This window comes from Miscanthus floridulus, chromosome 3, assembly GCF_019320115.1.
Source record: "Miscanthus floridulus cultivar M001 chromosome 3, ASM1932011v1, whole genome shotgun sequence".
Taxonomy (NCBI): Eukaryota; Viridiplantae; Streptophyta; class Magnoliopsida; order Poales; family Poaceae; genus Miscanthus; species Miscanthus floridulus.
The window spans coordinates 137,651,685-137,712,352 of NC_089582.1; the positions used below are offsets into that span (position 1 = coordinate 137,651,685).

Sequence of the window (60,668 nt, forward strand, 5' to 3'; positions counted from 1 at the left end):
ACACAATGATTTTTTACCGAGGTTCACTTGCTTGCCGGCAAGCTAGTCCTCGTTGTGGCGATTCACTCACTTGGAGGTTCAAGCGCTAATTAGCTTCACACGCCAAACCCTCAATAGGGTACCACACAACCAACACAAGATGAGGATCACACAAGCCACGAGCAATCTACTAGAGTACCTTTTGGCACTCTGCCGGGGAAAGGTCAAGAACCCCTCACAATCACCACGATCGGAGCCAGAGACAATCACCACCCTCCGCTTAACGATCCTCGCTGCTCTAAGCCATCTAGGTGGCGGCAACCACCAAGAGTAACAAGCGAAATTCATAGCGAAACACGAACATCAAGTACCTCTAGATGTAAACACTCATGCAATGCACTTGGATTCTTCTCCCAATCTCACAAAGATGATGAATCAATGATGGAGATGAGTGGGAGGGCTTTGGCTAAGCTCACAAGGTTGCTATGTCAATGAAAATAGCCAAGAGTGTGAGCTTGAGCCGGCCATGGGGCTTTAAATAGAAGCCCCCATAAAATAGAGCCGTTGGCTCAAAAAACTAGGCTGACTGTGTGTCGACCGGATGCTCTGGTCCAATCGACCGGACGCAGCACCGGACGCTTCGGTCATGAATATTGGACGTGTCCGGTAGGTCGACCGGATGCGTCCAGTCTCTCCCAGACTGCCACGTGTCCTATTCAAGACAAGGTAGCCGTTGCAACCCATACTTGCATGCGATCGGACGCTCAGACCGGACATAGAACTATGAATGACCAGACGCGCAGCCACCGAGTCTGGTCGAGTCCAGTAAGCAACTAGGGCCGATCGGACGCGTCTGTTAGAAACTGACCAGATGCTGAGCCTTAGCATCCGATGGAGTACAATAAGCATCCTCGCTCGATCGGACGCGTCCGGTCAAATCAGACCGGACACTGCCAGCGTCCGATCGACTGCTCTGCCGAACACTGTGTTTTCTGATTCACACCGAACGTGTCTGGTGTAGAGACCGGACGCGTTCGGTCGCTGAGTCATCGCCAAATACTGGACGTGTCCGGTCACCATACCGGACGCGTCTGGTCACTCTGTAACCAGCGCGACTAACTCCTTTTGAACTCTATCTTCTTCACCCTTGCTCAAATGTGCCAACCACCAAGTGTATCACCTTGTGCACATGTGTTAGCATATTTTCACAAATATTTTCAAGGGTGTTAGCACTCCACTAGATCCTAAATGCATATGCAATGAGTTAGAGCATCTAGTGGCACTTTGATAACCGTATTCCGATACGAGTTTCACCCCTCTTAATAGTACGGCTATCAATCCTAAATGTGATCACACTCTCTAAGTGTCTTGATCATCAAAACAAAATAGCTCATATGGTTTATACCTTTGCCTTGAGCTTTTTGTTTTTCTCTTTCTTCTTTCCAAGTCCAAGCACTTGATCATCATCATGGTATCATCATCATCATGCTATGATCTTCATTTGCTTTATCACTTGGAGTGTGCTACCTATCTCATGATTACTTAATAAACTAGGTTAGCACTTAGGGTTTCATCAATTCACCAAAATCAAACTAGAGCTTTCACTTAGGCCGGCCCATGAGTTGCGCGTTGTCTGCTTGGGTTGAGCCTTTGTTGAGAAGCCGATCCAAGAGGGACCCCTGGGTTTATGAACTCGACACAATGGTTCAGTTTGATGTCGAAGGATGGCACTTGTAAGGCCAATGTGAAGACAACATGCGTCTCAAGAATCATTGTTTATGAAATTAATGTGCTACTTGATTTGATTTTCCTAGTCGTAACCAGTTCATGATGCAATCTAATTGTGCTTCTTGATGTTTGATTCACATAGTCCATAATGGATAATAGCGTGAACCATTACGGGTCCATAGAATGTAGATATCGCTCATCATCTAGCGCTAACTGATCCAGTTGCCCGCTCCCTTGCGCACTCACGGAAACAAACAAATCAACGGCTTCGTGATGTGATCCCTTACCATTTACAATGTTTAGACAACACATTAAGAAAGGATGAATTTGAAGAGCAAGCTGTAAAAACAATATAACTGTCATCACCAAAAGCATTGACTGTCATATTATTAAAATATAGCTCTACAATATTCAACATGGAAAGGTAAACTCGTTAAGATATACAGAAGTAACACATATGTATAGTTAGATGGTCGGCCAGATGCGAGCAGAATCCTTTTGATTATTCCTGTCGAACACTTGAAGCACACAGAGCAGCCAGTGCAAAAGAAACAACAACTAAGTACCTCACCATGCTTAGAGAGGAAGGAGAACCTAGGGAATACTTCAGCGTGGGGCCACTAGAGGCGAAGAAGAAGAGCAACTAGGGAAAACGGTTCCCACAGGAGGTGGCAGCGCGACCATCACAAAGAGACACAGGCGGCGCGAACACACGTATGGACACCGGCAACAAAGCACACCTACAGCAGCAGTGGAGACACACTGTACCGGTGTGGGCGAACGAACTGCGTGGCGGCAAAATAGCCGGGGCGCACGAGGAGGCGGCACACAACACAAACGATGGTGGGCTACGTGAAGTGCATTCAAGCCGAAGATGGGCATTCCGATGGCAACAAATAGCAAGTGATATGGACTCATGACAGAGCAGAAAATGGTATGATAAAGAACAAAGGAATGTATATGGTAGACAAGGTAGCTCTAGCTCGATACATGTGGTTTTCTTGTTGAGGAGAAATTAACCATATGTCTGTGTCAAAATGGTGGTTTCCACGTCATATGTCTAAATGAACCTTTTAACTAAAATCAGCTTCGGAAATTATTTTCAGAGTGCACACACTGTATCTGTACCAAAAACAGGTACAGGAATACCCATCAAAAGGTGGCTTCCACCCCCTTTTTAGATCAATTCTATAACACGATCACGCAGACTAAGTTCGTATGCATGCGCTTTTTCTACCTCTAGTTCCTTCACTGTACTGTAGTAGTACTGTGACGAAGCCGAAGAAGCCCCAAATATGCGCATCCTCGAGCTCCTTCATTTTCTACTTTATTTTTAGAGAAGCTAGAGCCGTTTTTCTTTCCATTACATTAGCCTACAGTAAACAACAACGATGTATATGTTAGGAGCCAGAGCCTAATACATTGTGTGTGTGTGTGTTTAATTTAGATATTTGAAGATGATATTAATAATATAGTAATCTCAAAAGTTAATTTTATAAAAAAATATTTGTTATTTTTATAAACATTTTGTTATAAAAAGTACATTAGTATGAAAAATATTTTTACTGACGGCGCTTTTTGATTTGTATTGGTGTGAAAGTTCAATTTCTACTAGTGCCACTTAAAAACTACGCGTGTAAATTGATCTACACCAGTAGAGCATATTTACACAAACCATCTGTGCAAATCATTTATAGAATTTGTAAATTTGTAAATTAGTCCAGCAAAACAAAACTAATCCGGGAGAGGGCCACTAGCCAGCCTCTACAGCCGTGGGTCTTGAATCCATGCTCGGCGTCAGGATCTATGGCTCCGAGCTCAGAGCTGAGATTTACGGCTCCGAGGTCGGAGCTAAGATTTGTGGCTCCGAGGTATCGGCCATGTCAACGCCACCTAGGATGCCCTGTTGTGCACGGCCAGACACCTCGGAATCAAAATTTGTGGCGCCAAGACATGTTACCTCAGAGCTATGAAGCCTAGCGCCGACCCTCTGGAGTTTACGTTTTCCAAAAGACCAAACATAAATTTTCTTTAAAAAATTAAATTATAAAAAATTGGGTGAGGACGATAAGGAGGACGGTGACTTCTTTGTTGTTGACATCCCGTGCCCTGACAGTTGTTATGTGCTCGACCGGTGCAACGTGGCAGGGCCACCTTCACACTTAGGGACCTCGTAGAGGCACAGTAACATCGTGGATATGCTATAGCGGTTGCCTGCACGTTAGTGGAAAGTGACGAGACGGTCTCTTCGGTCAGCACTCAGGGATGACGACGACACGTGGAGCCGTTTGAATTTATCAACCAACTTATCAGATATAATCTATATTATTTTTTTCTCAAAACAAAATAGTTTTAGCCGGTTTATCAACCGGCTTTAATATCAGCCGAACATAAAAGACATTGTGATATACTCTCTCTCCGTCACTTTATATCTGTCACTGTTGGTGTGCGTGCCACACGTTTAACTTAATTTATAGAAAATACGTATAATATTTGTATCTCCAAATAAATTTATTAAAAAACTAGATTCAAAGATTTTTTCCAACGATACTAATTATGTACTATAAATATTAATATTTTTAATATATATTTAGTTAAAGTTGTTTATCGAAAACGTAAACGACAGATATTTAGAGACAGAGGGGTACTCCCTCGTTTTCAAAATAACTGTCATTCTCGTTTCCCGAGAAATAATTTTAACTAATTTTATATAAAAAGATAATAATATTTATATTACATAATTAATATCATTAGAGAGATGGTTGAATATATTTTTATAATAAATTTATTTAGAGATACAAATATTACATATATTTTCTATAAATCTAATCAAATTTGTGACATGAAAACCTAAAACGATAGATAATTTGGGACGAAGTGAGTATGGTTGAGCGTTGTGGCATGGGCATGCATGCTTCGAACCTGAAGATGGAGCAACGGAGGAAGAAATGGATGGCTTCTGGTTTTTTCACTCGACGTTGGTAGGTTAGCGCATCTCGTCGCATCAGCAAAATTAGCAAGAACGAGGAAAATTTGTTCTCCTCTTGTAAGCACACTTGACCTAGCTCAAGTTGTTGTACAGTACGTTATGCAAAAAATAAAAACAAGGAAAATTTCTCTCAGTATCACCGGTGGTAAATGTATAGATGTTTCTGTATGGGTTTTGAAGGAGCGACATCTGTAAGAGGAAAAAAAATCAAATATGCAAAAAAAGAATCTTTTTTCAGGTGCCAAAAAAATCGAATTGTTTGAAAATCGTATCGCATGAAAACGTACTCCCTCTATCTCAACATATGAGTCGTTTTAGGGACGACAACACCACCAAAGAAGTGAACCAATGACCTACATGCCTCTATGGTTAAAGGTCTCATTCGGCTTATCCCATATTCGATTTGTTTGGCTTGTTTTTTCAATCGGAACAGTGTTTTTCTCTCACAACAATTCAGCTAGAACAGTATTTTTCAGTCAATTTTAGCCAAAATTCAGCAAGCCGAACGGGACCAATCATCACACTTGCATGGAACATCATTAAACTAATGGACCGTGGAGGGGTCAAAGACTGGTGCACCTAACTGCCTAAACGAACAGTATCAAGCCTGTTCGCTTAGTCGTATTTGGCTTATAAGCCATGACTTATCAGTCAATGAACAATATTATTCTCTTACACCAAACCAGCCAACAGTACTTTCAGTCATGACTTATAAGCCAAACAAGCCAAACGAACAGAGCGCTACCACTGGGACTAGTACGATGCTACACTAGGAGTAGAGAACGACACCTTGCAGGGACAAAATTTGAACTCCTAAACAACTGATATTCTGGGACGGAGGGAGCAGTATAATACTGCATTCGTCCATAAAAGCACCCGCAATAGTATAAGCTACTGACTCTAAGCCAACATTCTCAATTGTGTTAACTTTTTACATATAGCTCATATATGGATAACTTCACATGATACTCTCGCATGATCTTAGAATGTGTGTATGAGCCTAACTCTTGATAAGAGCTAGCTTTTCTCTCTCTGTTATCAAAATATAAAAAATGCTAAGAGCTAGCTTATGAATCACCCATTGTGGGTGTCCTAAAAGAATCAAATTCTCACTTTTAGAGAAGTCAATCTGTTTAAACTTGGACTAAATTTATATAAAAAATACTAACATTTATGATACAAAATAACTATCATTGGATTAGTTATAAAATATATTTTTATTTGAAAATATAAATATAAATATTATTTAGTATAAATTTATTCAAATTTAAGCCAGTTTGATCGACACTATTTCTATAATCACATTATTTTGTGGACAAGCACCTTAAAAATAAAGAAAAGAGGCGTAAACACGGAAGCAAGCTTCCATCTGCTACATGTATAGATGGCCATGCAGCTCGCGGGCTCGTGGCTCGGCCCACGGCCCGGCCCGAGAACGGCATGGCACGGTGGCCACCGGGCCTGGGCCGGCCCGACCCGAACGACCAGGACGGGCTTGGGCCGCCACCCTGGCCCGTGGCACGGCACGAGCATGGCCCGGTCCAAAGAGGTGGCCCGGTGGCGGCCCGGTGCCCCCCACGGCCCATTGGCTGGCCCAACAAGCTCCTCCCCGGCTCCCCCTCTTGATATAAAAGGCAGGCGCCACTGCGGGCCGCCCCTAACCCTAACCCTAGCTTCACATTCCAAATTTTCAATCGTCTCGCCGCTGAGTCGCTGACCGCTCTCCGCTCTTGCCTCGCGTCTGGTGCCTCAACGCCTCGACCTCGATCTGTCGCGGACGTTCACCTGGTGCTCACCGGCCCTGCTCCGGTGACCTCAGCGCCGGTCCTGCACCTCGCCTCCCTCCCTCCTTTCCCTCTTCTCCTTCTCCTCCCTCCTCTCCTCCTCCGGTGTACCATACTACCATGTGAGTGGCTTGTGCCTGTTAGTCGTTCCGCTGCCGCTCGCCGTCGTTCTAACCGGTGTCTCTCTCCTCTGGTTCGGTCTTGGGCTCTTGGCTCCCTGGCCTCTTCTCCGGCACTAGGCTCCGGTGGCGTAGGTGAATCGAAACCCTAACCCTAGATCTATCTCTCTCTTTCACTCACTGTCACTCTCTTATCTCTGTTCTTGTAAGTTCTAAATTTGTAATCTTCTTCTTCATCTTCTTCGTAGGTTGGTGCCTGACGCCGTGTCGTCCTCCTCTGGAGGCGCCATGGCAAGCCCACCAGTGTCAAAGCGCCCCTGTCCACTAGCCTGTTTACATTAATGGCAAAAAAAATAATATGAATTATGTACAATTTTACAGGTACTTTTGGACTTCTTTTGCTGTGCTGGATACAACAAGTGAAGAAGAACTAGAGAGAGGAGAGCCTGAGAGGTACTGACTGTCTATCTCAACTAAATACTATGACTCAATCAACTCAATACTTTTGGACTGATTGGATTCTTCTATTTTTGCAGGTACTTTTGGAGTTTTGGTCTTTTGCTGGTGGCTAGTGCTATGCTGGACTGCTGGTCTGCTGTGCTGTGCTGTGAAGCTATGTGTGTGACTGTGAGTCTGTGTGTCTGTGATAGTAAGAAGAGTGAGTGACTGAGTGTGGACTCTGATTCTGTCATTCTGTTTCTGTGAACTTTGCCACAGTCATTCTGTGAACTTTGCCACAACTGTTGGCTTTTGTAATAACACATTAAGACTAAGACTTTGAGCTAGCTGCACTCTTTTTTTCTTTTTAGGGTTTCTCACAAGGATGAGTTTTACCTAGAAAGGTTTTTAATAAGGCGGCATTGCACAAAACAGCTCATTTTGATCATTATTTTCATATAATCTAGTCTCCTTTTGTCTTTGTGCTGTGATCTGTGATGTGAACTGTCAGTCTGTCACTGTGAATGAAAATGGTAACTTGATCAGTTGATCAGTTAACAGTTGTGTGAATGTGAATGTGAATGTTGAATGTTGATCAGATCAGTTCATAACTGTGTATGAATGTGAATGTTGATAACTGTGTGTGAATATGAATGAAAATGTGATCTTTTGTTTGTTGAAATTTGAAAATGAAGTGTTTCAGCACTTTGTGGTTTTTTTGGAGGTGTTTTTTTACCTCTTGGGCTATAGGCCGGCCCGTCACGGTGAAAATGGCCGTGCCCAACGGGCGGCCCGGCACGACCAAACGGCCCACGGGCCGTGTCTTGGGCCGAAGGCCAGGCACGAGCACGGTGCAGGCACGGCCCGATAGGCACGGCGGCCCGTTGAGGCACGACACCGTTCCGGGCCGGCACGGCCCGATGGCCATGTATAGCTACATGCGAAAAGAGCGTTTCCAGCTTCATTGCAAACCGAACCAAGAGGGAAATTAGAAATCCATCCCCAATCCTATCACCCCCAATTACTTCTGCTCCCCAGCCTAGCGTGCTTCCTAGAAAGATCTCCCGGAAGGCGGGCAGGCCGGCGGCAGGAGCATAGATGCATGGTGAGGGCACGGGCGGCAGCGCTTGACGGGCGACGAGTAAACCCTAACGCTTTGATCGCGGGCGGCGGCGTCTGAGCCACTCCCGAGTCGATCCGCCGCCATGCCTGTCAATCCTCCTCACCCGCCGCCTCCTGGGTCGTCGTCGTCGGCTCCGGCGGGGGCCAGCTACTTCCCTCTCCCTTTCCACCTGCAGCAGCACCAGCCGCCGGTGCAGATGCCGCCGCCTATGGCGGCGAGCAGCTACCAGCAGTACCAGCAACAGCTGCATCAGGCGCATCAGCTCTTCCAGCGGGACGCGCAGACCATCACCCCCGAGGCGCTGCAGAGCGTCAAGGCTGCCCTCGCCACCAGCGACGTCCTCGACCCCGCCGCCGCCGCCAACGCCAGGCCCTCCGACCCCTCTACCAGCAAGAAGCCCATCCCCCGCCGCGCTGCTGGACAATCCTGGGAGGATCCTACCCTCACTGACTGGCCCGAAAGTATAACTTATTAATCCAGTTTCCTTTGTTTTATGCCTCACCCTTATTTCGTTTCCTTGTGTCTCAACTCTTAACAACTTGCAGATGACTACCGGCTGTTCTGTGGAGATCTAGGCAATGAAGTTAATGATGATGTTCTCTCCAAAGCATTCTCACGGTTTCCATCCTTCAACATGGCAAGGGTAAATACCCCTTTGTATCCAAAAAGCTTGTTTGTAGCAAAACTTGTTCAACGATCCAAATTATTGTATCTCGGGTTCTCTAAAATTTGTTATGCAATACCCTACTGTCAAATTCTTTTAGAGTTTATGGAATAAGGCTAACTAACGTGCCTGAACCTTGATTGCTTCTGCTGGGTTTCAACTCTAGCCTACCCCAACTTGTTTGGGACTAAGGCTTTGTTGTTGTTGTTGTTGGAATAAGGCTAACTAAAATGCCCAGGCTTTTAATTCTGCCATTAGCTGATAAAATGCATGGCTCAACGTGTCCAATATGTAGTAGAACTATCATTCAAATGTAGTTCTGCCTCACAAGTCAAAAGTTATGCAGATAGCCAGATAGTCTCGCCTGAAATGACTAACATAGGTAGGTAACATTTACAGCCCGCATGAGGTACTTCAGAGGCTGATAGGGAGTTCATTGGCAAATTCATTGCTTAGGATAGATTCTATGGGAATGTATATGTGCAGTCTTGTCTGAAATGACTAATGTAGGATTGTAGGTAGATAACTTTTACTGCCTGCATGACGAAGATAGCTTTTACATCCTGCATGAGATACTATTGAATCTATACCCCCAAAATGATTAATTTGGTTAGATTATTTCAGTAGCACACGTGAGGTCCAACTATCTAATCTTTAGGTATGAACTATGGTATGCGCACCATAGCATTTAGATAGGAAGTTGCTTGTTGATGAAACCATGCCTTGCACTACTTCCTCTGGTTACAAAATGAAAAATTTCGTCAGTTCTAATTGGTTGTGCTAAACCTTTGCTACCATTCTCTATAGATATTCAGTTTAGGATGTGTAGATTTGTCAAGAAGAGTACTTTACTAATGTAATAATTTAACTGAATTTTGCGTGAATATAATTGTAACAACAGAAAAGTAACAGTGGCATCCAAACTCCAAAATGTCCTCTATGATTGGAATGAGTAAATTCATGAATACTTTAGATCTGTCAAGGTTACTTATAGTAGGTAAATGATGACATGGAAAAGGTTTTGTATAATGGACTACATAAATCTGTAAGCCGTTCAGATGTACTAAGTTCCTTAATAGTCACTAGTAAGGTGTAATAATTAAGTATGGAAGAAGTGAGAAGGATTGACAAACATTAAGATGGATTTTCCACTGTTGCCAAGGGACTATATAAAGAAACGAGAAATCCAAATCAAAATAACACTGATTCCTGCAAATGTTAGCAGTTTACAGAACATCAGCGATGCACATAGTGGTACTGTTTTCTATATAAAACTTTGTATGCACTGGAGATAACCAGCAGTTAGAAGATATTTTCTATGGATCTTTTCATAGTAATATGCTACTTCATGCTAGCTAGTTCTGAGAATTGCATTAATGGCTGTTTGTTAATGACTTATCACATGAAGTAGCAAAAACCAAAACAAAAGCAACGGGGTTCGTATAAGCTTATGCATCCCTGAAGAAATTTGTAGTAACAATCTACACTTTGTTGAACTTGTTCTCTGCTTCCTTTGATGCTTATAAATCCTTTCGCCTAAAGAAGCATAATCTACCTGATTGAGAGAGAAGCTAAGAGATTAACAGACAAAGAAATCCATATGCTGAGTTATAAGTAGCGGGGCTTATGTCAGTCATTATGTGCAGCATTTGGCATGCATTTCTTGATTTTTATACATTCTTAGTTTGCCTTTGTACTCTTTATTTCAGGTTGTTAGAGATAAGAGGACTGGCAAAAGTAAAGGTTATGGATTTGTGAGCTTTTCAAACCCTACTGACCTGGCTGCAGCAATAAAAGAGATGAATGGTTTGTATCTCTAATATGTTCTGCAGATTCAGTTGCTGCCACAGTGCCACTTGTGTGCATATTTTGGTTGACTGTTCCCCTTGTAACTTTTGAACAAACTTCTTTCAGGAAAGTATGTTGGGAACCGCCCTATTAAATTGCGTAAGAGTAACTGGAAGGAGAGGACAGATGTTGAGGCTCTGGAAAGACAAAAGGCACTTGTCTATTTCCTTCTTTATGTGTGTTCCTCTCTGTGTGTCCTCTAATTTCGTCCATGCTTTTCCATCCTTCAGAATCATGTCCAAAGGAAGCCTAAAATTCCCAAGAAGAGTATTCTTCACAAGTAGTGATATATAGGCTCTACCGAGGGTGAAGGCCAGCTCATGGTAAGTTCCTTCTCAGTTTACATGCTGGATTAGCTGTAAACAAATGCTGTGGCTTAATATGGTTGGTTTTTAGTGGTTCTTTTTTTTTTCTTCCAAATTCTGTATAGTGTTCTATTGTTTGCACATGCTGCAATTGTACCTTTGCTTTCTTGGGCTGAACACTAGGCTCAGCATCTATCTTGTGGTTTGCCATTTGCAACCTTTTCATATAGCAAATAATGGGTATGAAGAATAATGATATGGCATGTTTGCCATTGTTAGTCCTACGATATACAAAGAATATAGCTAAGCTGGTGATTTTGTGTAGATTCTATAAAATTAAGAAAGTGATGCTTATGGCACCCCAGCTGTGCCTTTATTTTTGGAGCACCTTGTCATGTTTTGTTTTGTTTTTCTGTTTCGTTGTGTTTCATCTACCATGTAATTCAGGCCTTCAGAACAGGTGTTTTTAATGGATGAAATGATCCTTGCCATCTATGCTGCCCATATACTAGGCCAGCCAACCACCAATTTCCTGCACCCATGCCATACTAATTACTACTGTTCAAGTTGTACTTTTCTTGGCCTCCCGTAGTTTTTTTATGGTTTGAACTGCACTTTCTCTCTGAGTTGCATCAAAGGAAACTTTGTGTTGTCCTTCCCACACAAGCAATTAGGTCGTAGACACAACCTGTCCATCTAAATGACCATGGAGACCTGATGATCCTTTGTCTATGTAGTTATTATATACAATTTGCAGAGGTCTGATGGATAGCTTATATGTTGTGTATGATGCAGTGCTGCTGCGGTGCTGCCTTGGGATGATGCTACTTCTGGAATCTCTTCACTCTCTGCACTACTCGTGGCGGAATCACGCAAGGGCTGTTGTTTCATTGAAATTGGCAACGAGCTGCTGCTGCCTTTTGGTCCCCATGGTTAGGATGGGGTTGTGGGCTTGTGAACATAGAGTTAGTGTTAAGTACCACCCGACGCACTTTGTTCCCCGTTTTACTGTTCCCCCTAGTTGTACGTTTACATGGTGTTCATTTGAGATGTTGGAGTAGTATCATAGGCTACTGACTAACGAGGCCTTGTCATTAACAGATGGCTTCCTTGGTTGGGAGCTGAACAAGAACCAAATGGAATTTTCAGTTTGGGTTTCAGCAAGTAATAGCATGATGTGTTGGACTATCTGGCTCTTTCTTTTCACTGGAGTCATGACTTGGGCGACTTACTCCAAGGGCAGCCAAGGCCCAAGAGAACATAAGATCGATCGAATGAAGCATTACCATCGACTAATCATAAATGTAAATTTTGCTCGAGTCTTGGCGTTTGTGTTAGCTGGGTTCCACCAATATAGCTCAATTGCTTGAGGCTACTTTTAGTTTGGGGACAAGAAGGTTGCGCTTGGTTAAAAAAAGGGGAGAGGTTAGTTCCATTTCAGTTTTTCTGGAACAGAACCATCTCATATTTGTGTTTGGTTGAGGGAATGGAAACGTCCCTATCACATCTTTGTGGTTGGTTAATGTTCCTGTTTCGCGTTTGGTTTGGTACATGGGACGGGGAGTGAGATCTTTTTCTGGAATGAGATCATTTCATGTTTGTGTTTGGTTGAGTGAGAATGTCCCCGTTCTGTATCCTTGTTTTGTGTTCGGTAGAAGGGACGTAGAGTGGGAGGATATATGATCATTTTAAATCTGTTAGACAGCTAAGTGGGGCCCGCATGTCATCCTCCATCACTGTCTTCTTTGTCCTTCACCCGCAAGCCGCTCTTGCCTCCGATTGCCATGACCGCCCCCGCCCGGCGTTCCTGGCCTCACCCTCGCCCTCCACGCTCCATGCCCCCTTTGACCCCCCTGCGCGTCGTGGCCACGATGCGAAGAAGAGTTAAATGAGGACGAGGTGGCCCGCTCAAACTTTGGGGATGTTCGGACTCAAAATCTGGAGAGAACATTTTCTTACTTCGTCCCCCGTGTCTCCAAATCAATCAGTAGATGAAGGAAGATCTCTCACCTTGTATCTGTCCTGCCCTAACCAAACGCTACCCACGTGTTTCACTCTTCCATTTTCATCATATCAACAGCATCCCCTCTGTTCGCCCTTGGCAATAAAATTGTTGGCAAATCGCTCTTTTGTATTGCTTCCGTTCCAAATTATAAGTCGTTTTGACTTTTTTGTATATCCATTTTGTTATGCATCTAGATATAATAATATGTCTAGATACATAGTAAATGGATGAACCAAAAAAAGTCAAAGCGACTTATAATGGAACGGAGGGAGTAGCATCTGAATCAGAATCGCAATAAGACTTTTTTTTATATACATTCCGTAACAAGATTATTGGTGAAGCACATTTAGGCACCATTTGTGGACTTCTCTTTAGAGCCAGAGAAATTATTGTTGCTTTTGAACATCAAATTGCATAACAGCAAAATCAAACATACTTAAAAAGAAAAAAAACCAAAGCCTTCCTATCCTAGGCAAGTTGGGGCAGGCTAGAAAGACACTTCTACATAATTCACAGATTAATTTGATTTGTATTGGCCAATTTATCCTCCCTTTTTTTCAAAAGAAAAATTGCAACTGTGCTGCTATTGTTTCATGACAACACTGCAGTCTTAATGAGTTAATGACAGAATCAATGATGATACTCCAACAACGGTGAGACGAAACTACAGGACCAAAGGTGAGTGCAACCGACAGCATTGCAGAGACATAATAATTCAGTTATGGAAGGGAGTGATCAGAGATTACAAATCATCAGAGTTGTCTAAATATGAAGACCGTAGGTTCCCCCTATGATCTAAAGGTGGATCTGTCCTTGCCTTCATCGGTACCCACTTTTTCATATTGAAAGTGACAGTGGGCTTACTAGGGTTCTTCTCGGCATCATCCTTCAGAGATTGAATGTCATCCTCCATAGTGTTGTCTGGACAAGCAGAAACCGAAACCTCCTTAAGATTAGGAAGGAACTCTATACCAGAAACCTCTTGGATGGAAGCTTGTTCAAACAATGACAGCTCTAGCTTTTCAAGCCTAGGCAAGGCATCTTCATGAAATCTTGCCCTCCAAGCTTCAAACATGGCAAGATGAATGACAAGCAACTTAAGAACTGGGAATTCTGATGCAGCAACAGCAAATTCGGTTTCAACATATGCACTGTGATGCAACCGAAGGTAGATTAGGCTAGGCAACCGTGCAAGCACCTCCAGGTCTTCCTTTGCACTTAGTTCGGTTGCACGACGGGTTAACTCAGTGAGGTTAGAAAGAGATGGGAACCACTTCGGTAGTTTTCTTAACTGACCACGAAAGTCGATACTTCTCATAAACAATGGTGGTCTTGATAATGAATCAAGAGAATTGAAGTTCATTGTCCCATCAGGACGCCAAAGTAATAACGAGCATAAGCTGCTACTTATATTCTCAAGTGCAGACATCAAGGATGCCCGGCTGTTGTCATCATCAACAGACATCATTACCCCAAGCTTCCTCAAACGAGATAATTTCCCCAGCTCACGAATGGAATGGGAAGCATACTCTGATTTCTACCTGCTCAAGTGTTTCGAAGTGCATCCAAATTGCTAATTTTGTTAGGGACATGCAACCCCCAATACTCAGAAACAGGCCACAATCCATTGTGATTGTAAAATCTTCTCCCTCCAAGTAAGTTTATTAAGTGAGGAAGATAGGTAATGCCTGGAGGCAAATGCTTGACACCCGTTTCCCTTATATCCAGAGTCTCCAACTTCTGCAGGTTTCCTATTTGTGCGGGGAGTTCCATGATGTGTGTTTTTCTCAGACTAAGATACTCCAACTGAAAGAGGCTGCATACATTTTTGAGATATCTATTCCTCAGAATTCCATAACCTTCTAAATCTAATATTCTCAATAGTTTCATCCAACCAAACTGCAGTGTTTCTCTACCGGAGAATATGCTCAAGGACCGGACATGGGATAACATCTTGCTTGTTGCAATATCTTTCATGTCTCCACTGTGAACAGATAGTCGCCAAATTTTCTCTCGTGACACTGAAATGTGCTGTTCACCTACCAGAGTGATAAAATTCTCTTCAATTGACCTTGACACAATAATCTCTAACATCACGTCATGAACTCGAAATGTTTTGACCTTCCCAGTAAAGCTCATGTCCACAGGATGAATAATGCTTCGATTGATGAACTCGTCGAAGTAGCTTTCTGCCACTTCAAAGACACTAAGTCCACGCTTTTCAGTCACAAAGCGTTCGGCTACCCATCGTCTCAGTACACTTTTCCTTCTGATAATATGGTCCTCAGGGTACAACAACAACAACAAAGCTTGTCAGTCCCAAACAAGTTGGGGTAGGCTAGAGTTGAAACCCACAAAAAGCCCCTAGTCACGGTTCAGGCACATCAATAGCTTGCTTTCCAAGCACTCATATTCAAACATAGATCTATATGTATATCCCAAGTTTTCAAATCTCTTTTTATTGCCTCCCCATGTCAATTTCGGTATACCTCTACCTCTCCTCACAATATTAGTTTGGCTTAGGACTCCACAATGCACTGGTGCCTCCGATGGTCTCCTTTGGACATGACCAAACCACCTCAAACGATGTTGGACAAACTTTTCTTTAATTGGTGCTACCCCTAGGCGGTCACGTATATCATCGTTTCTAACTCGGTCCATTCTTGTGTGACCACAAATCCATCGCAACATACGCATTTCTGCAACACTCAGTTGTTGAACACGACGAATCTTTGTAGGCCAACATTCTGCTCCATACAACATAGCCGATCTAATAGCCGTTCTATAAAACTTGCCTTTTAGTTTTTGTGGTACCCTCTTATCACAAAGAACGTCAGAAGCTTGTCGTCACTTGATCCACCTTACTTTGATTCTATGGCTAACGTCTGCATCAATGTTTCCATCTCTCTGTAACATCGATCCTAGATAACGAAAGGTATCCTTCTTTGACACTACTTATCTTTCAAACTCACATCTCCCTCCTCCTGTGCAGCTCCGCCAAAGTCACATCTCATGTATTCGATTTTAGTTCTGCTTAATCTAAAACCTTTAGACTTAAGGGTCTGCCGCCACAACTCTAGTTTCCTATTTACTCCCGCCTGGCTTTCATCCACTGGCACTACATCATCAGCGAACAACATACACCAAGGGATATCCCCTTGAATGTTCCTGGTAACCTCATCCATTACCAAAGCAAAAAGGCACGGACTCAAGGCTGACCCTTGATAAAGTCCTATTTTAATCGGAAAGTAAGCTATGTTACTATCATTTGTTCGAACACTAGTCACGGCATTGTTGTACATGTCATTGATGAGGGTCACGTACTTTGATGGGACTTTATCCTTGTCCAAAGCCCACCACATAGCATTTCTTGGTATCTTGTCATAAACCTTCTCTAAGTCAATGAAAACCATATGTAGGTCCTTCTGCTCTCTGAATCGCTCCATAACTTGTCTTATTAGGAAGATTGCTTCTGTGGTTGACCTTTTGAGCATGAAACCAAATTGGTTCGTAGATATCTGCGTCATTCCTCGCAGGCGCTGCTCGATGACTCTCTCCCATAGCTTCATAGTATGGCTCCTCAGGGTAAACACTTAAATATAAGAAACAAGTTTTCAAGTGGTAAGGAAGATCATTATAGCTTAGCTCAAGTATTTTCTTCAATATCTCAAGTGATGGACTAGTTTCAAGCTCCGATCCAAGAGAGCTATAAATTTTCTGCCACTGATCTTTACTTAGCACTGGCTTACTGACCAAGAGACCTGCTATGCTCACTATAGCTAAGGGTGCACCCCCACATTTTCCCAAGATCTTTTCTGAAATTTCCTTTAAGTTATCAGGGCAATTAACTGTACTGCCAAATATCCTTTTAAAGAACAAGTCTCTGGATTCATGATCTGTGAGAGGTTCGATTTCGTAAGCTCGGTCATACTCATGGAAACAACAGGTGTGTGCTACAGCTCTGATTCGCGTTGTAACCAGTATTCTGCTACCATTGTTTGAGTCAGGCAGAGAAAATTGAATAGCTTCCCATGCAGCTATGCTCCAAACATCATCAAGAACAATTAGATGTATCTTGTTTTCCAATTGCTGCCTCAGCATGCTCGCAAGTTGCCCCACGTCCCATGCTTCCATGCCCTTGAGAAGGTCATCCAAGGATGTTTCACTAGCTCTCGGCTCATGAAAACCCTTTTGATAAACTGGCTGGATAATTTGTTTGAGAATGTGTCTCATCAGCATCTTGACATCAAATCTCTGGGACAGTTACAATAGCATGACATTGAAAACGTCCACCTTTTGCAGATAGACTTTGGTATATTGTCATAGCAAGAGTTGTCTTTCCCAAACCACCGAAACTGAATATGGATATGACTCGCAATTGTTGTAAGTTTTCCTCCATCAACCATTGCACAAGATTTTCCTGGCGCGGTTCAATGCCTACAAGCTGTCTTCTCTCTGGAAAGAGTGCAGCTCTGTGAAGATCGAGATCTAAATGATTAGCTGGGGTGTCATAAGCAGCTGTGCTGTTCCCAGCAGCTCCAAACATGTGATGATTGCCATTATACCTGCAGGAGTTAATAGTTGTAACAACAGTACAGAAAACAGCTAGTTTCTTGGCCATATGGAAGCATATTATCAAAGTACTAACAAGGATAAAAAAGGATAGTGTTGACTTTAGTTGATAAGTATATATCTACAGTATATGCAGAATGATGCAGGAACTTGATGCCAAGGATGCAAAGTTCATTCTACGAGGTAAAGGTTTTTGACATTATACTCACACTGGCAAAAAAGTTCATTAAATACATAATATCATTTATTAGGAGGCTTTATCAATCTATACACTTCTACTTATCTCGACAAAAAAATCTATATAATGCCCTTGTTATCTCACATTTACAAGTTATGCATATAACTGGATTGAACAGCAGATAATTCTTGCAGAGCACATGCCTTTTTTTGAAAGAAAAGGTTTCCAGTGCTGGATGAGCTCTAAAATAATAGCCATGTTGAGATAAGGGATGACACCTTTTCCAGCAATTACTCTCAATCAGTTGACCATCAAATACAGTTTTACCCTGCCATACCTCTTGGCTTCTCACAATGAACATAATGTTCATCTAATCTTAGAAAAGATTTCTTTTTTGAGGAAACAGGAGGGGTAAAACCCCTACTGATTTTATATATCAATAAAAAAGATAAAGGTGCAAACAAAGAAAAGGTCAAATTAGAGATACTTTAGGTGTCCTATTCCAGGTTTGCCATTGTGTTAAAAAATGAATCCTTAATAAAAAGGTAAAAGAGCAACAGCATAGAAGCTGTTCATATTGTTAGACAGTGAGGTGGTGCGAGTTACCTTGAATTTCGGTCACTTATATCTCTAGCGCGCATTTTAAATTCATGGATTTGTTTGGCAATCCTATGCCGCACCCTGGTGGTCAGCAATACGTGAGTCATCCTGCAGAAGATCGCTACAGGGCCACCACCACTATGATTGCCATTGCTGTTGCCAAGGTGGTGTTCAAATTAATTCATCAATACAATCCTCCACATCATATGCAATCTCACGCACTTGCTTCATCCAAATCTTAACTTGCTTGCGTTGTTCATTTCTCTCAGCAAGGTCCTGAAGGAAGGCTGTCATGCTCTCTAGCTCATCCTTCAAATATTGCAATTCACTCCGGATACCACCTAGAAGCTGGGTTTCTTGCACAAGAAGTGTGCCCAGCTTCCCCAGGAGAGTATGGATGGCACCTTCTGTAGCACTAACAACCGCACGCTCCATTTCTCTAGCAAAAGATCGAACAAAACAAGAGCTGGGAAAAGTAAAGAAAAGAAAACCAAACCCTATTTTGTTATTGGGACCTCAAAATGAAAGTTCCTTCAAAAAAAAGAAAAGAAACGAAAAGCTGGATGAAAGAACAAACCAGGTTATAACCTGGTGCTTCTGTTTGCGTAGCCTCAAATGAATGCTGGGTGAGAGATATGGAGATCTGAATGCCTGTACAGAGTCTCTTAGAGGAAGAGTAGCCCTGCTTCTTAAGAAAGCATATCAGAGTCAACTGAATGCGTTGCACATCCGAATGGTTCTTAAAGTCAAAAAAAGAATGCTGGACTTTCCCAAAAAAAGTGTGAATGTTAATCGCTGAATTCTCACTCTTGGTAGTAGGAGAATTCTTACTCTCATCAAGAGAGGATGACACTAGGAGTTGGGGCAATTTTCTTGTCTATTTCTCACACAAGCTCACACAAATGCCATACCAACCTGAGGGGTTGGGGTTACATATTTATAGGCTGCTAGCCAGCCAAGCATATGCCAAGATGCTAGTCTAAGATGCTAGTCTAAGATGCTAATATGCTGTCCTAGCTAAGATGCTGTCCTCTAGTCTAAGATGCTGTCCTAAAAACAGAAAAACAGCCACAAGGACCATGACCATGTGAGCATCACAGCCCCACAAAGACCAGCCACACATGAGACTTATCCATCATTCTCCCCCTAAGTCTTGTGCGTCGTCTTGTGGGAGAGTTGAACCATCCCGGTCCTGGAGCAGAGCTCAAGGAACTTGATCCTCCCAAGGGGCTTGGTGAGCAGGTCCGCAAGCTGGTCCTTGGTGTTGATGTAGCTCGCCTTGATGCTCCCTTCCTCCAAACAGCCTCGGATGAAGTGGTACCTCACCCGGATGTGCTTGCTGCGTTCGTGGAACACGGGGTTCTTTGCCAGGGCCAGAGCGGACTTGCTGTCCACCCTGAGCTCCACCGCTCTAGTGTCTCTGCCGAGGAGATCACTAAGCAGTCGAGCGAGCCAGAGCGCCTGAGTCGAAGCGGTGGAGGCCGCTATGTACTCGGCCTCGCAGCTGGACAGGGCCACCACCTGCTGCTTGACCGACTGCCAGCTAACGAGGCACTTGCCGAGGAAGAATAGGATCCCACTCGTGCTCTTGCTGGTGTCGATGTCGCCGGCGTGGTCGCTGTCGCTGTACCCGACGAAGTGTGCCGCCCCAGGGCACCTCGGGTAGTAGAGGCCGTGGTCGAGAGTCCCCGCAACGTAGCGGATGATCCTCTTCACAGCCTGTTGGTGCTCCGCCGTCGGTCGCTGCATGAACCGACTAACGTAGCCGACGGAGAATGCCAAGTCCGGCCGTGTGTGGGCGAGGTAGCGAAGGCTCCCCACAAGACGCCAGTACTGCGTAGCGTCCACCTCCTCCGTCGTGCTGTCGCGGCTCAGCTTCAGCCTCTCCTTCATCGGAGTGAGAGCTGGGTTGCAGTCGGTGAGCCCAGCTAGCTCAACGACGCGCTTGGCGTAGGCGGTCTGTCGAAGCGTGATCCCAGAGTCATCCTGGTGCACCTCGATTCTCAGGTAGAAGGAGAGAGGCCCCAGGTCACTCATCTAGAAGGTGGCCTTCATCTTTTCCTTGAATGCCGCCACCTCCGCATCCTTGGTGCCGGTGATCACCAAGTCGTCGACGTAGACACCCACCAGCAGGGCATTTTCTCCATTGCCCCGTCGGTAGATGGCCGCCTCGTGCGGGCTTTGCTCGAAGCCCATCCCCTTCAGCGTGGAATCCAGCTTGGCATTCCACGCCCTCGGTGCCTGCCGCAAGCCATAGAGGGCCTTGCGCAGGCGGAGCACCTTGCCCTCCTTGCCGGGGATCGCAAATCCCGGCGGCTGGTGCACGTAGACCTCCTCCTTCAAGTCGCCGTTAAGGAACGCCGACTTGACGTCCATGTGATGAACACGCCAGCCCTCCTGGGCAGCTAGCGCAAGGAGTCGCAGGACTCCATCCGTGCCACGGGAGCAAAGGCGTCGTCGAAGTCGACCCCCTCCTGCTGCACGAAACCTCGTGCCACCGAGCGAGCCTTGTGCTTGACGATGGCACCGGCTTCATCCCTCTTCAGCTTGTACACCCACTTAAGGGTGATCGCGCGATGACCACGAGGAAGGTCAGCAAGCTCCCAGGTGCGGTTCTTCTCAACCGCATCCATCTCCAACTGCATCGCGGCGCGCCATGCCGCGTGTCTCTCGGCCTCTGCGAACGACCGAGGCTCGCCGTCGTCACACGCAAGGTGCAACTGCGCCTCCAGGTCCTACAGGTCGTGAGGCACCAGTCCCGGCACCAACTGGTCGCCGAGAAGGTTCTCCATCGTACGGTACCGCAACGGCTCGCCGTCGTGGTACGCGTCGATGCGCTCCTCGTCGTGAGAGAGCGGAGTAGCGAGCTCAACCGGGCTATGCTCGACACGAGCTGGTGTTGGAGTAGATGTGCCCGGAGAGGTGCCTGTCGGTGCTGGAGTGCGTGGCGTTGCCGGCGAAGAACTCATCGCAGCCGAGGTCCTGGCTGGAGAGCGTGGAGCTGTCGGAGTAGCAGGCGCCGGGGTCGGTGGAGGCTCGGGGACTGGGGTAGACGCGCTCGCCGAAGAAGAGCTGCCTACTCCCCCAGCTCCCTCGAAGTGGACATACTCGACAGTGAAGTCGTCGTACGTCGGAGCCGAGCCGTCGTCCACTGCCTTGTCCCACGCCCATCCTCGCCCTTCGTCGAACACAACGTCGCGCGCCGTGCGCACACGCTGTGTCTTCGGGTCGAGGATGCGGTAGGCCTTCGAGCCCTCCGCGTAGCCGATGAACACTCCCGGAGTGCTCCTGTCGTCGAGCTTGTTGATGTGGCCAAGCTCCTTGGCGAATGCGAGGCAGCCGAAGACCCGCAAGTGGGAGACCGCCGGCTTGCGCCCATGCCAAGCCTCGTACGGCGTCCTGCCGTCGAGCGCCTTGGTAGGCGAGCGGTTGAGGATGTAGACGGCTGTCACCACCGCCTCTCCCCAGAAGATAGCCGGCATCCCCCTCTGCTTGAGGAGGGCCCGAGCCATCCCCACAACCGTCTGGTTGCGCCGCTCGATGACGCCGTTTTGCTGCGGGCTGTACGGCGCGGAGTAGTGGCGCTGAATGCCCTCGTCAGCGCAGTACGACGCGAATTCAGCCGCCGTGAATTCGCCGCCGTTGTCGGTGCGCAGCACGCGCAGCTTGCGGCCGCACTCCGCCTCCGCAGCAGCCTGCGCGCGCCTGATGGCATCCGCAGCCTCTCTCTTGCTGCCGAGGACCATCACCCACATGTAGCGGGAGAGGTCGTCGACGAGCAGCAGGAAGTAGCGTCGTCCTCCCGGTGTGGCCGGTGTCACCGGGCCACACAAGTCCCCGTGCACAAGCTCGAGCCTCTCCTTGGCTCGAAAGCTCGCCCGCTGGGGAAAAGGGAGTCGCCTCTGCTTCGTCAACACGCAGACGTCGCAGAGCTGCTCCACATGGTCGAGGCACGGCAGGCCTCGCACCATCTCCGTGGCACTGAGCCGCTTCAGGGCCTCAAAGTGAAGGTGCCCGAAACGCTCGTGCCACTGCCATGCCTCGTCGTCCCGACGAGCAGCGAGACAGAGGGGTTGTGCCACCTGCACATTAAGGACGTAGAGTCGATTTGCGCTTCTGGATACCTTGGCAAGAAGGCGACGACGATGATCCCAAATCCTCATGACTCCGTCCTCAACCACCACGCGCGAACCGTTCTCATCCAGCTGTCCCAAGCTGATGATGGAGTTCCTCAACGCGGGGATGTAGTAGACTCCGGTGAGCAGCCTGTGCTCACCAGACACGGCGGTGAAGATGATGGAGCCGACGCCCTTGATCTCCACGCCGGAGGCATCCCCAAACTTGACGGAGCCTCGGACGCTAGAGTCAAGCTCGGTGAAGAACTCCCGTCGACCGGTCATGTGATGGGTGGCGCCGGTGTCGAGGCACCACCCGTCAGTCTTGTCGTTGCCGGAGCTGCCGCCGAGGAGGGCGTGTGCTTTTGGCTCGTCAAGGTGGAGGAGAGCCGTTGCGGCCGGTGCCGCTGGAGGTAGCTCGATGCTGGCATGTGCCATGAACAGAGCCGGCTCCTCCTCCGCCGCCTGTGCGACGTGGGCCTGGCCGCGTCGTGGCTGTCGACAGTCCTTGGCCCAATGGCCAAGCTGGCCGTAGTTGCGGCAGGCGTCGTCTCGTGCCAGCTTGTGCCTGCCGGCGGCGCCGCCCTGGGCGCCTCCGCGGGCATCACCCTCGGCACGTCCTCGCGCCCCGGCCTGGGCGTCTCTGCGCGCCTTGCGTGGCTTGCCACGCTTGCGGCCGCCTGTCGCGGAAGAAGGCTCCCCCTTCCTCCGGTCACCTTGGCTGGCAAGCCACTGCTCCCGAGTGAGGAGAAGCTTCCCGCCAGTGGTGCTGGGCCCCAAGAGAGACTGTGGCTCATCGCTGTCGACGACCTTGAGGCGACCTATCGCCTCCTCGATCGACATCGTGGAGAGATCCAGCAGAGACTCGATCGAGCGAGCCATCTGCTTGTACTTCTCGGGGACGCAGCGGAAGAGCTTTTCGACAGCTCTCTCCTCACCGTAAGTGTCGTCGCCGAACTGCACCATCTTCTGCAACAGAGTGTTGAGACGGAGAGCAAAGTCATCAACGTCCTCACCTGGCTTGAAGGCCAGGTTCTCCCACTCCTTGCGAAGTGCCTGCAGTGTGGACTTACGGGCGCGGTCGCTGCCGATGCGTGCCGCAGCGATGGCGTCCCAAGCCTCCTTGGCAGTCCGCTTGCTGGTAAGCGAGAACTGCATCTCGGGCGGGACTGCAGCGATGAGAGCATCCAGCGCCCGTCGATCTAGGTCGTAGTCGACGTCGCCATACTGGACTGCCTCCCACATGTGCCGCACCTGGAGCTTTACCCTCATCACCGCAGCCCACTCGACGTAGTTGGTCTTGGTGAGGGTAGGCCACCCACCGCCGGGACCGACGTCCTTGACAACAGCCTGGAGCCCGTGGTAACCACGGTACCGATCCGGGGAGAGAGAGCCACGCTGCCTGTGAAGGCCGCGCTCTCCATCGACCCGTCGGTACCGATCCGGGGAGAGAGAGCCACGCTGCCTGTGAAGGCCGCGCTCTCCATCGACCCGTCCGCCACCGTTGCCGTGCGCGCCTCCTCCAGGAGCGCCGCCGCCGTGCGCGCCTCCTCCAGGAGCGCCACCGGCGCGTCCGCGCCTGTCTGGGCTGCCGCCGCGCTCGTGGGCGTGCGCGGCTGCCCCAGGAGCGCCACCGCCGTGCGCGCCTCCTCCAGGAGCGCCGTCGGCGCGTCCGCGCCTGTCTGGGCTACCGCCACGCTCGTGGACGTGCGCGGCTGCCCACTGCGCCGCCCGCGCTCGCGCTGCCTCCCTCCCTAGCAGCTCGAGGTCCGCGTCGGCGGTTGTCGTCAGCGGAAATGGAGCTGCCGATGCTGCCGCGCAGAGCCTCGACCTCCGCTGCCGCCGCACGCGCTGCATTCGCCGCCGCCGCTGCCTCCGCCTCCGCTCTGGCTGCTGCCAGCTCCGCCGCTGCCAGCCTCGACGCCCTTGCCGCCGCCGCAGCGGTCTCTACCACCGCTCGCTCGCGTTCCTCTGCCGCGGCAAGTTCGGCCTCCTGCCGACGCCGCGTGCTCGAGGCGACCGAGCGCTGAGACTGCCCTGCAGACATGACGCGCTACCGGGGGGCTGCTGCGTGGGGAGAGGGCTGCTTCAGACGAGCTAGGAGAGGAGTGAACAGGAGCGGCCGGAGGAGCTGCTGCTGCCAACAGCTGGGGCTGTTGTGGGGCTGGGAGAGAAGATGAGCAAGAGATGCTCAGGCTACAGGATAATACGGCTCTGATACCAGTTGTTAGTCGCTGAATTCTCACTCTTGCTAGTAGGAGAATTCTTACTCTCATCGAGAGAGGATGACACTAGGAGTTGGGGCAATTTTCTTGTCTATTTCTCACACAAGCTCACACAAATGCCATACCAACTTGAGGGGTTAGGGTTACATATTTATAGGCTGCTAGCCAGCCAAGCATATGCCAAGATGCTAGTCTAAGATGCTAATATGCTGTCCTAGCTAAGATGTTGTCCTCTAGTCTAAGATGCTGTCCTCTAGTCTAAGATGCTGTCCTAAAAACAAAAAAACAGCCACAAGGACCATGACCATGTGAGCATCACAGCCCCACAAAGACCAGCCACACATGAGACTTATCCATCAGTGAATAGTTGACTGAATCCGCTATTGTTTATCTGGTATACTTGTTTTTAACGGAACAATATGTTCTGCCATACTGCAGCCTGCAGGTGCATCGAAAGTCACTGATATGTGGTCCAGATGGGAGAGCGAGCCCACATGCCAGCAATCTTCAATGCACCTACACGGTACCTTGCAAACAGGCACACTTGGATACCCACCACAAGTTGCACCAATTAAATTTTGAACAGAAACAAGGCATTCTAAAAGAACCTGTGCCAATGATAAAAAAATGATCGGAAAACCCCATACAAAAACCAAAGTTGAACAGCGAACAATTTTTGAAATATGAACAGTGGACAAAAGTAAGGAATAAAGTGCAGTTAGAGCCCTAAACTTCCAAGGGTGTATAAACTTTAGAATTGCACAATTGGATTGCTAAACCTGTGTGTTCCTTATGTTGTTCAATGATGTGAAACTTTTTAGTACCCGACAGGTCTAATGCAGGCCCTAATCAATGAAATTCCAGGTGGGGATCCTCTCCCCCTGTTTTCGCCTTAAAAAAATAACTGTGTGTGTGTCTTTTTTCTCTCTCGAACACGCAGGAGAGCTGCGTATCATTATATTAAGAAGAAAAAAGGGGGGTTAGAGCCATATACAGATCACACACCCACACATGAAACACTCAGTAGAACTAACACTCACTCGACTAATAAAACTTTAAGTACCAACCGGCGCAAGGGCAAGGAGACAAGACACACCTCGAGCCCTAGCCAAACTCCAAAGCCTCAACTCCTCTAAAGCTAGTGATATAACATCAGTCAGAGAAGGGGAAATGCAGTTGAAAACACACCGATTGCGGTCAATCCAGATAGCCCAAGCACCTAAGATGATGACCGAATATGGGAAAGACGCCAAATATGGGAATCATCAACTTCAGGCTGCAATATTACGTTAGAGACTAGATCCCAGAGGTTGAGGTAATCAGCCAAGACGACAACAGACAAGGCCCCTCAGATATCAGTAACCCATTGCAAATCAGTCAAGGTGTCAAAAGCAGTCCTGCTATAGCCACTCTTCTAGGCACCAATTCAACTAGTCTAGGTGCAATCTGGGCAATACTCTGTCCATGTAGCCATTTATCCTTCCAAAATAATGTATTTCTTCCATCTCCCACCTCTGTAGTGACTGTGTGTGTGCCTCAATACAGATGCATATCCAACTTAACAAGCATATGACAAAATGTCACATAGATCATGTATAGGTAAAGTTTGCAAAGTAATATAAAGGGAGGCACAGTAGAACTTGAGAGAAGACATGCAAAATATCTCTTCAAATGAAAAACACCAACATTCCCGACTATAGATCATGGTAAAGCTTAATTCTATGCTGAACCACTCACTAATGAGGCAACATGGCAAGAACTAATGACAGAGTTTGTATTTATAGTGTAATTCTTGCTGACGATCAGCAACAATATTTATCTTTCTAGTATACTTCTTGCTGATGGTACAGGTTTTCTTGCTGATCTTGGGCTGTCACATATTACAACACCAACCATGTCCAAATTTAGTCATGCGCTACCTCATAAAAGTACAATTGCTCAACTTTCCCGACTATCCTAACCTATATATCTGTCATAATGCATCCTGTTCTACTTCCTCCCATGCATTTTTTTAAGGTTTGGAACACCCACTCGAAAGTTGGTATTCTTTCATCCTTTAGAAGCATATTCTACTTGCGTGCTAGACTCCAGAATAAGCTATGTATTACTCCCTCTATGTCAACCTTGACGTCTCAGTGGAACTGCAGGTTTTGCGCCTAGCAATATGTGAAGAACTATAAGAGCTTGTTCATGTCATTTGCATGTTCCACCCACACATTCATTGCTTCCCTGCAGACTATGTATTTATCACCAATCAATATAAATGATTTTGTATCTACTATTTTTAAACTAGTATTATTATCAGTTATCACTTACCGGTCCTCGAAGTCATGTTATGTTACGGGTACATTCTTCTCTCCCCATACATCTCCTAAATGATGTTATTTAAACTTTTGGCTTGGCGCGTCACATGCTTGCACTTCATCAAGATATTCAAATGACATGGGATTTGTATTCTTGTGCACCCTCATTTGTTTTGTGTTTTAGATTATTGGAGCGAGTCATGGTTCTGACCCAAGTTTGATGGCTCAATCACCATTGATTCTTCATGTGTGTACAACTGTTTCTTTGCGGTGTATCTGTTTGTGTGCCATGACACAGTTTTCATGTCGTCAATCTTGTGTTTGTCGGTGCCATCGCACATATACCATTGGTGATGCAGCACAGTATGGAGCCAGGTGCTTGTACTAATGGAGGATCTGTGGCACACATGATCAACCCCGATCACCTCAGCATCTGATTCGCTCTTCTATGTGACATCAGTGGGGCTGAACAAGGGACATCGATGTTAGGGCTTGTTTATCTTGCTAGATCATTTGCCTTGGCGACGAGTCTTCGTGTGAATTGGCCCTTCCTCTTGAAATGTTTAGCTTCGGCATTCCATCCTGTCCTAACTCCATTGCTTTTCACACGAATGAAGGGTTTGCCCACAAAAGAATCGGGATTACCGTTTTGGGATGCACGAGGTCACGCAAGGTGAATGCCGCTAGATTGAAGGTAGGGGCAGTGTATGGTCTATTGGCTGGCTTAGGAGCACAGGTATGACACTACCACTAGTAGGGCGCGTGCACACACACCGGAGGTAGAAGGTGGTGGAGAACAGAGCAATAACTTACACATTGACACAATGCAAATGGTGCTACCGAATTCTGAATTCAGGTGTAGCTAGCCTCTTATATTCCTTACATCCTTATAATAAAATCAAATTGAGGTAAATGAGGTCACTACCTACCACTACCAGCTACAAGGCCATACTGGCCATACTTCTACCTACTTCTAGCCACTACAACATTCTTTAGCAGGCTGCTGTCACTAGACAGACAAGCCATTGCCAGCATGGGCACAAAGGTGGAGCTGATTAAGCTTCTAGATAAGCAACATCAGAGTTGCCGTGGTACAAGCCGGCGTTTGCTAAGGAGGCACAGAGCAGCTACGAAAGAATACAAATCTATTTTACTCCCATCACGGCCTCTATCGATTTTTCTCAACAAAACCCAAATAAAGCAAACCTCATGAAAACCACACTGACTAGAACCTTCGAGCTCTAATATTTTGGCATCAAGTTATGTTTCATAAACAAATCTTATTTCTAGAAGTGTACCTTGCAACACAGGGATTCCTTTGTTCCTAGCAAATACCCACAAAAAATAATAATAATAAAGCTTAGGTCCAAAATTAGGACCAATATAATAATACCTTTTTTGGTGAGGACTCCAAGAATGAAGAATTAGGCTGCCACATAGCTGATCTTTGTGTGTTTCTTCCATTAAACTTTAGAATACGAAGATTAGACATTGCTATTGGCAAAGAAAGTCACTGGAAAAGAAATGATAAATGAGACAAAACGAAAGTAAAAGGAACTACTATTGGCTAATGCTACCATACCACAATCATATTGATAAAAAAAAACCCTACTGCGGTGCAAATGACTTGATTCAAACTTGCAAAGCTGCAAACATAGCATGAATGGATCATCTAAAAGGAAATACTCAGATCATCCCAATGCTAATCCATTTGACCCTTAGAACCACACAGACGAAGGCAAGCAAGAATTATTTGCATTTTCTACATGAGTAGATCATCTAATACAATGTTTTTGAGGCGACGCCTAGGTACAATGTTTTTGAGGCGTCGCCTAGTCATCGCCTAGGCGTCGCCTAGGCGACAAGGCGTGGTCGAGGGCCTGGGCGTCGGGGTCGCCACGACCTCAGCGTGTATGGCGTCCGCCTCATAGGATTAGGCGTCGCCTAGGCGCGAATGGCGTCGGGTGGACGCCTACAACCGCGCCGCGGACGCCAGATGCCAGTCGTAGGGGAAGGGCGCCAAAAGGAGCGCGGCCCCGCGGGAAATCGACCGCGAGGCGCGGGAAATCGACCGCGCGTGTGCCCAGGTAGCCTCGTCGCGTGGGAAATCGACCACGCGAGCCATTCATCGCGAGTGCGGGCGAGGGGAGAGGAAGAGAGAAGGCGGCAGACGGACCTCGACCTCCGCTGGGCTGCTACTCTGCTCGTGTCCACCGGCCGGCCGCCCCTGCCGCGGAGCCGGCCTGCATCTCCGCTTGGCCGTCCGCCCCTGCCGTGGAGCCGCTCTAGCATCATCGCACATCGCTGCTGCGGGCGAGGGGAGAGGAAGAGAGAAGGCGGCGGACGGACCTCGACCTCCGCTGGGCTGCTACTCTGCTCGTCTCCACCGGCCGGCCGCCCCTGCCGCGGAGCCGGCCTGCATCTCCGCTTGGTCGTCCGCTCTGCCTCCTCGTGCTCTGCTCTGCATCTGCCGTCCGCTCTGCTTGGCCGTCCGCTCTGCCACCTCGTGCTCTGCTCTGCCGTCCGCTCTGCATCGCCGCTTGGCCCAGGTAGTGTGAATATTGTATACTCTCTGCTCTGAATATTGTATCTCCGCTTGGCCCACTCTCTGCTTGGCCCAGGTAGAATGCATCTCCGCTTGGCCCACTCTCTGCTCTGCTCTGAATATTGTATGCTATATGGGAGAAGAGCTTTTGGAAAGGAAAGAAAGGAACATGGGCTCAAGAATTGGCAACAAACGAGATATGTATGTGCTGCATTAGTATATAAAATTCTAGCTTACAACGCCTTACAATGTGTGTATGGCGTCGCCTAGGCGTCCGCCACAAACGCCTAGGCGTTGTGAAGGGGGTCGGGCGCCGCGCCTCGCCGCGGCGCCTCAACGCGGCGCCTCAAAAACATTGATCTAATATACTTACTTTGATGTCAATACAACATCACAAGCACCTAGATCCTGAGATGATGATTGGCAACCAACATCCTAAACTGATTTGAGAAGTCCATTCATTGCTGTCCTTCTCCTATCCCTGGTGGTCATGCGCTCACCATAGGCTGACAAAATGTCTGCAAGATCAATTACTCCAACCTCCCTCAATCTCTTGCCGACCTCTTCAAACATTACTGCCCCCTCCTCATTTGAGAAATAGTACAGAAACTTGTTATAGTCAAACCTTGGCACATCTACCCCACCCCACATTGTCCTCTCTACAAACTTAGTCGCCTCCAATGTCCTCCCAGCTTTCACCAAGCCACCAACAAATATGCTCTCAAAATTCACCAATGGATCCCTCCCCTTCCGACCCCTCTTTCCAAGGTGCCCCTGGAACAACATAATGTAAGTGTGCATGTTCGGTTCACATCCCCTGGAGATCATCTCCCTGAACACCTCGGTGGCCTCTCCTGCTCGTTTGATCCTCAGCAACCCCTTCATCAACCCATGATAGAGAGCAATGTCCTTCTCCTTAACGCTATGGAACACCCTGTATCCTTCCCTCACCCTTCTCCTCACCATCAGCCCATACACCAAATCTCCCAGAACCTCACCATCCACCTCCAGACCTCGTTTTACCATTTCTGCCAACACCATGTACGCGCCCCACACCCTCCCTTCCTTGCACAGCCAAGACACCACCGCACAGCAGCAGCCCCCTCCTTTGTCCGGCACTCCGCTCATCCGCATTACATCGAACATCTTCATGGCGTCGGCTACGCGGTTGTTCTTGAACATGGTCACCACGATCTCCTGGTACGCCGCGGCACCCGGCTCGAGGCCGCGCCTCTCCATGCCATTCCACACCCTGCACGCGTCCGCGAGAGACCCCGCGCGGCAGTACGCGACGACCAGCAGGTCGCAGCACCTGCCCGTGCGCGCGACGCCGTGCCGGTGCTCGGCGCGCTTGATCGCCTTCTCCGCGACGTCAGGGAGCCTGCACGGCTCCGAGCAAGCGACGTCGGTGACGAACGTGAGGACCCGAGCGCGGTGGCACTCGGGGAAGAGCGTCACGAGCGCGGCGACCTTCCCGACCTCGCGGGCGGGGGCGAGCCCCCGCACTGCGGCGCGGAGTGCCGCGGCGGAGAGGAGGCTGCAGGGCAGCGAGAAGAGCGTGGAGTGGAGGAGGTCGATGTTCCCGGACTTGGCGAGGACGTCGAGGAGGCGGGCGGCGGTGGCGGGGGAGTGTGGGAACCCAGCGCCTCCGCCGTCGCTGGCGCCGCGGTGGAGGGTGGAGAGGTGCGCGAGGAGGCGGTCCACGGGGCGCCAGGACATCGGGAACCGCGCGGAGGCCTGGAGGAAGAGCTCGCGAATGTCGGCGGGCGCGGTGGGCAGCGGCAGCGCGGAGAGGCGGCGGCGCAGCGCGTCGTCGGGGTCGTGCTGCTGCTGGTAGAGGATAGTGCAGAGGCGGAGCAGAAGCGCCGGGTCGGTGGGCTTAGGCGCGGGAGACGGCTTGGAGGTGGAGAGGTGGCGGCGGAAAAAGAGGAGGTGGTGGCGGGGACGGGGAGGCATCGTGCGGCTTAGGTCGTTGGGTGGAAGGGCGAGGCCGAGGAGGCGGTTCAGTTCAGCCTCAGCGGCGGTTGAAGAGGAAGCGCGAGAAAGCGGCGCGGCTGGGAACAGTGCCGTGGAGGTGGAGGTCGAGCAAGCGGACTCTGGGCCGTGGTACCGTGCAAAGTCTACAGAAGTCTGTTTTGACGTTTTACGCACCTAGCGTCCGGACGCCCGGCTAGCTGCGCGCGTCTGCACGTACCTTGGCCTCGTTCGGCTGCTCGAGTTTGAGGCTGAACCGGCGGCTGGAGCTGGTTGCACCCCGTGACCCAGGCGAGGACCAGCCATTCGGCTGGTCTACAATATTCAGCTGCTTTCATCCCACTCTCTCTCCTGTCTCATTCGGTTGCCATGCTTAGGGTTTGCACCGCTCTTAGCTGACGCCATCCTCACTCACTCTCCCTTCTTGCCTTCGCTCGCGCCATTGGTCCCTCGTCGCCGTCGGACGCCGTCCGTCGTAAACCCCTCCCATCCCTTTTCCCAGGCAACGAAGGCGACATCCACACGGGGCGTCTCGCTGGCTCTGGTTCGACGGCGCCTTCTCCGAGCCGTAGCCGTCTTGCGAACTAGATCCAGCCGATTCGTCGCCGCCGGCAGGAGATCCGCCTTCCACGACACCGGATCCGTCACCTCCTCCTGCTTCTCCGAGCCGTAGCCGTCTTGCGAACCAGATCCAGCCGATTCGTCGCCCGCCGGCGGGAGATCCGCCTTCCACGGCACCGGATCCGTCACCTCCTCCTGCTTCTCCGAGCCGTAGTCGTCTTGCGAACCAGATCTAGCCGATTCGTCGCCGCCAGCGGGAGATCCGCCTTCCACGGCACCGGATCCGTCACCACCTCCTGTTGCCGCCGTCCCTACAATGGTATTTTCGGTATGCTTCCCTCTACTGCTATCCCATTTTGTGCATGCCGCTATCAGATCCGCTGGGTTAGGGTTGTAAGTTTTCTGCTGGGAGGTGTGGATGCCTAAGTAGAGACGGATTATTAGGGACACATTGGCCTTGCACATCGTTGCATTGAGGTTTAGAATAAACTCCATTTTTTATTGTTTTTATTTACACTTGGCTTCCCCGGTTTGTCATGTACTCCAATGATGGATGAGTTGTACATCTGTGTCCTCATACTCCTGCTTATGCAGTCAGGCAATAAGCAATATGCGGACGTGCCTTTGATTCATACTCCTGCTTATGCACAGAGTTGTATACATCCAAGCAACCGTTGCATTCATTAGGTTTCACCAGTGGAACTGATAGCCTGTATGCGTCATTTGTCCTATTCAGCAGCTGTTCAGTATTACTGATGTGGTTACTTCTTTTGTTATAATTACAGTGATTATGTTACTTCTTTTGTTACTTGTATAATCTGTTGTTAGTACAGAATACATACAGTTCCTATTCGGAAATTATACATTTACGTGGGAGTACTTTGGTAAGCATTTAGCTCTGACATGGGCACATGTTTTATCATATAGGTGTGTTCTTTCGAAGTATATATATTGGCACCGTCGTCAACAGCTTCCTGCTCCCCGCCGAAATCCCCCCGGTACAACTTGTTCCAAGCGTGTGAAGCGAGAAATCAAGGCAAGTACACAATTATGACCATTGCATTGTATTTTAGTTATTTCGTTCAATCCTTTAGTTTTTTTGCGGTACCATTAGTACGTCCAGCCACAAACGATAATAGCCCTTCCACGTTTCAACAGATGCCTCCAAAGCGTCCAACTTGGACCGAGGATGAAACCAAGCTGCTGCTGGACCTTTGTCTTCAAGAGAAGGAAAAGTGTAACTTCACTCAGCAGGGTCTCACCACTGGTGGCTGACACAACATTTACACTTATTTCCCCCAGATTGATAAGAGACAATGCAACAATAAGCTAGGATACCTAAAAAAAGCCTACCAGACATGGAAAGATGGGCTGACAGCCACTAGGCTTGGGAGGAACCCACGTACGGGCGCCATTGATGCTGACACTGAGTACTGGAAAACTCAAGAAGGTTCCCAGCCCATGAACTCAGTATGTGATCTTGATAACAGTTCCGATTACATAGGTTACATTGTTTAACATTATGTGCTTCTCTTGTTTTTTAGGATGGTAGTCAGCCTGAGGTCCTCCGTGGTAGGCAACCTCCCTTCCTGGACCAATTGGAGGCACTATTTGGGGACCGCAACCGGAACACGGGCTGCTTCGTGTCCGCTGGTGGTATTCGAGAGTCAACGCCTCCTGCTACCTTGCGTCGGCTAGACTTAGGCGACCCATCCAGCTACCATCTGGTTCGAAGAGGGACAGCAGGGATCATGTTGTCAACAGCCTAGAGAAGAAGAAGAGTTGCAATGTAGGGGAGTACATTGCCCGGTTGTCTGAGAGCATTGCTGCAAGGGGCACATCAAGGGATAGAGAGCGGACCCGTGAACAGGTGGAGGTAGACGAAGCTATGCAACTTTTAAGAGATGACGGTGTGCCAGCCACTTCAGACATGTTCTTCTTGGCAACGGATTTGTTCAATAACTCAGTGCCTCGACGGGTGTTCAAGAATCTGCTGACATCCGAAGAACGTATGGCATGGCTGACATATCAAATGAACAAGAACAAGAAGTAGTTCAGCAGCTAGGATGTTGAGTTTGGTGTGAAGCAACGGTGGCATTTGAGTGTCATCTTTTATCCTTTACATTCATTGTTGTCCTAGTTGTGTTGAGGTTTCATGTCTTGTAACAGGGCCTTTGCCGAAAAACTATGTGTCGTATTTTTTTCCAGAACTTATTATCAGTTGTGTGATGCGATGTATTTGTTTGAGGTGCCGGTCATGACTTGGTTGTTGAAACTATAAATTATTTCATTGTTAACAGATGCTTTAAAGTGATCTATGTTTTAACACATCACAATGGGATACTTTTGTTGCAGGTACATCAGGGATTGGTTGCAGAGGTCATCAGTGATCGACAAGCTTGAAGGTGTGTATGCCTTTTCTAGTTTTTGTGTAATACAGTTGTAGTTTGATAACATCTCATATGTAGTTATAAATTTATGAGTGTTACAGTTCAATTGGAAAAGGCTAACTTGTAAATGGTTTGAGTCTAAAGTGCTCTCATTGCTTGGCAGCATTTCGGGGCATGGACAACAACGACGAGGAAAGTCAGAATTCAAGTGAGATGAGCTTCAACGAGGTGGTTACTGTAGCTATGGCTGCAGTCATTGCAATTTGGGACATACTGCAGGTACCAACACAAGGTAACCCTTATGTCCTAGTGCCTGAGCCTACCGGAAGACAGTGGGTAGAGATTCTATTGTCAGATGCTGGTAGATGCTATGAAAACTGCCGAATGTGGCCTGAAAATTTGGTTAGGTTACATAGCATACTACGTGATAGTTATGGCCTAAAAGGTAGTAGGGAGCTTGAATCAATTGAAGCTTTAACCATATTTCTATGGGCATGTGGTACAAATCAATGCCATAGACAAATGCATGAGAGATTTAAGAGGGGGTTGGGGACATGTTGCAAGGCATTTGCCCATGTTCTAGCTGCTATGACTGGATTTGCAAATGACATAATTAGGCCTAAGGACACTAGTTATTCAGTAGTGCCCCCTGAATTGGTGGAGTACTCGCCGTTTTTTGATGGATGCATAGGCGCCATGGATGGCACTCACATAGATGTCATAGTTGATCAAGGAGTCCGTGATAACCACATTAATAGGAAATGAAGGCCAACCCAAAATGTAATTGCAGTCTATGACTTCGACATGAGGTTCACATATATTGGGGCAGGGACAGAGGGTTCTGCACATGATATGCGAGTCAAAAGAAAGGCAGAAGCCGATGCCTCTTTCCCACATCCACCGTCAGGTTAGTTGAACTTAGATAATTTGGTTGTGTAAGGCTGTAGCTAATTGTATGTTAACTGTTCAGATGCTGTGAATTTATGCAGGCCGCTATTACTTGGTGGACTCCAGTTACGCACTTCGCCCTGGGTATCTGATGCCGTATCCAAATAAGAGGTATTGGGTGAAGGAGTTCCAGACAAGGGGGCAACCGATGTGCATGAGCTGTTCAACCGGCATCATTCCAAGCTGCGAAATGTCATAGAGAGGACATTTGGGGCAGTGAAAGCAAAGTGGCACATGTTGAAAGACATACCTCACTATCAGGGGACCAAGCAAACCCAAATAATTATTGCTCTTTGTGGACTGCACAACTACGTGCATGAGCTGGAGGGTCAGAATCAACAAGTGCGGATCAGGCAGGCGCCAGACCTTGGCCCTTTGGGTCAAGTGGCAGCTATGGCGTTGGGAGATCCTAATGACATGGAACATGTCCGTGAGTGGATAACATATGGACTGCCACTCCTTAGTAAGACAACGTAAGTGAAACAATTTCGTTTTGTGGCTGTTATAACATAAGTCATGCAATTTTCATTCTAGCTGCCTAGTTTGGGTCTAATGACGATATGTTGACATGCAGGTGAAGTAACTGCCAACATGGTGCAACAGGGCCACTTCTAAAAATTTGCTTGAGCTATTACTAAGAAAATCGTTGTCCAATATATATGCTTCCTTAGTGTTGTTTGTAATATGATAACTTGATGGATAAGTCCTGATGCACACTAGACACACTTAAACATGTGTAGTTTTTTTAGCATTACCAACACTTTTATGTCTGCTCTATTGCCGACACATAAGAGTGGCCAATATCTGTACTAGTTGGGCATCCACAGACATGAGATTTGGTTGGACATTGCTTGTTATTGTCTAAATAAAACTATGGAATTTACATGCAGTGCACCATTCTTAGCTGTATTATACTTTGCTTTAGCACGGGAGCACACATCTCTTGTGTAACATGGTTGCAGGAATCAGGATAGACAAGGTAGTGTAGATTGCAGGATATATCAAGTTGAGGCAATGAAGGCTTTGTTTTTATATCTTCACATTTCAAACAAACTGGTTCATATGACAAAAGATTCAAATTTGTTAACTGATGAGTGGTAACTTTCCAGCAGCATGACTACACTGACTACCTTCTTTTGTTTCTTTATGAAGTACTACAGAGTAGCATTATGTTGGTTTGAGTTCGATTTAAAAATTACAAAACCCTAACAATTGTTAACTTGAACTATTAGTGCAAGTAGTGTACTGATATAATCTTATGTTGCTCATTTCCTTCGCTTCTTGTTTTTGTCCAAAGGAAAGGTGGTGGGTTCATTCCTTACTGCTGCGATTGAACAAATTGGAGCTCAGTTAGCTCTAGAAGCTGGATGCATGTTTAGGAATTCTTTTGGTTCCAGCTTGTATCTGAAAGTTGTTGTCGTTTCAGAGCTGATCAGCTTGATGCAGGTTTAGGATTTTTTTTGTTGTTTCAGCTTCTAACTGAAAGTTGTTGTCGTTCCAGAGCTGATAAGCTTGATACATGTTTAGGAAATATGTTGTTAGTACAGTATACATAAAGCTGTTGTTGTTCCAGAGCTGATGCAATTTGGGTGAAATTTTGTGCTACATCAGCTAGATGCATGTTTAGGAAAAAAAATTGTTTCAGCTTGTATCTGAAAGTTGTTGTACTGAGCTGTTTCATTGATAAGTAGCACAAACAGCCTTCGGATGGAGGTGTTTGAATTTGAATTCGAAATGCATTTAATGAGGATGTGGGGCCATTTTGTTTGAATGCAGTTGCTTGCTGGTTCAGCCGGCTGATTCTGGTGCTGTTGGCTGGTGTGAGCACTGTGCCGACTTTCAGCTCTAGCCGGTTTCAGCCAGATACTTCACCAGCCGAACGAGGCCCTTGACTCGTTTCGATCCCGACTAAATAACGGAACATCTAGCGCCTCGGATCCGTCCGACTCGTTTTGATCCCGACCAATCCACGTATTCAGATACAAACAATACAACAAACCAATATGGACCGGGTGTCCCACGCCCGTCGTGGCAGCCCGTTCCCCCGCCGCGCCGCCATCCATGCCGCGCCCCTCTGTCCCCCACTGCGCCCCGTTCCCCACCGCACCCGTTACCCCACCGCGCTCCGTTCCCCACCCCTTGTCCCAAAAGCACGAAACACTTTCAAGTACAACATCACAAAAAATATAGTGCAATATTGAAATATAAATAATGCAACTTCACAAAACTATATAGTGCAACAACGAAAAAAATATACTGCAACATAGGAAATTATGTAATGCAACATTGAAAAATTTATATTGCAATATCTGAAACAGTAGTACTACAACGTCGCAAAAATCAACCATGAAACGTGGGAATGGAAACATCTCCAAAATCACCTTTTAGTGTTGCAAACATTTGAAAAAGGTAATTTCAACAATTAAGATCCCCTATTGCAACAATCCCAACATTAGAAAATAGGACCTACTACAACACAAGAAATCACCTATTGCAACATAGAAAATCATCTTTTGCAACATCAAAAAATCCCCACCGCGACATGGAGAAATAGCAAAAAGACCCTTTCTGCAACACATGAAAACATCTATTGCAACATAGAAAATCATCTGTTGCATCATCAAAAAATCCCCCTGCAATACGGAGAAACAGCAATCCCAGAGCTCGCCGGAACTCTAGCCACCGCCATGTCCCTCAGATCCAGAGGAGAAGGAGGAGGGCTCAGATCCAGAGAAAGACCGACCTACATCGTCGGAGCCACCGTCGTCCTCGTCTCCGGTGGGGGAGCGAGAGCCGGGTCGCTGGGGAGCGCGAGTCGCAATGGAGGGAGGGAGGGAGAGAGCGCACGCGGTCGGGCGCGACAGAGAGCTAGGTGCTGGCGCGGCGTCCATCCTCGGGCGCTAGCAGGCTCCGAGCACGGGATGGTCACGGGATGGGAGGGAGGCGCAGGGGAGTGAGGCCGTCGCGGAATGAGGTTGGGCGTGGCGGGTCACGCGCTGCGTCCGGACGTGAGTTTGGGACGGACATCCTCCTGGAATTATTATCGCTTTTTACAACAACGTATAATGAGCCTGTTCGCTGGTTAGTTTCTAGACTGATAAGCCCAAATGATGCTGATTTGTTGTGAGAGAAAAATATTATTGACTGACTGACTAAAACCAACAAGCGAATGAATAATATATTAAGGTAGCAGCCGAAAGAATGGCCCTCAAATAAGGACCAAACTAGAAAGACCGGCGCGGCTTTGCCACGCCCACTTTAAAGATTGGCCGGTTCATCTCTGTGACGCGTTGCTGGATTTCTAGTTACTGGGACTGCTATAGCGACCATACAACATACATGGCCTGTCCATGATAGCAAGGGGAGATAATAAACAATCCGGAGCATTATTGTACCAGAGCCTTGTACTACTTTGTTTTGCTAGTTGCTATTTTTTTTTATTTTACTTTGCAGTGACCTGAAACATCGATGGTACTTTGTTGAAGTTGTTAGTTAGTTCAGCCGAAGAAGAGCAATTCCAACAGAAGAGCTATCCATGTTGTATAATCTATACTTGACTATTTTGGGAAAAATGAGAGATTCCAACTGTTATTGTATCTGGCTTTCTAAAATAGCAAGTCATGTATCCCAGAGTTCTCGCATGCTAAATATAACTTGCATGTGCCACTAGCCATTCTCCTCATCTTATTGGAAAGGTTGTTGGATTTTTCTGTTTTTTACTGGGGTTTCTATTTTAAAGGTTGGTTAAATCATGAGTTTAGCCATTTATTTATACGAACTCTGTTAGAGTTGCTCTATTTTTGAGCTCTTGCTTTGTCTACCATAAATAAGCTTACAGTTGGCACTAAATTTACCTATAGATTATATGAGGTTAACATTTACATTCTTGATTAATCTATACTGAGTTTATACATCAAAATATGTATTTTGGTTTATTATCTACTTATGACCAAAATTGTAACAGTACCAGTGAAGTTTGATCATATTTGGTGCTAACAAGTTCTGGCCAAAATTATATTTATTTATATTGTAACACTACCTCTTGAGTTAATAGACGAGCCTTGAACCTCAACACCAGATCTTGGTATGTGGTGGTTTCAATTGCACGAAGTACTGCCTTGACTTCCTCCTCTGTAATGGGTGACGATTCTCTTCTTTCTGAAAGAGATGATTTTGATATTGGTTCCAAAGAAGACAACTTTTTCATCCTTGACAACCAATGTTCTAGTTTCCTATATACCAAGAAATAGGGCAATTTTAAAGCAAAGAACCTGGTGCAACTTATGATTATATGACTGCAACTCAAATTTCACGTGTGTAGTGTGAAGAATGAAGAAACTGCATACAGGTTCTATCTTTATCTTTTTGGAGGTTGCACCATTAGAAGTATTTGCATCACCACCCCCTGATTTCCTCTTGAGTGGATTTGGATGAAGGTGTGGCGCTCTGAGCGTGCGAGTTGTTTTGGAGCAAGTTCTGGCGATGGTAGGTTATCTTGCTGTTGGACAAAGCAGATACAAAGATGAGTTCTATTCCACAAGATTAGGTTTGCTAAGGTGTCCCACCTCCTATGAAAGAATATGTGAGTTCTAAGAAGAATTGTGATCATTACATCTGTGTGCTTTTGTCGTCAACTCATGTTCTTGAAACAGAGAAAAATTAGGATAAGTATTTACTAACTCTATTAAGAATTTAGTTATACTTTGTAAATAAAGATAGTAACACTATTTTTGTTACCTCAATATTCGCCTCTGCAATGTGAGCCTAGATTTTAATCTTTGTTCACTGCTCACTGATTTTTTTGACTATAATCATTTTTTAGTTTGAATAAAATAGCATACGTACCATCCTTAGGCATTATTAAAATGAATGAATATTTAGTTTGTAACTACTGTATGATGAGATCATATATCATAATAAAAGATAGTCTCAAAAAAGGAGAGAGACCTTTTTTTTGTGCCAAGAGCCCATATTATGTGTTCTGTCTATGTGATGATCTATGCTTGGAAACAATATGGCTGTAATGTTGCTTTTAATGTTCTGTAAAATCTACAAGATTACTGTAAATTAGTAAATGGTTGCTACCCAGTGGCGCCACACTAGAAGGGCCTGAATGCCTTATCAATGCAGATGAGCACAACACATAGGAAAGGCAGATGAGCCTACAATTAAGATGATGAGTCTATCCTTAACTCTGAAGAATAATACCATAGATTATCTTATTTCTTTTTGCTGTTTTCACTTGGCAGAGCATGAAACCTGATGCTTCCATGAATGATGCATTTACACATTAATTTAAGCACTGTCGCATAGATCAATCTCGAGAAGAGATTTTTGATACATGCCTGTCTAACCTAAGCCGTTTGCTCTCGTCGGCGATGGTGTACCAAGTTTGACCTCATACTTGATAAGTAAGACAAAATCAGTTCAGTTATTGGAAGATGTCTATTTGGCTGATTGTAAGTAACATGAAGAATAGAATGTTTTGAACGGGAGGGACCAAGATATCTGAAATAGTTAGCAACTCAGCATTGCATTATCAGTGTTTATGCCAAATTTTATTACCTAAGGAAACACTAATTACCAAAGCTCTTGTTCTTCTTCTTCACATACTTCAACAGGAACTCGTCTGTAGGAAGATTCTCATCGCACAAATAGTACTCCGGCTTCATGTTTCAGAATGCAAACAGATCAGATAAGCAAATTTAGGAGTGAACGTATTGAGCAGAAACAACGCATACGGGAAGAGAAGTTGCAGAGGGAAGGTCCAAAGACAGGTGTTCCGGCGCGATGCAGTCGAGAAGCGGAGCCAAGCAATCCATACTGGAGGGCAGGGCTTCCTCCATGTCGACAGTATGAGGCGGATTGAGCTCGTCGCCGACTGCAAGGGGCTCGGGTGCGATGGCGTGGACAAGAGGTGGAGCTTGGCCATCCCTTCCGGAAGGGGAGATCAGGGTAGCCGAGGCGCCAACGCCGCTCGTAGTTGTCGCTGGCGGCTTCGGGCAGAGGCGTGCGGCCGTGGGCTCAAGGAGAGGTTCGGGACGGTCTGGGCTCGACGGCCTAGCGGTAGCACCCGCCATTTTGGACGCCGCGGGAGGTGAGGGACGAGGCTGCGGCCGCGGCAATGGGAAGGGAGTCGGAGCCGGTGGACGAGCCGGGGTGGCCGCAGCCGCCGTGCCTGCGCCCGCCGCCCGCTCTGGGGTGGCCGGAGCCGCCACTCCGGGCAGCTAGGGCCCCTGCCCGCGCCGGAATGGCCGGGACCGGAGCGTCCGGGGCCTCCGCGCCTGCGCCGGGATGTCTCGCTGGTTGCAGGCGCCCGTGCCATCGAGCGAGAAGGTTCCCAAGGTTTCAGGTTGACAACGAAACGGGTAGAGACCAAATCGATCCGCAATCGAACGGCCACCATCGTAAGTTCGCCAGATCGAACGGCTCGCGGTTAACGGGCGACGTGGTCCTAGCGGGTGCCCGCGGTTTGGGTACAGGATTCCTATAAAAAGATTACAGCGAAATCTCCAAAGAGAAACCAGACACGTAAACCTCCACGCGTCACTCAAAGGACGAAGAAGACCACGTGGCACGGTGGCATGGAGAAGACCTCGCCGAAGCCGCCGGCGAGCAGGCCGCCGAGGGGATGCACCAGAGGCGAGCCGAGCACGACCGCATGGAGCCGGGATGGACTGACCGCGCTATGCGACGGTTGAAAAGGGTTGACGAAGCCAGCGTTGAGGAACTTCTCCGGCGAACCGAGGATGAAGATGTAGCAGTCGACGGAGGCTTCTGGATCGACTTCACCAAAGCCCGGGGGGATAGCTTCCTACAGAACGGCGACGGTGATGGCGAGGACGAGCAGCTGTCGGTTTGCCCAAGGCTGCTAGCTAGAGGATGGACTGCGGTGGGGGAGAAGAGGAACGGCTGGGGCCACAGCTGAGCCAGACGAACGAACGCCATTGACTGGATGAGCGACGACAACAACCGAACTAGAGATGGACCCGAGCTGATCTGGGAAGAGGTGGATGGAAGCGGATGGTGGTGGATCTGCACGGGAGAAGAAGAGAAAGTACTAGTAGTATTTATTTTATTGAAACTCATCTTGCTTTCGTACTCACTGGTGAACACGAAGAACATGAACAACACGGCAAGAATAGATAAAGGAAGGGAGCGACACACACCCATTCGGACAACTAGCTGCAAGCTAAAAAGAAAATTTACAGGCGGAGGCGGGACCGGCCCACCCCTCCAGCTGCCGGCAAGATGCCGGAGACGAATAGGAAGGGGGCCGGAGCAGGGGCGAGCTGGACGGGGGTCAGAGAAAGGAGAAAACCGGCATACGCCTACTGCTCACTAGGAGACTCGAGGAGTCTGTTTTGACGTTATTAAGCGCACGACGGCTTGTGGGAGGTGGGCAGTGGCCCGTGCGTGCGTATGGGCCTCATTTGTCCCTTGTGGGTAAAGGTCCATGGCTCGCGAATGCTTTTCCGTGTGATTTAGCCCACGAGGAGGAGAAAAGTCGGACCACTTTGCCTAAGCTAAACTGTGGCAACTGTGTCGGTGTTTTTTCCTTAAAAAAACTGTGTCGGTGTTGGTACCAAATTACACCTATATCTCAATAGATTAGGATCGGAAATGGATGTATATTAGGTGCAACCGTACAGGTGCCAAATCACACTCACTGGTGTCTATATACTCCATAACACATTTAGTATCTACATAAGCATCTCATATTCAGATATACCATTGAGCGATAGTCTGGCGGTGTTTGATACAGAGACCAAAGTTTAGTCCCTGTCACGTTGAATATTTGGATGTTAATTAGAGAGTTAAACATGTGATAATTATAAAACTAATTGCATAAACCGTGACTAATTCACGAGACGAATTTATGAATCCTAATTAATTCATAATTAGCATGTATGTTACTGTAGCATCACATTTGCTAATCATAGGCTAATTAGGCTTAATAGATTCGTCTCGCGAATTAGTTTATATCTAATACTCTTAATTAATATCCAAATATCGATGTAACAGAGACTAAAATTTAGTCACTTGTATCCAAACACCGGACAATGATGTTAACTATGGCAGTAGAAGGGACGGGTTGTCGTAGGTGTGTGGTACGGGCTCATTGAAGCTTCATGTAGGTGGCCCACTGTTGTGGAGCTTTCGTGAGACCCTACCATGTCAGAGCAAGGCGTCTTATCTATAGCACAATAGCATAAATGTAAAAAAAACAGTGATTTTGACTAAAATTCACCATATATACGCCATTAAGACACGTCCATACACCATATTTAAGATTCGTGCCAAGTTGCAAACGAACGGCGTGACGCAACTCTTGCTCGTTGCTCCTCCCGCGCCAACGGCCTGTCGCTGCGGTTCCTCGTTGCGCCAGCACGTGTTGTCTTTCCGAACCATACTTGTGATTGGGTAGGCACCGACGGATTGCATTGGTCTAGCAGCAGGTTGACTGGGGCTGTCAGCTACTGTTTCCTGATCCGATAATGCATGCAGTTTGTTTCAATTCGTCTTAGGGCTCGTTTGATTTTTGGAACTGAATTCATTCTAATAATTATAATTTACATATATATTAATTAAGTTAATATAGTTGTATATTTATATATTTATATATTTATTGCTAGACATATAAGGGACATATTTATATATTGCATTTCTATTGTAGGAAAGTGAGTTGAAGAATGTGCTATAAGTTACAAGGTAGAATTATAGCATAGTGATATATAGAATCTATTTCCATCTCTCATCTTGTGAATTTGAGATAGGCTTATTCGTGTGTTTGGCAAAGTAATGGAATATCAAATTTTAAGCCAAATAACATAATCCATTGAGTAGATTTTAATTCCTCCCGAATAAATGATCCAAACAACCGGCCCCTTAGATTTTTAGTTGAGAAAGAGTGATCAGATCAGCTACTACTAGTTGGTAACAGCGTGGCCGTGCACCGCACTGCATTGCACACATGCGGCCATCGATTTCTCAGTTGCAGTTAAAAAATCGCGTGGAGGTGCATATATGACTGATGGATACATAGATACTGGGTCATTCTCGCTATAGATGATGCTTGGTTTCAAAAAAAAAAACTTGGTAATGCACGGTAAATACTGATGTACACCGTACACGTAACAACATCGGGATGGTGACCGGGTGTGTTAATAAGTTTATTGGTAGTTGCTCCATCTAAAACTGTGCTAACAAAGAGTTATCTTAAATACACGTCAGATAATGTTGATATAAAAAGAAACTATGCGCGTCAGGACTGTTTACTCATCCACTGATGGAGCTAGAGTAGGGACGAATCTACATGTTTTCACTGAGGTCACCTCACTCCGGTAACTTCTCGGAGCTCACTAAAAGTTCTTTTATCCGCCAGCAGATTACTCTTTCAAATAGAGAATTAACGTATCTTTGACCTGTTTCTTAGTGCTTGACTCTAGTGACATGATATCCTGGATGCGCCCTAAGCTAGAGGTTGAAGCCTCAAATAGTGGCTTCTTCTTCGTATGCCAAAAACACCTCCGGCTCCTCTATTTCATGCCCAAACGGCTTTATTTTCTCCTCCGGATGTTTTGTGGCTTTGTTTGCTATAGTGGAGGTGCCCTCAGAACTAGAGTTCGAGCTACACCAATTACAGGCTAAAAGCTATTGGTGTGATGTTTTAGTTTACCGTTCAGTACATATAGCTTGATGAAACTACTACGGGAAATGATAAAGTGATGTCACTTCATGCCAAGTGTACCTTGTATGGATCACATCATGCATATCTCTCAGGAAACAAATTGCTGGTACGCTGCCATACTCTGGGATTTATTTTTGGTGGCTAAATGAAAAGTACTAAAACCGATAAAGGACATGATCTTTGATCGAACCGTCAAGCAAAATCTACTAAGGATATATAGCACAAGGGAAATTCAGTTTCTTGGTGGCTAAATGAAAACTAGGGATATCGATCTATCAAGTTCTTCAAAGGGACAAGAAAATGCCTTAACCGCTAAGGAATATATACTTTCTTGTAGACTTTCTACAACCTCTAAGAAATTGCAATATTCCTCGGTGACTTGGTTTTTTGGCACTCTAGAAAATCCTTTTGGCCACCAAGGAAATCCCATTTTTCTTTGATTTTCTTGAACTATTATTTGGTTATTCCCTTTAGAGATTTAGATAGATTTAAAGTTTTGATTAGTTTTCTTTTCTATATAGGCCTATACTGATGGATTATCAGTGATCACTCATGATCGACTTTAAACATTTTCTAGAGCGACAATGGGCACACAAATTAAATAGTACATGACAAATCCACAAAAGAATAAAATCTGACTTCCCTTGACTATGATTCGGCAATGAAATGATATACATGGACTCACGCTCATGGACGACTAACAAGTCTTAAGTTGTCATTTTATTTTACCAGCAAAATCTTCGTAAGATTATTCCGGCCCTGTTTAGATTGACGAAAATAAATTGCTAGTAGCTGCTAAAAAAGTTCTAGTTGATCCAAACAATGCAACTTATACTCTAGCTTATATTCCATTTTAAACTATCCAACCATCTGGCTTATAAAAAGCTATTAGCAGCTTTCAAAAAGTTTAGCTAGTCCAAACGGGACGTGAATAACATGGTTCATTCCAAACATGCACAGCCTTGAGTTCTATCTGAAAATGGCAATATCCCGCAGATGTATATTATATAACAGCTTGGGCATTTGCTGGAAAACTTCACATTTCAGCATACAACATGTATTGAGATGATTTGTCACTACTACAGGATGGACTTGTTGTCCCGGGCGGTAACGGCCTTTAGTCCCGGTTACCGCGCCGAGACAACGATCCCGGGACTAAAGGTGGAACCTTCAGTCCCGGGTCATCGAGCCAGGACTAAAGAGGGACCTTTAGTCCCGGTTGGTGTTACCAACCGGGACTAAAGGCCCTCCAGTCGAGCAAACGTGGCCGCACCCTTTAGTCCTGGTTGGTAACCCCAACCGGGACTAAAGGTTCCTTTTCTTTTTCTTTTTTTGTTTAATTTGTTTTCAGTTCAGTTACACATATTTGTTTAATATATAATATGTTTTTATATACGTATTCTACGCTGCTAATATAAATACACGCACGCATATAATTACATCTAATTCTCATCTCGAGCATTATTATATTCGAATAAAGTATGAAACTATATATATTATAGATATATATGTATATATACAACACTTTCATAATCTTGTTCTCGAAAATAACGATATCAATAAACATTTAATTTACATCATTTATTCCTTAGGATCAAAGTAGAACTCGCTGTTGGGATTTAACACTTTTTCTAGAAGAAATCCTGCTATTGACTCTTGAACTGCTTTCATATGGTCTTTTTGCATGACCATTTGTTTCAACCATTCAGTCTTGCATTTGAAATAAAAGGAAAAGTATTAATACATACATATATATATTCATTTAAAAATAAATAAAAAATTGATATATACGTAGTCTGAGGACATCTTCAGGAGTTCTTCTTATGTGTGCAGTGATAAATTCACAGACGTAGTATCCACACAAGTTATTACCTGGTTGCTGCCGCAAACACCACTGTACGAGAAGAAGATTATTCTCATCATCTCACACGTAAATTGAAGTACGATATAGTAATTAAACACGTGGGGAAGTATATATAGTACAACTTACTGATATTTCAACTACATTAAGTGGTGCCTTGCAATCCTTGCGGTGTTGCCGAATAAACTCTTTCCAAACCCTATGCGACCAATAATGTACGATCGTTAATAAATTATAGCAAAGTCTATTCAATAATAGTTGTGCGTGAGAGATCGAAATTACCCCTAGATAATGTCTATCATATCTTGGTATAGTGCCCGCTCTTTTCTCAACGAGTCCAAGATTACTAACCGACTTGAGTTTAACTCAATGACAATGAGTATCCAGTGAAACCTATATTGGTTTATACACACACGTACATGCATATAAGTTGTATTGATATTACATAAAATGTGTAGACTACATTATTATTAACACTTACTCAAAGTTGTACGGGAAAAGTATTATTGTCTTGTCGTGCTGCTTCACGAAGAACCTCATGATATTCGTCTGTGCTTCAGATACCTAGTGCTCCTTGACAATAATATCGGTTTTGAATACGATATAAGGATCAATGAAGCCAACACTGGTGTCTTGTATTCTTTGGAGCTCTGACATCTGGAATCTGTATATAAATATAAGTTACATGTGAGGATAATTATATACACGTACGTATGGAAGTGAGTTTATTAAATAAAAGTAAGAATCACTTACAAACAAAAGGAGCTAATGATTGATTTGTCCAGAGCGTCCAAGTGGTATAGTTGATGCAATTCTTCGAAACTAATATGTAAGATGTCATCGCCACGAAAGTAATGATGGTCTCTAAATCTAACAAAGATTCACTTCTCACCCCTGCCACACGTCTGCATGTACCACTTGTTGAGCAAGTACATTTGCGTACCCAATTCATTCAGAGCCGCAGGGTTGTATAGACTTTTGCCAAATTTATAAGTCTTCCAGGTATCAACTTCCAGGTTCTGGATTGGAGCTTTACCCGTCAATTGATCCAAGGTTAAACTAGTTAGTTCAAAAAAAGCATTAAGGTCTTGAACCGACACTTCTCCAGAGTTGTCTGGTCGATAGACTTCTATGTTGGAACCATATTCATTAGCAACAACAAGATTTTGCATTGGTTGCTTCTATTGTCTGAGCTGTGGAACATCCTTCCCTGATGCTCTTTTCCTTTTCTTATGTGCATCATGTGACTTCACGAGGGAGCGGTCATAGTCTGATAGTGGCGGAGGCTTACGAACTTCATGCATCTTTTTCTGGTGAGCTTCGACCTTCTGCCTCAGTAGATCTCGTGGTATGTAAAAGTATGGCTTCTCCTTAAGCTTCATTTGTCTCTGCTTTTGGATATCTATAAAAAAATCTTTCACTTTTTTGTCTTCTTTAGCTGCTATTTGCTCATCAGTCTTTTCAGGAAGTATTTCTTGAGAAATAACTCTTTTTTTCGGGGTCTTCTTTGCCGCTGGGACCTTAGACGTCTCTGTAGTGCGTCGCTGTGGAGGGGGTGGGGGCGGTGTTGGAGACCGGCGTGGAGGCGATGAGGCCGGTGTTGGAGTTCGGCGTGGAGGCATTGGAGATCGTTATGGAGGCGGTGGGGCCGGTGTAGGAGTTGGAGATCGTTGTGGAGGCGATGGGGCCGGTGTAGGAGTTGGAGATCGCCGTGGGGATGAAGTCGTCTCGCCCCCCGCGACGCTATGATGAGATGGAGAATGAATGATTGGGCTAGGCTGGGGGGAGACCCTTCTACAAAAACAAGTTGTGGGTCAATTATTTTTGAAGCTAATATAAAATTAATGGAAAATAATATTTCATTCACTTTCATTCGTACCTAGGGTGAGGTAGGGGAAGCGGTGGCGCCCCAGGAATGATGATGAAGCGTTTGCACCATTGAATAAATGTCTTCTCTGCTTCTCCTAGTGTCTTCTCCCCATCACCGTCTTTAATGTCAAGAGGAACATTGCTGTAACCTTTGAGCACTCTATCGACCGAGACGCTAGCATATCCAGGTTGAATAACTGACCCATGGATTCTTGGTGTCTTCGTTCGGTCTATTGGAGATATAACCCCGACAACCACCATGATTGATGCATTATTACCATCTGGAATGTGCAGCTCACATGTTGTTAGAGGCTCGGTAATGTCATCAACAGGGAAGCGCAACCCAACATCATCTTGAATAACTAGCAGCTCCGTGGAAGCACAACTGCTTTTCATCTGACCAACAGGGCTAATGGTGACTGCCACCGTTGATTGCGATTGCATTTGACTCATTGCTAGCTGCACTTGCCTCTTGATCTCCTCCTGCATTCTTGCCTTAAGAGATTTTTCTCGTTCACGTGATTCAAGCAATGCTTGTCGTAACTCATTAACAAATTGCTCCAATACACGGATTCGGTCTGCCTCCTCATCCTTCTTTCTCTGGCGGCTTCTGTAGGTATCCTTGTCTGCTGGGAATGCTTGTAGCCACGGAACCGCCCCATAGCCTCTTATTCGACCACCGTGTTCGGAATTCTCTAGGGCATATGTCAATTCATCCTTCTCTCTGTTGGGCTTAAAAACACCACTATCAGCTTCTTCCCTAGCACGAGCTAGTCTCTGTGTTGCTCTCTCAATTTTTTGGCTGAAAATTAGCTTGCCAGTGTCTAGGTCTAGGCTTCCCCCATGAGCGTAGAACCAATTCTTCGTGCGTTGAGGCCAGTTCTTCTCTATTGTTTCAGGTATGATTCCCTTGGCAGTAATCTCTGCTTCTAGGTTCTGCCACTTGGGAATAGCACTCCTATAACCACCTGATCCCATGCGATGTTGGTATTGCTTCTGTCGGGCATTCTGCTGATTCCTCATCACACGTTCATCACTCTCTTGAGATGTCTTATATTGTACGAAGTCGTCCCAATGGGACTCCAACTTGACAAACGCCTTAGCATTGAAATCCGGCGTTTCATTCTTCAAGATAAACTTTTTATACAATGTCTTCTTCCAACTCTGGAACAATGTTGCCATCTTCTTTATTGTCCAATCCCTCACTAGCTCCTTCAAAGTATCATCTGCTTGTAATGTGAAATGCTGAGTGATATCTCTCCAAGCTAGGTTCTTGTCACGATCAGATACAAAACTAACATTAGAAGCGGATATCTTCTGCTTTCATTCACGAGCACTAACTGGGATCCTATCCCTTACAATGAACCCATATTGATTGACATATGTCTGAGCATGTGGTCCCAATGGTTTGCCGGTGTCGGTGTTGAATTCTGATATTATGAAACGGCCCTCTAATGGCTTTTTTGGCCCTCAGACTTTCCTACTCTTGTCGGTGGTTGATGTAGATCCAGAGACCGGCTATATGAGTAGAAACACAATGATTAACAATAAATTTACGTACGCATGCATCTATAAGAGATGATAGATAATCGAATATACCTCGCCAGTATTTTCTTTCGTGACAATTTATTGATCTTCAACCATCGGGATATTTAGGATATCCTCATAATCAGCAAAGTACTAACTCGTGTCATCTACATCCGTATTGGTGCCGGCGTTGATAATATCCGCCATTATGTCATCATTCAAGTTATCATCCGGAGCAGCCATTTGTATCTTCAAGACATAGATATAATTACTATAGCACATAACATAAGTACATGTGATAACACATATAGAATTACTAAATCCAATTAAATATAATAACACATAATATTTCATAAGGATAAACAATAATAAGGTATAGGCTTTGGAATCGAATCAAAAACACTTTCGATCCAAAAACATGGAAATAAGTACATGTATATATACACATAGAATGATACAATTTTCTCTCTCTCTCTCAACACATAGAAATAAGTGCATATGTATATATCTCTAGATATACATGTGATAACACATAGAATGTCTCTCTAGATACAATTTTCTCTCTCTCTCTCAACACATGGAAATAATTAAGTACATGTATATATACACATAGAAATAATTAAGTATATATATATGTATACATATAGAATCTCTCTCTAGATACATGTGATATAGATAGAATTACTAATAAAATATCCAAGTGATATATAGATAGAATTACTAAAATAAAATATGCATGTGATATAGAGATAGAATTACTAATAAAATATGCATGTGTCAATTACTAAAATAAAATTAAATCTAACATATATATAGAGAGATAGAATATAATTACTAAATCCAATTAAATAAAATAACACACATATATCTAGATAGAATTAATTACTAAATCTAATTAAACCTAACATATATACATAGATAGAATTACTAAATCAAAATTAAATCTAACACATATATAGAGAGAGATAGAATAATAATTACTAAATATATCAAAAACTATAATAAAAAACTATCTAAATAAAGTACTAATTAAATTTTAATACATTTAAATCTAATTAACATATATCAAAAACTATCTAAAAAACTAACTAAAAAACTAAGAATAAACTACTAATTAAATTTTAATACATTTTAATCTAACATATATATCAAAAACTATCTAAAAACTATCTAAAAACTATCTAAAAAAATATGGCCGAGCTAGCTAGCAGGCTAGGGGCGGATGGCGGGCGTGCTGGCCGGCCACGGGGCTGAGCTGAGCCACGCGAGGACACGACGTACGGCGGAGACGAGCTCGACGGCCGTCGGGCGGGGGTAGACGACGACGGCGGTGCGGCAGAGCTCGACGTGGCCAGGTGCGGCAGAGACGAGCTCGACGACGAGGCCGGGCGGGGGTAGACGACGACGGCGGCGCGGCAAAGCTCGACGCGGCCGGGCGCGACAGAGACGAGATCGACGTTGTAGATCGAAAAGTAGAAGATGAACAGAGGAACTGTTCGATATATATAGGCCGGGACCCTTTAGTCCCGGCTGATAACACCAACCGGGACTAAAGCTCCTTTAGTCCCGGCTGGTAAGCCGAACCGGGACTAAAGGTCCAACCCTTTAGTCCCGGCTCGGCTTACCAGCCGGGACTAAAGGATCTTTAGTTCCGGTTTGTGTTACCAGTCGGAACTAAAGGTATTTTTGGGCGGGCAATTCCGCCCACCCTTTAGTCCCGGTTCCTGGCCTGGGCCGGGACTGAAGGCCTGAAAATTTTGGGAGCCCGCCAGAGTAATTGGAAAGGCCTGGAATTTTGATTTTGTTCTCCTTGTTTAATACTAATTAATTCTATAGCAACTTCAATACTTTGCAATATTTATTTTAAAAAATACTATTGATTAACTAATTATTTATTGTAAATAGGAAAATTTTGTAACCTAAAGTTTTTAATTTCTTTTATGAATATAGAATATAAATGTTACTAATACTAAGTATTTTGTTAATGCAAAAATATATTTGTAACTTAAAATTAATAAAACTAATATTATTCGATAGGAAATTTATTATCACATTATTGTAACGTCAATGTTTCAATTTTTTCTTGGTTTTTTGACCAAAATGACATGAAATTTTTGTTGAACCTATAGAAATAAAGAAAATGTTGTATTTTTGTTCTACAACTTTTTCAAATGAAAAATGGCCTATATAAGGATTGTAGATCTTGATGAGTTGAACAAACTTAATATTCAAAACTTTTCAATTTGAGACAATCTAGGGTTCCGAAAACTAGTTTGTAGGCGTCGAAATTTAAAAATCACAAATTTGAACCATCTAAACTTTCTCAAATGGAAAGTTGACCAAAACAACAATTGTATATATTGATGAGCTGAACAAACTTGGTATTCAAAACTTTTCAATTTGAGACAATCTAGGGTTCCGAAAACTTGTTTGTAGGCGTCAAAATTTAAAAATCACAAATTTGAACCGTCCAAACTATCTCAAATGGAAAGTTGACCAAAACAATAATTATAGATCTTGATGAGTTTAACAAACGTGGTATTAAAAACTTTTCAATTTGAAGTCATTTAGAGTCCATAATACTAGAGTCAAAGTGTTGTTTTTTTATTTGACCAAATTTGACTTGGTCAAACTTGCTCAAATGAGACACTAAATGACCTCAGATGAAAAATCTCGGAATACCAAGTTTGATCATCTTAGAAAGATCTACAATTGTTACATAGCTCATTTTCCCATTTGAGAAAGTTTTATCAAATACTAGTCACAAATTCTTGAATCTCATATAGACTTTCTAAAACTACGTCACACACTTGTAAAATTTGAACTACATTTTGTTCAAAATTTCTCAAATGAAAAAATGGCCTATATAAGGATTGTAGATCTTGATGAGCTGAACAAACTTGGTATTCAAAACTTTTCAATTTGAGACAATCTAGGGTTCCGAAAACTAGTTTGTAGGCGTCAAAATTTAAAAATGACAAATTTGAACCGTCCAAACTATTTCAAATGGAAAGTTGACCAAAACAACAATTGTAGATCTTGATGAGTTTAACAAACTTGGTATTCAAAACTTTTCAATTTGAAGTCATTTAGAGTCCATAATACTAGAGTCAAAGTGTTATTTTTTCATTTAACCAAATTTGACTTGGTCAAACTTGCTCAAATGAGACACTAAATGACCTCAGATGAAAAAACTCTGAATACCAAGTTTGATCATCTCAGCAAGATCTACAATTGTTACATAGCTTATTTTCCCATTTGAGAAAGTTTTATCAAACACTAGTCATAAATTCTTGAATCTCATATAGACTTTCTAAAACTATATCACACACTTGTGAAATTTGAAACATATATTAAACATATTATAATGTGAAGTCATAACATATTACATAATATCCGTCTCTAAAACATAATATATTAAACATGCATCGTTGTATCATGCGGGCACAATAGTGAATTTCTTCTTGGCGTATGACCCTTGGTTATGATCTTGTCGTAACCATGGAGTGTCTTCATCATTTAACATGATGCTTGGATCTTTCTTCACTATGAAGGGTGGAATTTGGACATTTCTTTCATAATCTTCTGACATGTCTGACTTGTCTTTAATTCCCACTATATTTATTTTTCCAGAAAGAACTATGTGGCGTTTTGGCTCATTGATCATTGAGTTGATGTCTTTGTTTTTTCCTCTCTTTGATTTTGTAGACATGTCTTTCACATAGAACATCTGACTCACATTGGCAGCAAGGATGAATGGTTCGTCTTTGTACCCAATATTGTTGAGGTCCACTGTTGTCATTCTATACTCTTTGTTGACTGTTACCCCTCCTCCGGTCAGCTTCACCCATTAGCACCGGAACAAAGGGACTTTAAAATTAGGTGCGTAGTCTAGTTCCCATATATCTTCTATGCGGCCATAATATGTTTGTATATTCCCATTTGGATTTGTGCCATCTATGCGAACACCACTATTTTGATTGGTGCTCCTTTTATCTTGGGCAACTGTGTAAAATGTATTCCCATTTATCTCGTACCCTTGGTACGTGAGGATATGCCACGATGGTTACCTAGCCAACAAATACAGTTGCTCATCAATATTGTCATCGCCTTGACATTCTTTTCGCAACCAACCACTAAAACTTTCCATATGCTGACGCCTAATCCAAGCTTCAGTCTTCCCTGGAAACATAGATCGTAAGAACTCCTTATGTATCTCGTTGTACGGATGCACCAATGACGAGTTTTGAAGAACTGTATAGTGTGCTTTATTGAAATAATCGTCTTCCATGCCAATATATGTTTTCTTCCCTAAAGTTCCTTTACCACTGAGTCTCCCCTCATGTCGCGATTCGGGAACGCCAATCGGGGCAAGGTCAGGAATAAAGTCAACACAGAACTCAATGACCTCCTCTATTCCATAGCCCTGGGCGATGCTTCCTTTAGGCTTAGAACGGACTTTCACATATTTCTTCAAGACTCCCATAAACCTCTCGAAGGGGAACATGTTATATAAGAACACAGGTCCAAGAATACTAATCTCCTTCACCAAATAAACTAGGAGGTGTGTCATGATATTAAAGAAGGATGGAGGGAACACCAACTCAAAGCTAACAAGACATTGAACCACATCATTCGGTAGAGTAGCTAGTTCCACTGGATTGATTGCCTTCTGAGAAATTGCATTGAGGAATGCACATAGCTTCACGGTGGCTAGACGTACATATAGAGGTAGAATTCCTCTTAAAGCAACTGGAAGCAATTGCGTCATAAGCACGTGGCAGTCGTGGGACTTTAAGTTTAGGAATTTCTTCTCTGGCACATTTATTATACCCTTTATATTGGAGGAGAATCCCGATAGGACCTTGATGCTGCTTAGACATTCGAACATGCTGTCCCTCTCTTCTTTGCTAAGCGTGTAGCTAGCAGGACTTAAGTAATGACGTCCATCATCTATCTTCTCTGGATGAAGGTTGTCTCGTTCTTTCATGCCCTGCAAGTCCTGGCGTATTTCAAGTGAATCCTTTAGCTTCCCATACACACCCATGAATCCTAACAGGTTCACACAAAGATTCTTTGTCAGGTGCATCACGTCGATTGTGTTGCGGACCTCTAGGACTTGCCAATAGGGTAGCTCCCAAAAGATGGACTTCTTCTTCCACATGGGTGTGTGTCCCTTAGCATCTTTGGGAATAGATTCGCTGCCTTGTCCCTTTCCAAATACTACTTTCACATCCTTGACCATTGCGAGTACATCTTTCCTGGTTCGGTTACGAGGCTTCTTCCGGTGGTCTGGCTTACCTTTAAAATGCTTACCTTTCTTTCTTACTTGGTGATTCAAAGAAAGGAATCGACGATGGCCAAGGTACACGACCTTTCGACATCTTTTCAAATATATACTGTCAAGGTCATCAAAACAATGTGTGCATGCATTATATCCTTTGTTTGTCTGACCTGAAAGATTACTTAAAGCAGGCCAATCATTGATTGTTACGAACAACATTGCTCGTATGTCAAAGTGTTCTTGTTTGTACTCATCCTAGACATGTACACCTGATTTGTTTCATAAAACTAGAAGTTCTTCAACTAATGGCTTCAGATAGACATCAATGTCGTTGCCAGGTTGCCTCGGACCTTGGATGAGGATCGGCATCATAATGAACTTCCGCTTCATGCATAACCATGGAGGAAGGTTGTAGATACATAGAGTAACTGGCCAAGTGCTATGACTAGTGCTCTGCTCCCCCAAAAGGATTCATACCATCTGTACTTAAGGCGAACCTTAAGTTTCTAGCCTTATTTGTAAACTCTGGAAATTCCCTGTCTATCGCTCTCCACTGGGACCCATCAGCTGGGTGTCTCAGCATATTGTCTACCTTATGGTCTTCTTTATGCCACCGCAACAACTTTGCACGGTCTTTATTTCTGAACAAATGTTTTAAGCGTGGTATTATAGGAGCATACCACATAACCTTGGCAGGGATTTTCTTTCTAGGACGTTGTTCACCCTCGACGTCACCAGGATCATCGCGCCTGATCTTATACCGCGCTGCTTTACATACCGGGCATTCATCCAAATTCTCATATTCATTGCCATGGTAGAGGATGCAGTCATTAGGACATGCATGTATCTTCTAGATTTTTAATCCCAAATGGCAGACAACCTTTTTTGCTTCGTACGTAATGGTGGGCAATTCATTTGGCTTCGGAAGCATCTTCTTTATGAGGTTCAATAAATTCCCAAATGTCTTGTCGGATACACCATTCTTTGCCTTTCACTGTAGCAATTCCAGTATTGTACCCAACTTTTTTTGCCCCTCTTCGGCCATCGGGTATAGCAACTTCCTATGATTCTCAAGCATGCGCTCGAACTTAACTTTCTCTTTTTCATTTTCGCATTCTTGTTGTGCATCACGAATGGCATCGCCAAGAGCATCATCGAGATCATCTTCTGCCGCTACCTCTTCTTCATCTCCCCCCATTGTAGTATCATCAAAGGCACCATACTGAGCAATAATGTCATCAATATCTAAATCTTCTCCTTCACCTTCTTCCATCATGACCCCGCTTTCTCCATGCTTAGTCCAACATATATAGTTTGACATGAAACCTGACTTAAGCATATGTGAATGAAGACTCATTGAGCTTGAATATTCCTTTAAATTCTTACATATGGCACATAGACAGCACATGAAACCATCCCGCTTATTTGCCTCGGCCACACCTAAGAAATAGTGCACGCCCTCAATAAAGTCTTAGGAGTGGTGATCGACATTGTACATCCAATGGCGTGACATAATCTGCATTACATAACAAATTATGAAAACCTTAAACATAATTAAGTATTTTATTACACAACATAGATGACACACACACGGTTGATTAATTAACTAAGCCTGGCTACAACGTAAGCAATCCCAACTATCACTAAACAAACTAAAACTATAATACACTTCAGTAACATAATTATTTCGTGACCGTACGCAACTAAAACAGACAAATTATTCGTCTGTTGAATATCAATAAGCATCTCCTGCTGGCTCACTGCCTCATCATCAGCAGCCGCTACCTCAAGCGCACCCGAATTCTGCATGTATGTAGCATAATCTTTCTCCCAGTACCAACCATCGCATCCATTGCCCTCCCACTGAAATTAAAGCCAAAAAATATTTAGTCAAAAATATTCAAGAAAAGCAGGTCAATTAGCCATAATAATCAAATACGTAAGAAACTCACATCATGATCCAGGCACTTGTAGAAAACACGACCCTTGTTGGGTCCCTGTCTCTTGACTCGGTACTCCATCACAATCTTCTGCTTACACTTGCCGCAGATAATGAGAGGGAGTTCTGGCCTCAGTCATTTCACAACCGAACGAGAGGCCGATGATCCGATGCCAGTTGTCATCTACTTTTTATACTTATTTTTGCAAACTAGTGTAAATTTCACATTTTCTAAAATAATATATTTAAACAAAACTAAAATTATTTATTTATCTAACTAAACCATGAAATATGTACTATATAATAGTAAAATACCAAACTATCAAGTGATTTTACTATTATAAATCATCATGTGATTTTGAGCTAAAAATGACATAGAAATCACATAGCTCAAAAACATGTTTCAATAAATAACCATCCGTACTAGTTGACCTTGCTTACGTGATCATCTCGGCGAGCATTTCTCCACCGGACGGCACCGTACTTAGCCAAGGAAGAGCTCCGATTCTACGAGAAAGGCAACACGGTCTTCCACGACCGTTGCTGCTCTCCCTCGTAGAATCAAAGCTCCTCCTTGACGTCTGTTACCGCTCGGCAGAGAACATGCTCGCTGAGATAAACACGGTCCGCAAGTTCAACTAGTACGGATTTTCTATAATTTTCTAACTATTTTCTAAGTTTTTTATTTCATGGAAAATTTAATTCTAAAAAATAAAAGGCATGATTTCTAAGTATTTCATTTCATGGAAAAAATAATTCTAAGTGACCTGCTCGATATCGGCGAGCTTGCGGGCGTTTAGGTTGCCGAGGATAGTAACATTTGTAGATGACATTTGTAGGTCTGAAGTTATCAAATATCCATCAAATTATAGCTCAAAAATATGTTTCAATAAATAACCATCCGTACTAGTTGACCTTGCTTACGTGATCATCTCGGCGAGCATTTCTCCACCGGACGGCACCGTACTTGGCCAAGGAAGAGCTCCGATTCTACGAGGAAGGGAACACGGTCTTCCACGACCGTTGCCGCTCTCCCTCGTAAAATCAAAACTCCTCCTTGACGTCCGTTATCGCTCGGCAGAGAACATGCTCGCCGAGCTGAACATGGTCCGCAAGGTCAACTAGTACGGATTTTCTACAATTTTCTAACTATTTTCTAAGTTTTTCATTTCATGGAAAAATTAATTCTAAGATCACGTAAGCTGCCGGGGACGAGGATGGCGCGTGCTCCAGCGAGGACGAGCAAGGCGTGATTTTGATGAACTAATTTAACTTTTGTTTATCCAAACATATATGCAAATCATCATGTGATTTTAAGCTAAAAATGAAATAAAATCATAATAAAGTCCAACATATAAAGTTACACATGCATCTACATCGCAAAATGAGATAAGCTACTGATAAAACATAAGAGGATTAAGTTTGTTACCTCCAAAATCGAAGAGTAACACCAATGAAGGGGGAGAGAGCAAGAACAACAGCAAGCTGAAGAACAGAGGCAGTGAGTTTGAATGGAATGGCTCGGGCTCGGGGAGAAAGAAATAAGCTGGTCTATAGGCCGGGATAATTAGTCCCGGTTAGAGGGCCAAATCGGGACTAAAGATTAATCTTTATTCCCGGGGCATCACCCAAACCAGAACTAAAAGCTTTAGTCCCGGCTGGTAATACCAACCGGAACTAAAGGATCCTTTAGTCCCGGGGGAAAAAAATACCGAGGCTAATGCCAAATTGAGACATCGTTCTAAAGTCTGTTCTATAGTAGCGTGTCCTTACTAACTTTCTGCAAAATGAGCATTTACTAAAAAAAAAGCAATAATAGGCAAGATGAAAAACACATACATTGTGTACACATGAATAACTCTCAACAGTGTAAATATAGTAATTATAAATCTTTATTCATTTACACACATATATATGGATCCAAACTGATAGCTAGCTAGCTCATCACAAGCAAGCTCTGGCTCGTACGCAAGAACACAACATCACAACTCATATATAGGTACTATAACTGTGCATAAACTACACAATATGCACATGTGGTAAAGATTAAAATGTGTAGATAACTGGTGGGACTGTACGTCCGCTCATGGTTTTGCCTCCGGCTCCGGGTAGTGGCCCTCCGGCTTCGGTGGCAGCTCAGCTTTCGGTAGAGGCGGCAACTCGTGGTTTGGCACCTCCGGAACCTCTGGCACGGTCGGGTGAGAAGGGAGTTCCGGCTTTGGCACCTCTGGCGCCACTGGGTGCGGCACCTCAGGCTTTGGAAGCTCTGGGACGGCCGGGTGAGGAGGCAGTTCGGGCTTGGGCAGCTCCGGCGCTGAGTGCGGCACCTCAGGCTTGGGCAGCTCGGGGGCGGCCGGGTGCGGTGGCAGCTCGGGCTTGGGCAGCTCCGGCACCGGGTGAGGCACCTCAGGCTTGGGCAGCTCGGGGACGGCCGGGTGCGGTGGCAGCTCGGGCTTGGGCTGCTCCGGCACCGGGTGAGGCACCTCAGGCTTCGGCAGCTCGGGAACAGCCGGATGCGGTGGCAACTCGGGCTTGGGCACCTCAGGCGGCACGACGTCGGTAGGGTGCGGCGGCAGCTCGGGTTTTGGCAGCTCCGGCACGGCAGGGTGTGGGTGTTCCTCCTTGGGTGGCGCCTCTTCCAGCACCCGCGCCGCGCTGCTCATGCCGCTGCAGCAGAGCAGCAGCGCCACCAAGAGAAGCGAAGACACGGTGCTCCTGGAACTCGAAGCCATGATTGGACGATGGTTTACTCTCAATCGTGCTGTATATGTGCTTCTTGTCTTAGAGCTGGAGATGGTTGTGTGTGATGGCTAGGAACGCAGACAACCTGCTATTTATAGAGTTCAGTGAAGGCTTGAGATCTTGTCGTTTCAGAGCTGGTAGGTCATCTGCATCGATGTGGTTGTTTAACTTTGTCCTTGGCAATGATACTTTCCTGATCTACACTTGTGTATGGTTTGGTTAGTTGGGAATACTGAGACGACCTGAGTGATTTGGTTGGTCGATGCAGCGGCGATAATGTAGGCTATAGCTACACGTGTGCGATGTACAATATCTCATCGATCTACATTTGTTTGGCTACCGGATTGCGCAAGGTGTGGACT

The 60,668-nt window shown here is 45.3% G+C and overlaps 3 protein-coding genes and 2 pseudogenes across 3 annotated transcripts; 1 reads left to right on the forward strand and 4 right to left on the reverse strand.

Moving 5' to 3' along the window:
• Positions 1-8,030: 8,030 nt before the first annotated feature.
• On the forward strand, positions 8,031-12,165 carry LOC136547133 (uncharacterized). The gene is made up of 6 exons (XM_066539103.1): positions 8,031-8,621; positions 8,706-8,803; positions 10,534-10,630; positions 10,739-10,824; positions 10,903-10,995; positions 11,773-12,165. The coding sequence occupies exons 1-5, from the start codon at positions 8,243-8,245 to the stop codon at positions 10,954-10,956; spliced, it is 714 nt and encodes a 237-aa protein (XP_066395200.1). The 5' UTR covers positions 8,031-8,242; the 3' UTR covers positions 10,957-10,995; positions 11,773-12,165.
• A 1,409-nt stretch (positions 12,166-13,574) lies between these two features.
• Positions 13,575-16,167, reverse strand: LOC136544529 (disease resistance protein PIK6-NP-like; annotated as a pseudogene).
• On the reverse strand, positions 15,148-18,331 carry LOC136542576 (disease resistance protein RGA5-like; annotated as a pseudogene).
• A 9,350-nt stretch (positions 18,332-27,681) lies between these two features.
• On the reverse strand, positions 27,682-31,742 carry LOC136542575 (putative pentatricopeptide repeat-containing protein At1g26500). Its single transcript, XM_066535077.1, has 2 exons — positions 29,894-31,742; positions 27,682-28,488 (listed from the first exon to the last, which is right to left on the reverse strand). The coding sequence occupies exon 1, from the start codon at positions 31,474-31,476 to the stop codon at positions 29,956-29,958; it is 1,521 nt and encodes a 506-aa protein (XP_066391174.1). The 5' UTR covers positions 31,477-31,742; the 3' UTR covers positions 27,682-28,488; positions 29,894-29,955.
• Positions 31,743-59,433: 27,691 nt separating this feature from the next.
• Positions 59,434-60,366, reverse strand: LOC136547134 (protein PELPK1-like). The gene has a single exon (XM_066539104.1). The coding sequence runs from the start codon at positions 60,294-60,296 to the stop codon at positions 59,649-59,651; it is 648 nt and encodes a 215-aa protein (XP_066395201.1). The 5' UTR covers positions 60,297-60,366; the 3' UTR covers positions 59,434-59,648.
• Between the last annotated feature and the right edge of the window lie 302 nt (positions 60,367-60,668).

Excerpts from the sequence above, each read along its gene's own strand:
- LOC136547133 (XM_066539103.1), top strand. The coding sequence starts at position 8,243 with ATGCCTGTCAATCCTCCTCACCCGCCGCCTCCTGGGTCGTCGTCGTCG. Across the intron at positions 8,804-10,533 it reads CATCCTTCAACATGGCAAGG|GTTGTTAGAGATAAGAGGAC; the intron begins GTAAATACCCCT and ends TCTTTATTTCAG. Across the intron at positions 10,825-10,902 it reads AGGCTCTGGAAAGACAAAAG|AATCATGTCCAAAGGAAGCC; the intron begins GCACTTGTCTAT and ends TCCATCCTTCAG.
- LOC136542575 (XM_066535077.1), bottom strand. The coding sequence starts at position 31,476 with ATGCCTCCCCGTCCCCGCCACCACCTCCTCTTTTTCCGCCGCCACCTC.
- LOC136547134 (XM_066539104.1), bottom strand. The coding sequence starts at position 60,296 with ATGGCTTCGAGTTCCAGGAGCACCGTGTCTTCGCTTCTCTTGGTGGCG.